Source organism: Lycorma delicatula, chromosome 9, assembly GCF_047948215.1.
Source record: "Lycorma delicatula isolate Av1 chromosome 9, ASM4794821v1, whole genome shotgun sequence".
Taxonomy (NCBI): Eukaryota; Metazoa; Arthropoda; class Insecta; order Hemiptera; family Fulgoridae; genus Lycorma; species Lycorma delicatula.
The window spans coordinates 97,989,884-98,042,408 of NC_134463.1; the positions used below are offsets into that span (position 1 = coordinate 97,989,884).

At 32.3% G+C, this 52,525-nt stretch overlaps 1 protein-coding gene and 1 long non-coding RNA gene across 5 annotated transcripts; one reads left to right on the forward strand and one right to left on the reverse strand.

Moving 5' to 3' along the window:
- Positions 1 to 246: 246 nt before the first annotated feature.
- Positions 247 to 13,115, reverse strand: LOC142330103 (uncharacterized). 4 transcript variants are annotated; one of them, XR_012757684.1, is made up of 4 exons: positions 12,793 to 13,073; positions 3,183 to 3,365; positions 1,646 to 1,832; positions 247 to 743 (listed from the first exon to the last, which is right to left on the reverse strand). It is a non-coding gene; the product is annotated as an uncharacterized LOC142330103 (long non-coding RNA). The 4 variants fall into 4 exon arrangements; XR_012757682.1 differs by having other exon boundaries at positions 3,132 to 3,365; positions 12,793 to 13,068; XR_012757683.1 differs by lacking the exon at positions 1,646 to 1,832 and having other exon boundaries at positions 3,132 to 3,365; positions 12,793 to 13,055.
- Positions 4,991 to 45,809, forward strand: LOC142330102 (ribonuclease Z-like). The gene is made up of 9 exons (XM_075375167.1): positions 4,991 to 5,201; positions 10,981 to 11,096; positions 14,572 to 14,754; positions 20,714 to 20,853; positions 25,329 to 25,524; positions 32,862 to 32,959; positions 39,574 to 39,757; positions 43,961 to 44,041; positions 45,531 to 45,809. Exons 1-9 carry the CDS (start codon positions 5,060 to 5,062, stop codon positions 45,696 to 45,698), a joined length of 1,308 nt encoding a protein of 435 aa, XP_075231282.1. The 5' UTR covers positions 4,991 to 5,059; the 3' UTR covers positions 45,699 to 45,809.
- Positions 45,810 to 52,525: the final 6,716 nt, after the last annotated feature.

Below are 52,525 nucleotides of genomic sequence, written 5' to 3' on the forward strand. Positions count from 1 at the left end.
TTATTATTTGGCAATTGTATTTTATATTTCTCTCTACAATAAATAAATAATAAATTTATTATTTCTTTTTTTAATTTATTTTTTCTCTCTATAATAATAAATTTGGTTTTCTGTTTTGAAAGTTATGTTATGCCCAGCTTTAAATTTGTTACTTATTTTCTTACAACAAAAACTATGTTTTAAGTATGTGGGTCTATATAAAAGTTTTTGTAATTTTCACTGGCAAAAAATAAAAATTCAGAACAATATATGCATTTCAATTTATGTACAGTCATCAGAAGATAAAGGAGAAGGATTAAAAATACAAATTCAGAACAAAACTAAGATAAATGTAAAAGAAAATTAACAAATATTAAAATAAAACTGATAACTCACAAACCACCAAAAACATTAAAATTTTAGTGTGTTAAAAATTATTACAATTGTTCACTGTAAACTGATAATGTATGTTTGGTGCCATATCCAAAAAGCTGTAGATAATCTGAGTTAGGTCATTTCCAAAACTCAAGATAATAAGATTCTCTGATTTTCAAGATAAAACAAAAGTGTGAAGTGGTTTCCTTTTGTCTTCACATCAAATAGTGTTACATGTTAGCATGCCAGAAACACAATTGATGTTTAGTTCTGCAAGTAACAGCTTCACTGAGTTCATCATAGACTGGCTGAATAGTGAATATAATTACTCTCAGAAGAAGCAAATCTGACTAGTTTATCGTGTATTTCAGATGGATACATGGTTACAGCTGTAAGAAAGATAGATACATAGCATAAGCCAACAAATTAACATACTCCTTTCAAGATTCAATGTATGTTATGACATACATGTGGTGAAGCACAAAGGGTTTGGGCTGATGGTACAAAAAAAAACCAGCTTATATTAAGGGAACCAGTTAATATGATTTAATTTTGTTTTTAATGAACACTCCAACTCACAAAGTTTTAATGTAAGTTAATCAAGTTCAAGTTCAATGTTTTCACCATTTGTAACTCTGCATATGACTAGATGATAATCTAACACTTACCAGGTGTTTAGAGGCATCTGCAGCATTATTAGACCAACAGCTTCAACAATTCTCTGTTTTAAATCATCAAAATCTTAAACTTTTCTTTGGTACACACAACTTTATTAATCCCCATGCAAAAAAGTCCAAAGGAGTGAAATCTGGAATCTAGTTGACCATGCAGTTGGATCTCCTTGTCTGATCCAACATTTGGGGAAAGTATTGTTAAAGAGCAACATAACATCTTGATGAAAGTGTGATAGAGTACCATTCTGCATCTCAGGCATGTCAAGGTACATCTCGACTGATTACTAGCGACTACAATTGGATTGTGAGTTGGCTTGCCTGTGCAAGCTTATTCAGCTGACCTTGAAAGTTTACAGAAAAAATCTTGGAGATATTTCCTGTTGATTGGATCTATATTTAAGACATTATGACAACTGGTTTTTTAAATATAGGGCATTACTTTTGGATATCTGTAACCCAGACATTCTGTGTATGAAGACATACTTTGCCACTATTCTGAAGGGAGAATGATATGTTACATTTCTGAATTTAAAAATACAGGTAGAAAAATATCTTATTGTTGTGTTCAATAAATATTTATTATTATTTTATTTATTAAATTTATTTTTTGTATTTACTTGTGTAAATTTTTCTTCTACTGATGATTGTTGAACAACTTTGAACTTCTGAATAAACAAAATTTCCTCCTAGTTTTAGAGTTTAATTTTTTTGTGAACATATTCATTTTTATTTCAATAAATATGTAACAAAAATATATACTTTATGCATATATATATTGTAATCAATGTTGCTGATACTTCTTACCTGAAATATATTAAAAATTACATTGAAAATTATAAAATATACCAATATTATGATGTTGGCATATTAGTGATATTAGTTGTCGGCAATATTGGCGATGTTGGCATATTAGCATGTGATAAAAATGAATATGTGGTTTTATTTTTTGCTTTTTTCTGTAATTTTGATAATCTTTTTTTAAGTTTCTGGTTATTTAAACTAATCTTATTTCAGATTAGCCATTTATCTGGTTTCACTTGTGGGCCCCAAAAAGGGGATGCATTCTTTAGTAAAATTTAGCCTAAGTTTTAAATCAAGCCAGCAGTTACCTCTCTCAGCATGTTGCTTAAAAGATATTTCAGCTGTTCTTTTATTAAGTGAATGTGAGAAGAAAACCAAGAACAGATTGATTGAATGATGTACATCATTGGTCGCAATGTCAAAGGTTCATAAACATAGTAAATCTATGACTGTTAAATCCATTTTAAAAGAGTAATCAATCTGTTAAAATTGGTCTTAATAAAATAATAATAATTACTGTTATCTTTTCTGCCAAGATTACTATAGTTTCTATGTTGAGTACTATTTTTCTTTCTTAGCTTCATTCTTTTATTACATGTTGATTCATTTTGGAATAACTTCATTGTCAAAACTTATTGTACTCGTAGTACAATCTTGCAATATAATTAGTTTTGACAATGATTTGGTTCTGAAGTGCATCAACATGTGATAAAAGATTGAAACTAAGAAAGATAAACAGTTCTCAACATAGAAAAAAATCAATTGGTTGTTGTAACTGACTAGCTGTAATGTCTAAATAGATTAAAAATATATGTATGGAAAACAAAAATACACTGTTTCAAAAATTCTGGATCCTGGTTTCATGATTATATTTAGAAATTTTTCTTCAAGTGGGCACAGAAATCTATACTGGACCAATAATAAAGAAAATAAAATACATTTTCACAATTGACATAAAAACATAAATGTGATAAAAATAATTATGTTTAAAAGTAAAACTAATTCAATAAACACAAAATAAAAAGTGGGAAATACAACTTCTGAAATTCAAGACTATTCTGGAAAAAAAATTTCAGTAATTAATAATAAATCTTTTCTTATTCTTTTACTTTAATTGTATCAAATGATTATAATTCTGCTGAAAAGGTTATGACTGCAACTCTGAATATTGTTTTCCTCTGATAAAAATTCAGTCTGCTAAACATAGTTATCATTAAACAATCAGGTAATAACATTAATTGAAGAATTTAAAGTACAGTTATATCAGATAAACATTGAATGACTGAGAAAACTAGAACACACATGTTAAATTTTCCCAATAAATCTAGAGTATCAATCTTTCCTGTAACTAACTTCATTCCCTCTTTTAATTTGGCTTTACTTAATTGTGAAAAAACCTCAGCTAAATATTTAAAGCCATCTCCATCTGTATCTAATGTTTTACAAAATTCTTCATCAGGCCTAGATTTATGTGTAGAGGTGGTGGTAAAATAATATGATCTGCTTCAACAAGGGGAATATTGACGTTTTCCTTTCCTGAATGAATGAAAGTAAACAAAAATATTACAGACATACTTATTAATTATAAAAATTAAGTTTTAATTTATAAATACTTAATTAGTTAAAATATTTCATAAAATTGTTTCACGATGGAGTGCAATAAAACACAGCGCCAAACACACGCAACTTAACAAATCTTTATGTTCAGCAAAATAATAATACCAAAGTTGTTGTGTCATAAAAATTGTTCACTAAATTTATGGCATCACTTATGAAACAATCTTTATAATATGTGTATGATAAAACTACTACCACAAGTAAAGAACACAGCAAGTCATTCCAAGAGCTGAGCTCACACTGAGGAAAATTTCATCACGTTGAATTACTCATTACTTGACTCGCTGACATGTCTGGCTTGACATGAAATTACTATTATATACTAAATACAGCTCCACAGCATCAAAATATAAATCAAATGTGAATAAGCAAACATACAGACATACTAACTTATTTGTATTGTTTATTGCACGAATAATGGAATAAATAAATTAAAGGGGTTGTAACTTAAGACCATTATGTGACAGGTTGTTTCAGAATACATATTCAGATTCAGCATATAAAATACTATATAGAATCCCTAGTCCCTTTTCAGTTCCAAATTTTATGTCAACTAGTGCAAACAGTGGTATAACACAACAGGTATTTTTCAAGTACAATATTTTACTTATGAAGAATGAATATACACACAAAAATATTCACCCTGAGTCCCTGATGAATTAAAGAATTTTTCAGATTTATTGTTACTTTGAAAAGCATCCAAATTATATCCATCCATTGTCATGAACTGAAATATTCCAGTTCTTCCAATAAGAAAAAATCGAATCATCCCTCCTAGAGAGTCAATCAGTAAAAAACATACGGTTATCTGCATGTTCCAATCATAAAATGGAATATTGAACAACACATTTCTAGTAAAATCATAATGATATGAGGACCAGGTTTACCTATTATCTTAGCACCTTAATATCTCATATTTAATTAAATTTATGGTTAAATATATTTATAATTAAATCAGTTAATTAATGTCTATAAATATATTTGTATTACATAGTTAGTTTTAATCACATTCAAATATTATTCAACTAATTATATCTCATTTATTCAACTTCAATATTAATCACAACAGAAAAATATAATAAAACAAATCTTTATTTTGGAGGTTCAAAAAAAGATATGACATGGATGAAATCTATATTGCTAATAACAGTTTTCTAGTTTGGTGTTAACATTTAACACTCTTGCTTACCAAATGTAGAGAGTAATCTTGACAAGGTTTCAGCAGATATTTTTAGTTTCATTAATAAACTGGATAAAGCAATATTTTTAATAAAATATTTGATGCATTAAAATAAAAATCCTTTAAAATTGTTATCTTTTCATCATGTCAAAAATAAATGTAACAGTGATTGTTTTCCATTGAATTATAATAATGATAATACAATTAACATATTAAAAAACCAATTTACATAAATTATTATTATTATATAATTAAAATAACTATGTCATATGATATGAATGATTAAAATTTTATCAGATAAGATTTTACTGTAAAGCTTAATTTATTAGTTTTTAAATAATAGGAATGAATGTTTCAGTGAAATATAGGTTTTTATCATTAAGTATTTTTTATATTTTATTCTAGTGACATATGTTGTTAAATTTATATAGACATGTGGTTAAATTTGGTGTTAATATTTTTATTTTTTATTAATTACGTTTTTTCAAATTACTGGGAAATAATGTTTCTTGGTACTGGTGCCTGCTATCCAACTCCAAGACATGCTCTCTCAAGCCTCATTTTAAGATTTCCAAGTATAGTTTTATTCAAATTTTATTCTAGTAAATAAGTGAAAAAAAATTATATCACCAACTTAATTTTTGTGTACCATGCCATTTTAAAGAACTTGTTTTGGCAAGTGAAAAAAAATTTCAAGCTGTCTTTTCATTTACAGTAGTGTTTTACAATTTTCAAAATCATATCAGTAATAACAATAATCAAAAATTTTACTTTCATTAATTTTTAACCAATTCAATAAAAATTAACATCATGGGGCTAAATATTGTTTGATTTTTGCATTATAAAAGCTGAATAATAATAATAAAAACAATAATAATAATCCCCACATGCGGAAAACAACACCTACGTTCCACGTCCAGGGCGGCAACAGCTGTACTTACATATAATACAAATAGCTGGCTAACATGGTTCCGAGTAAATTCCTCAGATATCCTTTTCTTTTGACCTGCTTCCGCTTTCAGGTCACCAAACGGACTGGATTTATCGGCTACCTCCAGATCATGCACAACTAAACGAATTGGAAGTGAACATATCATATTTAGAGCTGGCGATGTGGCGGTCACGGTCGAGGTTATTTTCAGGTGTAACGGAGGCCTTTCGGTGTCCACATGCCCCCCGCGATGGCAAGCATGTAGTTAGGTGCCCATGTTTTTCGGCGCATGGGAGCCCTGAAAACCTCGGTGTGTAGGGGCCTGGAGTCAGTGCAGAGACTGCGCATCCGCTCTCTGCCAAGACATATGCCGGTTCCACCGAAGTACCGGAACGGACCTCCAGGGTTGGTAGCCCCGGAGTGGGGGTGTACCCCGGCGGCTAGCCTTACTACAGAAGGGATTAGTAATCATGCAAGTTGAACAACAATCAAACGTGGCAGAGGGTTCACGAAAACACCCTCGTTTAGAACCAGCCGTTTCGCCTGAGGCGAAACGGAGAAAGAATGCAGATTCTCGTCGTATTGAGGTTGAGGCAAGAAAGAGCTTGCAAAAAGCTTTTTTCAAGAGCAACAACCTTTACCGAAACCTAAATACCTAGTGATTACAAAGGAAGATGGTAATTTCTCGAGGGTGAGTCCCTTTCTCATTTTCTCATTGCTCGGAAAATAAATAAATGTGCAAGAGGCCCTGTTAAGGAAATTAGAAAAACCTACACTGGACTTCATGAAGAGACTGTAAATGATGCTCAGTCTCAGAAGATCCTAGGGCTGAAAAAGATTGGAGAATTGGTTGTGCGCGTCGATCCCCATGGCACGCTCAACACCTCTAGGGGTGTTGTGGTCTGTCGGGATCTTTTGAACTGTTCGGAGCAAGAAATTGTTGAAGAATTAGCATCACAAGGAGTAATAGAATGATGCCGTTTGAACATGAAAAGGAATGGCGAGGTCCTACCTTCAGCCTCTCATGTTCTCACATTTAACCGGCCTACTTTGCCGGAGAAGGTAAGAGCGGGAATACTTCGATTGGATGTGCGGGGATTTGTCCCGCAGCCAATGAGATGCTTCAAGTGCCAACGCTTTGGCCACATCGCTGTTAGATGAGAAAGACCGAAAATATGCGTGTGCGGTGATGAGGTGCATGAAGGAGAGTCGTGTAAGGAGCCTCCTACATGTATCAATTGCAAGGGACAGCATTCATGTAGATCCAGGAATTGTCCTGTCTAGAAAGACGAGGTAGCTGTACAGGAAGTTAAAACCCTGCAGAAAGTCAGCTACCTCGAAGCTAAAAAGATAGTAAACGCTCGCAAACATAGAGCAACAACAACTTATGCTCAGGCTGCGGCTGCTGTTCCTGCTCCTACTCCAGTTGCTGTCGATGAAAGCCAGCTCATCAGCAAACTTACACCCACTTTGGTTAACATGATTGAAAGAATTATTGAAAATAAAATGAAGCCTTTCAATAGTAAAGAACCTGTTAAGCCAAAGATATTAGTACAGCCTCCTGAAGATAAATCTCCGAAAGTTGCTCTTGTTCAGAAGAAAACGGACGCCAAATCAGAAGCCCACGTCCGTCTTTGAGAGATATTAGATGACGGGCAGAAGAAAGTGACAGCTTCGCAGTCTGTTATGGAGGCTCCCAAGCCTCCTGCAACTGAGGTGGCCTCTAAACCACAGAGGCCACAGAAAACCACATGGGGGGGCAAGTGTCCCTCCTTCCAGGGGCGGTGCGATTCCCGTGTCAGGGGTCGGTCAGGTTTCCGCCTCTCAATCAGCGCCGATCCAGTCGTCGGCGGCTTCGGTGGACTCCAATTCGGAGACCGGAAGCTATACGGGCGACGACGTTCTCCACGAACACGAAGCTGTTCGCAGTATGGAGAAAAAAAGAAGGCTGGCCGAAAGGAAAACCATAATTTAATTTAAAATTAGCGAGTCGATTGTACAATGGAACATTAGTGGATGTTTTTCAAACATCCATGAGCTCCAACGGTTGGTATATGATGTAGACCCGATTTGTATATGTCTGCAAGAAACACATTTTTGCCGAAATGAAAATTTTCAATTAAGAGGATATGAGATATATTTCGGCGATATCAACCGCCAAATGTAAGAGTTAGAGGTGGAGTAGCCATATTAACATAGACTAGAGCTACCGCCGAAGCTGCTGATCTAAATGCAAACCTACAAGCGGTCGCCATTAGGATGAAGCGTCCGCTTCAGGTCACTGTCTGCAGCATAACTTGCCGAATTGTGATTGGAATGAGGATGACATAGCACGATTAATGTTTGAGCTTCCCCCACCTGTTTTACTGGTGGGTGATTTTAATTCTCTTTGGGGATTGGATCGAGTAGATCCCCGCGGAAAAGAATTGGAAAGGTTCCTGATGAATTCTGAACTTATTCTTTTAAACGATGGGTCAGGAATTTTTTTCAGTGCCAGAGATGGATCGGCGTCCTGTATAGATCTTGTAATTATAAGCGGATCGATAGCACCGAGGTACACCTTCCATGTTTTAGATCATTTGCACGGAAGCGATCATTTCCCGGTGCAAATTGTAACTGATGTTACAGGGAAAATATACACCATCTCTAAAAGATGGTTGTTTGATAAGGCAGATTGGACGAGCTTCACAGCTAGGACGATACTCCCCGAAACAACTGGAGTTATCGGAGACGATGTCGACGCTATCACAAATGCGATACTTGACTCGGCATCGAGATATATTCCCAAAACAACTGGAAAACTTACGAAGCAACCCGTTCCATGGTGGAACGATGAAATTAGTGAAGCTATAAAAAGAAAGAAAAGAGCGTATAACGCCCTTATGAAACGTCCTAAGACAGATAATCTTATTGCCTTTAACAAATACAGGGCGTATGCAAAACGTCTCATGATAAATTCAAAGAAACGAGCCTGGCAGGAATACGTGTCATCCATTGACAGAATTACTACTGCATCAGACGTTTGGAGGAAAATGAAAGCAATTTGTGGGCGTAAAAACTTTGCTCCCATAACTAGCCTTCATGATGAAGATGAAATTAAGAACACTCCAAACAAAATCGCAGAGTTATTATCCAATCACTTCGAGAAGGCCAGCAAAACGGCTAACTACGATGAAGATTTTCGTACGAAAAAAGCAAAACTTGAAGGTCTACTAAATTTCAGAACTGAGTATAATTACTCATACGATGTACCATTTAAAATGGAAGAATTCGTGAAAGCGTTGGAGAAAGCAGGCAACACAGCTGCTGGTCCGGATAAAATCCATTATAACATGATCAGGCAGCTGAATACCATTGCAAAATGCAGATTATTAGAACTGTATAATCAAATATGGAGGGATGGAATGTACCCGCAGCAGTGGAAAAAAGCACATGTTCCAGTACCGAAGAAAAATGATAATTTAACAGATCCCAATAGCTACCGTCCTATTTCTTTGACATGCGCTATGGGAAAAATACTTGAAAAAATGATTAATAATCGACTCGTTTGGCTTTTAGAAAAAGAAAACCTGATATCATCATATCAATCAGGTTTTCGGCAATACCATTCTACCACCGATCAAACGATCAACCTAGAGAATATTATATACAACAGCTTTATTACAAGGAAACATTGTGTCGGAGTCTTCTTTGATCTTCAGAAGGCTTTTGATATGATCTGGCGACATGGAGTAATGGTCCAGATACATGAATGGGGCATTCGTGGCAATCTGCCAGTCTTACTCAGCAACTATATGAATGACCGTACTTTCCAAGTACGCGTCAACAATGAATATTCATCTGAAAGAATCTTGGAAAATGGAATACCAAGGTTCACCGCTTAGCGGTACCTTGTTTACCATCGCCATTAATAAATTGATATTTTAGCCATTCCAGTAGAAATCAGCAAAAGCGTCTATATTGACGATTTGGGAATTATGTATGCCAGCAACAAGACAGCTATGGTGAAATACAAATTACAACGGGCGATTGACGATCTAAATGAAGTTGCGAAGAATAATGGATTCCAATTTTCATCAGAAAAAACGTGCTGTGTACACTTCTGTAGGAAGAGAATTCCTCACCAAAGTCCTACGTTGATAATCGGCAATAATCCAATACAATATAAGGATAATGTGAGATTTTTAGCACTGGTATTGGATAAATCCCTTACGTGGGGATTACATATACAGAACTTGAGTGATAAATGCAAAAAAGACCTAAACATTATAAAATGGCCAAATTATCTGCTGTGTGCTTCAATCAAGAATTAGCAATCAGTGGAATAAATTTACACATGGCAACTGTTAGGCGCCAACTTTGTACACCTAGACGGAAAGCTCATCAGCCAGCTAAAAAGCAGCGTTTAACATCAGGAATGAACAAAAAAGATACTTGTGAGCCAAAGCACATGATAACTGGACTAAAGAAGACCAGAAAAAATGTTATGTTTTGCAAAGAGTCACATTTTTAAGTTCAGGGGCAAAGAGTTCCATACGTTAGAAAAGCATCAGATGAAAATACATCACTGGTTCATATCCAACAATGAGTTAAACATCAAATAAAAAAATATTTTGAAGTTTTTTCACTTGAAGGTTCTTTTTCATTACTCCCAGTAGATGGTATGTTGAAAAGTGATGGATACATCAAGAATCTGAAGGAAAGGGTTGTGAGACATCTTGCAAACAAATTCTCACAAAGCAACAGAATGTTCCAGCAAGAATTGGAGCCATGCCATACTGTCAAAAAAGTGGAAAAAGTTTTTGAAGGAACAAAATATTAAAGTGCTCCCGTGACTGAGCAACTAATTCCTAAAACTTAAACTCACTGAAAATCTTTGGACAGTAGTCAAAAAAAGACTCAAAAATTAATTTGTACTACAAATATTGAACTCATTAAAACAGTAATGTCTGCATGGTTTCAAAATGAAGAAATCAAAAAAATGTGTTATACCTTTGTTGAATCGATGCCAGATCATGTAAATGAAGTGATTACGATTAAATTACCACATATTAATTATAAATATAATAATTATTATAGTCACAAATTGTACAGGTATGATTTTTTTTGTAATAAAGTTACTTTTTAATTAAACAACATTTGTATTTGAATTAATTTGCACACCACTATATAGTTACTTGTATTTTATTGTTTTTTTTTTAATTTGTGACAAGGCCTAAAAGGCTAAGCCTTTAAATCCTGATCTTTGGTGACTTTAAGACAAAAAAAAAGTATACTGATACCAGGATCATTTTTTTTAAACATGTTTATCCTCTATATTAACATGATGTTATATAGCATCTTTTTATATTGGTTATAAATTACTATCGGCTATAAATTAATTTATTTTATAAATCAAGGAATTGGTATTTATATTGTTTCAGATGGAGAAGTATTCTTGTTTGACTGTGGTGAAGGAACACAGCTACAACTAGCGAAAAGTTTTGTCAGACCTACTAAGATTACTAAAATATTTATTACACATCTACATGGCGATCATGTGAGAATAAATTTCTTCATAAAGAAAATTTTGTATATTTGGTATTAGTTATTTATTATTAATCTGTTAGTGTTTAAAATTTTTGAAAACCTTCACTGCGCATTTGAATATAGTTTCACTAAAAACTTATCAATATCTTAGATTTGAAGTTTCTGTATTTAGTAACCTCACATTCCATTCATTATTTGACATTTTTATAGTACTTTATTTAACCCTGGAATCAGCAATGTTGCATTTCAAAATGCAGTTTTCCAACAATCAATGCTTACTTTTTTTTCTTTAATGCTTCTATTTGTAGAAGTTTTGAAAACACATCATTAGATGTTGGGACATAACTTTATTACTTTTAAACTTTGTTAAGCACACTTTTGTTGATATAACCAAGCTTTTATGCACTATTTGAAGTTAAGAGAATGTTTGTATTATTGTTGTTGATGGTAAATAATACACAATATTTTCTTTAGTCTAAAGTGTTGATTGTATAGATTGTTCTGTTTCATTTTATTTGTAAAGATGCATAACAAATTGTTAAAAGAAAGTGATATGTTTTTATACATTGTTTGAAGCTTATAATTCAGATTTTCTAGACATTGGTGAAAATATATCTTTTCATCAGAGAAAAATTAGAATTCATATGCTCAAAACTGCTGAGGACTTAAATGTTAAGAAGAGCAACCAAACCAGAAAAGAATATATTTTATTTACTTCTCATAAAGATTTAAAAAAAAATCAAATCAAATTGAACCTAAACTGGTTAAGAATATAAAGCTGCAACCACAAAAATGGAAACAAAGCAATGAAATTGGAAATATGAAAGAGCCAATGACCTTGAATGGGATGTTGGGGGTCGTGAATGTTTGTCACCTCTTAATTATTTCAAACAATATTATAACCATGACTTTTGTGAATTAATTGCAACACAGATTAACAGTAGCGGTCTGCAAGAGACTAATAGGGTTGACTTAAAAACAAATATGAAAGAAATTAAACAGCTTGTGGGAGCTAGTGTAGTAGCTGGCTGTTGCTTCCAAGATTATGTTTATATTACCGTAGTAATTTTAGAGTTCCTGTTGCCACAGAATTACCATGGAACAGATTTTTCAAATTGCAAACCAATTTGTATTTCATTGATAACCTAGCTGTGACTGAAGAAATTAAAGAGAAAAACAGGGTTTGGAAAGTCAACCAGTAATTGACACATTCAAAAAAAGTCAACAACCTTACCTTTCCATTTGAAGTGACCCAAGAGTGGTTGCTTGAACAATTAAAAAAAAATTGAAACTTACCCACTTGTTTCCTACATGCTTCAGAACCTTAACTAATTTTGTTTTTAAATCTTTTATTTAAGCAGCCATTTTTGTTATGGTGTGCACACCTACTTTTGTGATTCTAAGGGTTTACAGAAAAAATCATAACTAAAAATCTATTGGTCCTGAAAGGATGAAACAAAAAGCAGTTTAATCATATTTTCTCAAGGTAAACGATTGGTCAAGTGGTTTATTTACCTATCTCTCTTCTTTCTGTGAGAAAATACCAATAAATTTAAACATGAAAAATGGTCAAATTTCACTTTGGTAATATTTTTCAAGAGGCAGGGATGGCATACACAATTTGAATTATTATTTTATATGTAGGTATGTATATTTTAGTAGTTTTAGCATAAATAATATTAATGGTGATATATTGATATACTTACCTCTAAATTTTTATCAATTTCTGAAAACTATTTTTTTTTTAAAAATTCAGATTTTGGCTTCAAATAACTGATGAGGCTGGTGATAAAAATCTCAAATTTGCACAAATTGCGTTGTTTTTGTAGATGTTTATGACAAATAAAAATGTTTCTTGTGTATTGTACTAATAAAAAAGTTTTAACCTCTCAAAAATCATGAAAAACCTGTTAAAAGGGATACAATTTAGACTCGCTAAATAAGAGCTCCAAGAGTTTTTTTGTCTTCTTTGCACTTTACATTTTTTAATATATTTTCTTATATTTAGTCCCTATGTTGTTGAAGTTGACGTTTTACATATTTTTAAAATAATTTTTTTGAAATTATTAATGATAGGTTGTAATTTAATGATAACTTAACCAATAAAAAAATAATTTCCAATTTGGGAATTATTTTTTCTAAATTTTTAAAATTTGCAATTTTATTTTTGAACCAATGCAACTGAACTCAAGATTAGTTGATATTTTATGTTGGCTAAACGTAGCCCAAACTGAATAATATAAGGTTATGTTTGTATCAAAAAAATTGTGGATAAAAAAAAAACTTGTTTGTTGCTCGAGGTATGTACATAGTACCATACCATGACTCATCACATACGTTAAACGTTAAATAATTTAGATTGTGATTTACAATTTATTTATTGACATCATACACGCCCGCTGCTAGTGTTTATAACAATTTTGTTGTGAATTCTAGATATGAGTTTTTACTTTTACTTATGTCTATGAAATTTGTTTTTTTTAATCATCTTAAGAGAAATAATGGAAAGTAGAAAATTATCTGGTTGGGAAAACAAGCAAAAAAATCAGAAATTATGAAGAAAAATCAGAATACTTTGGATTTATATATAGTGCCGAGCTTGAAAAATATTATAATCTGAAATGAATCATGATAGTGCTAATTGCTGTGCTGATAATATTGTGAATGAACCATCAACAGAAAACAATGAAAATGTATTTGTTAAAAATATTATGAATTACAATATTAGTGATTGGTTGGAAAATTTAAACAAATATATGATTGAATAATTTGTTATTGAAGAACCCTGCAAATATTCTCAAAATGCAGAAAAATTGTGTTTTTCCAGTCATTATTTCCATAGAATTGTGAATGCATTCAAATATCATGGTTAGTTTATTCATAGAAAACCGACAAAGTTTATTGTTTTTGCTGCAGGATTTTTGGAAAAACTCCTGTTAATGTTAACTCAAGAGGGAGTTAGTGATTGGCAACATATTTCACCGATTTTAAAGTGACATGAGCGAAGTGGTGAACATTTTGAATGTTATGTAAAATGGATGGAAGTAAAAATTTGTTTGAAAAAAGCAATGACTGTGAATGTTGTGTTAAAAAAAAAACTGAATACTGGGATAATGTCTTGAAAAGATTAATTTCAGCGATATTTATGGCGGCAAAGCAGAATTTATCTTTCAGATGATTTTCTGATAAGGTTAATGAACACCACAATGGAATTTTTTTGAAAATGTTAGAATCTTCTTGCTGAGTGTGATCCAATTATGAAGAAACATTTATCCATGGCTAAAGAGAAATCTAACTGGTCCACTACTTGGGAAAAGATATCCAGAATGAAATTATGGAGTTAATCTCCATAATATACTGTAACTGCAGATATTTAAGATATCTGCAGTTACTTAATGTTTTTAGAAAGGGGCAATTTCAACTCTATGCATATGCATGTTGAGAAATGGTTTTATTTATTCTAATGCCTTTGTATATTTCTACAGTTTTTTGGATTACCAGGATTACTTGCCACAATAACTGCTCATGTAACAGGATCAAACTCTGTTAACTTACCACCTAAACACAGATTGAATCATACAGTTCATGTATACGGCCCACAAGGATTACGAAGTTTCATGCATCATACTTTTCTACTTTCAGAAAATACTGTTAAAATAAAATACAAGGTAATATATTATTATATTTATTATTTTCTCTTTCATTCCCTTTAATCTGTTCTTATATATATATTTGAAATTATCTGAAATTTTGTATGTAAAAAAACTTTCCACCTACATTAGTTACATGAATTGATAAACGTATTTATTTATACATTTGACATATAAACAGTTGTAATATTTTTTTTCTTTTTGCGTGTTAATGTAAACAAATTAAATTATCTATTTTTCTTATCATCAGGAACATGAAAGAGGAATTGGATTAAATTAAATATTCAAAGAAGGAAACTTAGCTTTAACCCGATAGGCCGCGGAGCCAGTAATTCATTCCTTTTGTACCTTTATGTAGGATAAGCACAGATCTTAGATAGAGTTGCTAAAACATTGATCTCTACTTCTCTAGATTAGATGAGCTAATATAGCAGTTGACCCAATTACTATAGTATCTAATCTAAGAAGAAATCAAGAATAGGTAGATACAGGTAAAGTCCCCTTGAACCCACCGGGTTGGTCTAGTGCGCGTAGTTTAGTAACATCTTCCCAGATCAGCTGATTTGGAAGTCGAGAGTTTCAGTGTTCAAGTCCTAGTAAAGGCTGTTAATTTTTTATGGATTTGAATGCTAGATCGTGGATACCGGTGTTCTTTGGTGGTTGGGTTTCAATTAACCACACATCTCAGGAGTGGTTGAACTGAGACTGTACAAGACTACACTTCATTTACACTCGTACATATCGTCCTCTGAAGTAATACCTGAATGGTAATTCTTAGAGGCTAAACAGGAAAAAAGAAAGATAAAGTACCATTGAGGAACTTATCCCCTTGGGTAATCACTGGGGTAATTTATTATATTGCCTTGAATGAAAGTAACAGGAATAGTATTTCACAAAGGCTGACCAATTTTGTTTATGAAAAATTACAGAATCAGCAAGGTAGAGTAAAATGAACTTTTTAAGGATGTGAACTGGAAGTGCAATAAGCCCTTTCTCTGTTTTGTTCCATTCCTTTGTTTCTTGTACCTAATTTTATTCAACATACTGTTGGAATTTTCTATAAAAAAGATGTTTAGTATAGTTAAATCGTCTGCTTTCTTTCTTTGAATCCTCAATTACAATATTTGCTTCAGTTGCTCTTGTTATTTTTCTTGCATGAAGTATATTCTTGCATCAGTTCACTTGAAAAATGTTTCTGACTAGGTTTTTGTAGGCTACTGTCAACCAGAATGTAAGTTGTTTGTAACACGATAACATACTTTAGCTTGGTGTACAACAATCCTAATTGTTTATGGTTATTACCTCTTCTTGTCATCTATTCGTACTAGTGAAGTAAACATCTTTAAGCATTCTAATATACCTTGAAGTTTCTGTGCACTTATAGACTTATCTTTCAATACTACTACTTCAGATTAATACAGCGCACACATCCAGTTTATATGGATTTTCAGTTTTTGCTCTTCTTTTGTTACTCCCAACATATAGTGCTACAGATTATTTACTAAATAAGTCAAGGAAGCAAGTGATTTCAAAGTAGATACAACATTTTAATAGGAATTATTTAGATGTTTCTGCTATCTATATTGCCTGAGCCATCTGATTAACTCATTTTCCAATTAGCACTACAGAGCAGTGGATCATTTTCATTATTATTGATATCACTTTAGAAGTAAGATACAGTGCGTTCGAAAAGTAACTATACATTTGTCATGCACTATTACAATGATATGTAATGTCAACTTATCTTACAGAAGTTGTTGGAAATGAGCATCCAAACATATTTCTACACATTTCTTTTTGCTCTTCAAGACTCTCACAAGTTTTCATGTGGAAGGTTCTTGATGAAATCATGAATATTAGTTAGTCCCTGGAGCCTGTCAGGATCTCCTCAATAATCACTACTTTTTAAATAAAATCAAAAGTAAAAATTCAGTGGTGGGTTTAAGTTGGCGAACAAGGAGGCCACAAGCCCTTAAAAATGATTCGATTCCAAAAACCTCTTTTAGTATCTTCATTGATCAGCTCTATGAGAGGTTGCACCATCTTGAATCCAAGCATTTTTAATTTCATCCTCAGTTAGCTCTCTCATGAACTGGTAAATGATTTCACAATAATGAGCTGAATTTATTGTTTCTGCAAAGAAAATTGGGCTGATTATTATTATCTTTTCTTTTTCCTGTTTAGCCTATGGTAACTACCGTTTAGATAATACTTCAGAGGATGAATGAGGTTGATATGCATGAGTGTAAATGAAGTGTAGTCTTGTACATTCTCAGTTCGACCATACCTGAGATGTGTGGTTAATTGAAACCCAACCACCAAAGAACACCGGTATCCACGATCTAGTACTCAAATCCGTGAAAAAATAGCTGGCTTTACTAGGACTTGAACGCTGGAACTCTCGACTTCCAAATCAGCTGATTTGGGAAGATCCATTCACCACTAGACCAACCCGGTGGCCTTGATTATTATTATCTGGATATTCCAGTCCACACCCTTAGTCTTCTGTTCTTGTAGAGGAATTACACATACAGCTTGTGGGTTGTTAACAGACCATAAATATGAGTTCTGTACATGCACATACCATGGTAAATGGAACCATGCTTCATCATTATAGAAAACACAGTCTAAAATATCATCAGAATTGTCCATTAGGAACTGTTGAAACCATTCACATATTGAAATCGCTTTCCATTGTCTGTGGCCAATAACTTTTAAAACTGCTTTCACTTTTATGGGATAAGTCTGAGCTTCTTATGTACTGCTTTGTGTACAGTTGCAAATCAGTTTTACTTTGTCAGGCCAACCTTTGCATGAGCTTGATGGGAATATGTTGCATAGCAGCTGATATGTCTTGCATGTATTTTAAATTGATAAAGTATTATAAGGTTTTTATGCTGCAAAAATTGGTCGCTTTTTTTTTTTAATTATATCCTTTACATTTAACATAGATTATACCATAAAGATTATAACACTGTGTTGAGTACCAACTCTTGATCCTATAGCTTCCAGAAATAAAAGGTCAAAAGTTCTTTGAATAGACCTAATTAATGACCTCAAATGCATTCCGCTAGTAAAAATCATCCCTACAGTCACAGTGAAGATATTGGCACAATTTAAAAATTAATATCTGCAACTTAAATGCTCTGCTAAATTCCGATGTCAGTGAAGATGATCTTTCCAGTCTGTTTTCACAGATTCATTAACCCTTCCTAATAACTGGCGATTTCAATACCCATCACTGTTCATGGGGCTCGTCATGTTCTTCCCAAAGCACTACAGTCGATCAGCTGAGGTAGAACTTAGATCTGTGATTATTGGACAATGTGTGTCACGTTTATGTCATCTTCATCTGATACATTTTCGTGCACATTGATCTGTCCTTGTGCTCAGCATCCCTACTTCCACGTCTTACCCGGCACATTTTGAAAAACCTTTTTGGAAGCAATTACTGACTGATCTTAGTTGGTAACAGTGATTTGCCTCAGAGTCAGCTACGCAAATGGGTGGTTCGGAAAGCGGACTGGATTGGATACAAGGATTTAATTGGCCAATAAGATTAGAGTGGTAGTGCAACCCACCAACTTGCGAAGTTTACATCTGATACTCAATAGCGTGAATGAATTTATTCCTCTAACATCTGGAAATCCAAGGGGGCTGCTGTTCCTTGGTGGGATGAAGACTCCAGGAATGCACTAAGGGATTGTCACAGAGCTTTATGTAATTTTATTCTAAGACCTACAACTGAATTGCTCTGCGCCTTCTGCAATACGAGGGCTGTATGCAGTCATGTTTTGGTGTGCTAAACAAAATCATGACTGAATTATGTCAATATCATTTGTACAACTCATTATCTGTGGAGGAAAGTTCAGGCCATGTGTGGTTCAGGACAGTCGCTGTAGCTGATTGGACTGGAATTCAACGGCATCCTCATCACCATGCCATTTGATGTGGCAAACACATTTTGAAACTCATTTAAATCAGTTTCACATACATCATCATTCTGTCCTGAGTTTAGGAGCTATAAGTTGCAGGTAGAAAATACCCTGTTTGTAATTGGAAACTCGCCTATTGAATTAAAACATACCTTTCTGTTTTGATGAGCTAATAAGGTATGTCTTGAATAATTCCGTGACACTTCCACCGGAAATGATAATATCAGGTTCACCATGTTATCACACTTCCCAGATACTGTATTACAACATCATTTGTGTATCTATAACAGAATATTTTCTGACCAAGTTTTTCCAGATTCTTGACCAGAAGCATTGATGATTCCCACACTGAAACCTGGTAAAGAAAAATCATGCCCTTCAAGTTATTCTATCTTGTTGGAAAGCTAATCTAGTATGCATTTTGCGCTTCTACTGAGCTCTAGTCTATTCCTGCTTAGACTACGGCTGCATAGTTTATTCTGCTCAGTCTCTACTGCTCTTAGAATGCTTGATGCAGTTCATCATTCATTCATCCGTCTTGCTACAGGTGCATTTCGTTCAAGCCCTGAGGTAAGTATACTGGTGGACAGTGGTGAGACATCCCCTTGGAATAGATGAAACCAAATGATCTGCCCAAATGTAACTTGCATTAAAGTGCAACTGAATCATCCAACCTTTGATGCAATGTTCTCTAACCTGCATTTTAATCAATACCAGGAACAGCCAAGATGTACTACTTTGCTCAGCATCAGAGGAGGTTTTCTTAGTTCTTACTGTTGCTTCATGTTATTACATCCCTTGGTGGTCTTCTCTTTTAAATTATTGGTCTTTGTTGATATTATAAGAAAAACTGAAATCCAGTTACATTATAAGAAAAACTTTATAATATTTTAAACACCATAAATCATGATAATATAGTTTATGCAGATGGCTATATACCCTATTACTTTTTTGGTTGTGCTTTTGCGGTTGGCAACAGAACATACATGTTTGGCCTTCCCAACAACATCAATAATTTTGTCGCAGAACTGTATGCTACTAATAAGGCCTTAAATATAATTAGTCCATCACATCAACAATTACTTGTCTGTTCAGTTACCATGATTGCCCTGCAGGCAATTAGTGACATGTACTCCATCCAGACACTCTGTTGGCCATGAGATACAATCTGTTATTTCTGAAATGACTCTGCATAACTCAAGTGTGAGCTTCTGCTGGATCCTCAGCCATATTGGCATTTCAGGCATTGAGCACACTTATCATGCGCCAAAAGATGCTTGTTTTCAGCCTCCTTTTATTAATCGTGTTATTTCTGACGATGATGGCTCGTGATGAGTGGCAAAGTGAGTAGAATGCTACCATCAACAATAAACTTCATCCAGTTAAAGACCCTGTGTCACCATGAAGCTCTTCATCCAGGAGCAACCGATGAGAGGAAGTTGTTATTTGCCATTTGTAAATAAGGCACTCTAGGCTCACTCAAGGACTAGTCATGACTCTGACTGATGTACCTGTTTTGTGTTCGCTGCCACTGCCAACTGACGGGTATACCACATATTTGTGGAGTGTGTCTGTTATACACCATTGTGTCAGAAATCTAAATTTGGGGAGTGATGTGACTGTGTTATCAAATACCGTTCTATTTCTTAAGGCCATGCATCTGTGTGCAAATATTTGATTATAACTGTAATGTGTTTCTCCATTTATGCTGTATGGCTTTACCAGATAACAGTTTTGTAGTTTTATGTATTTTTAATATTATTTTTATTGTGGTTTTATTTTACATGTATCATTTCATTTTGTCTGTTTAATTTTTAATTGTTTACTATAGTAAATATTGTGTCCAGGTGCTGATAACGACACATCATTGTGTCACAAGAAAAAAGAAAAAAAAATTGTTGACTAAAATAACATAATGGCTGAATTGTCTGTTAGATAAAAAAAGAGCTAAGCCTCCTAATCATCCACCAAAACAAATCTAGAATTTTTTATTATATTATTTTTTTACAAAATCTAAAAAGTGTTACTTTAAAAATTTTCAGATTCATGAGTTACGGATACCACCTGAATTATTTATTAATAGGCCTCCTGTACTTGATATAGTGGAAAATACATTGAATTGTTCAGCAAATATTGGTATAAGAGGTAGAGATATTTATGAAAAAGACAACATCTGGGATATGTAAGTATTCAAATTCATATTTAGCTTCATTTTTTTTTGTGCTGGTATTTCATGTTTCTCTTCTCAGTACAGGCTTGTGTATAATGTCCATCATTCTTTCTGTGATGCTTTAAACACCCTTTTAGCGCTTATAGATTATAAATCACTTGAATTACAACAGATACCAGTCAAATTTGCCTTATCAAAGTAATGATGTAATCAGTCAGCCAGTTCCTAGCCTAATTAAAGAAAAGATATCATTTGTGGAACTGAATATTACCTGCATATTGGTGTACCAGCTCATATTTTCTCAGGCAGATTAGCTCTGTTGTACGTTAACACATGCAACACAGTAGGAAGAATCTCGCCATTTCTCCTCATGGTTAGCCTGTGGCATTGAATCACTCCTTGATTTGACATTTACCCCACTATTTCTTCTTTGGTACAATTAAGAAGATCATGGCAAACAACTCTTTTTAAAGAGTATTATGTTGTTGAACTCATCGATCTTCTTTAAAGCTTAAAGTTTTTAGCATTGACTGTCTTTTACGGTTTCGACGTACAAACTATTGAAAATCTTATGAATTTCCTTGACAGGACTTGTAGCTGAGTTTCCATTCTCTCTCGTAATCACTAGGTACCTTTGATCTGGGCCCATTGTTGCTAAAGAAAGCTTCTCAACTCCTCAGATCTTTTCTAAGTCTGTCTGTATGTAAATTTACTTAGTTTCCTCTATGCTTATAGCAAATTGCTGTTTCTTAATGAGGGTGTTTACGTGCAGCATCTGCCACATTGAGTTGTTCAAGATTCTGCATGAAAGTTGATCCCTTCTCTAACAAGGATAGCCGCTGGGGTACACCCACTCCAGAACTACTAACCTTGGAGGTCTGACATGGTACTCCGGTGGAACCGGCATATGTCCTGAATTATTATTATTTAATATTTAAAGATCATAATTTGTATTTAAAGGTGTTTAACTCACCTGAATGAAAATGAAGATAGCAAAAATTGAAGATTACATGGATAATATCAAAAAGTAGAAGTACTGTACACTAAAGACTAGAAACACAATGAAAATTTGATGGGTATTTATATATCCATTCGGCTTTATCACTGATGCGAATGCATTATCATTCGATAATTTTGTAATAAACAAGTAAACATTTCTGAAATAACAAAATGGAAATTATTGTAGAACAAGTGATTCATTGGTTTTATCATTTGATAACTGTGAAATAAACATATTACAATATTATCAAGCACATGTATTGTATCACAGGCTTTATCACCGATGCAAATTCATTAGCACTAGATGACTTTGAAATAAGAAGTTAATTAGTAAATAAGGTTATTGCAATGTCGGCAAGCATTTTTATTGTTGATCAAGCGATATGATGTATTTCCAGCATGTGGAAATTTTTTTTATGGTGTCAGCATTTAATTTTTTTTTATCTGGGTCAAAGGTTAATTATTTTTTCCTGGGATCAAAGTCAACGTCATACCTGGGTCAAAGGTCAAGGTTGTTCCAGGTCTGGCAAAATAATAATAATATTATCAAGTGCAACATAGCTGTAAGTAAAATTAAATAGCCACTTTGATGCCTAAAATTATATAACCACTATAGCCTCTTTATATGGCTTAAAATTATATAGGAATTTCAGTAAGTAAAAGCTTACTTTTTATACAATTGTAAGAATTAGATATAAATAATTTTAAAATACTATCTACGGCTTTTCTGATCAAGGTTATTCCTTAACCCTTCCAGGTGATTGTTGAACCCCTTTCTTTTCTGTATATGCGAGTACCCTACATGTAAAAAACCAACTACAACCAATTTTAATTTTTTTTGGGTAATCAGAAAAAACTTACAAAAATTAGGAAAAAATAGATGATCTACTTTCTCTTAAGATCTATTATTGTTTTAAATTAGTATTTGTTTGTTTTTATTTGAATTGTTTTAAACTGTATAGCATGGCTTAAGATAAGACTTTGACACTTATTATTTTTACTATATTACAAAGATGCATTAGATTAAAGTAGTAGGTACAACTTAATTATGTAAAGATAAAAGCAGTAATTGATTTCATATTTTTTACCAATTATTACAGTATTGTGGTAGTAGCTGAAAATTTGAAAATTTTTTGTGCATAATTGAAACTACAATGTTGGGTACTAAACATGGACTCATCAGTAACTTCCTCCATAATCATCACCAATAAATAAATAAATCATCACCATTATTGTGTAATTCTTTTTCAGTTCAATTCTTCATAACCCTCTGAATTCCCTGTACTCCAAAAACCTGATTGTAGAGCTGAAGCCTCTCATCAAGCATCTGTTCTTCTTTGTAGTGAAGGTTAATAAGAAGCTGTTTTACAACAGATACTTTGATTTCAGCCTTACTAGACTCAAATACTACAAACTGATTTTGCGTCTCTGCTTGAAAAATTGTAAAATGGTTCCTCTCTAACCAACTGTTTTCCCTGACTTACAAAATATCAACATGATCTTTTGGCTTTCTGAAACTGAATATGCCAATTCCCCTGGTTGTTTCAACATAATCTCTGAATAGGTATTCCAATCGCAGACATAACTATCTTTTCCAACTTTAAATACAATAATAATTTTTCTAATCATATACAAGGGGTTACTGGGTTACAAATAAAATGAAAATTTCTATTTTTTTAAATAATATAAAATTAAAAAAATAAATGTTAAAAGAAAATACACTTTGTTGCCCTCCTATATCATTGTAGCCGATTTGGATCGTAAAATGTGACATGACAATGTTTCATGTTTGGATATAACAGCTGTACAACTCTTACCTTACATTTTTATTACTTACCTAATTCCTTGTACTATATGTCTTTTGCCTAAGAAAAAAGTAAGTAAATATTTTAGGCTGTAAGCAACATATTAGGCTGTAGTTTTATTTTATTTCACATTTTATTTAAATATTATTTTAAGTAACTTTAAAGACCACGCTATAATTTTAAACTCCAATTATTTAATACGAGGGTTATTTTTTTTCAAGGTCCAAACGGTCATGAAATTAAAACCAAAGTGAAAATAAAAAGTTTTTTATTTGTAACAAGTATTTAGTTACGCTATTTCTCTTCATAGTCACCACTCCGATTTAGACATTTGTCGTAGCATGGTACCAACTTTCCAATACCCTCGTCATAGAACGGAGCTGCCTGTGTTTTCAGCCATGTTTCTACGCTGGTCTGCAGCTCAATGTCTTTGCCAAATTGTTGTCCTCCTAGCCAGCGTTTCATGTGAGCAGAGGTGAAAATCAGATGGAGCCAAGTCCGGGCTGTATGATGGGTGATCAAACACTCCCCGATGAAAACGCTGCAAAAGTTTTTTTGTTACAGCTGCAGTGTGCGGCCGAGAATTATCATGGAGAAAGACAATGCCTGATGACAACATTCCTCTCCGCGTATTCTGAATTGCCCTTCGTAGACGTTGAAGAGTCACCTAGTATGAGGCTGCAGTGATGATCATCCCATGTTCCATGAATTCCACCAAGAGCTGCAGATCAGCATAGAAACATAGCTGAAAATACAGGCGGCTACGTTCTATGACAAGGGTATTGGAAAGTTGGTACCACGCCAATTTAGACAAATGTCTAAATCGTAGTGGCGACTATGTAGAGAAATAGTGTAACTATGTAAGTACGTTACAAATAAAAAATTTTTTATTTTCACTGTGGTTTTAATTTCGTGACTGATCGGACATGGAAAAAAAATAACCCTCGTACATTGTTTGTAAAATAGATTTAATTTTAATTTGATTATAATTTAGGATCTGAAGTAAAATACTACCTCTTCAAATATGTAAGAAAAACTAAAATAGAACAATATTTTCTTTAAATAATTGGATTTAAGTATAATAAGAAAAGGCTAGGGGATTACAGAATTACATAATAAAGAAGAAATCCACATTATTTCATATTTGAACAGCTTTTGTAAATGTCAATATAAAAACTGTCATTATAACAGGTTTTGTAACTGCATGACTTTCTTTTAAGATTTTTAATGGTGTATAACAAGTTTTGCCCCTTCATTATATAGTAAATTTGAAGCTAAGTGATAAAGAATACAGTGGTACCAAAATCTCAATTTTTTTTATGTTGTTATAGCTTTGTTACTCATGTGGAGTAACTAACATACCCATTCCTTATTATTTATTTATTTATTTATTCTTGAATAGAAATTTCATCTAATTGTGTATACTTTTCATTAAGCTCTAGAACTGTTTACTTAATTATGTCTAAATTATAAAATAGTTCAATACTGTTTAAGTAACATAAACAGGAAATTATTGACCCAACAGTTCAAAATTGTAAGCAATTTCTTTGGTTGAGACTGATGAATAGTACATATGATTAAATGTGCATTTTTTTGTGTTTTCAATCTATCATTGTTTTATAAATATTTTTTTTATAATTTATTATTTGTTTTTCTTTAAAAATATATATTTTTTTGTTTCAGATTTAGCAATGGTATAATTTCTGTTAAAGCAACAATGATTAAACATAAAGTTCCAACATTTGGTTATGTAATTTCAGAAAAAGATACACTTGGCAATCTTAATGTTGACAAATTACGCGATATTGGTCTTGACCCTGGGCCGTTCTGTAAAAATATTAAAGAAGGAAAACCTTTTAAAGCAAAGGATGGAAGAATTGTATCTTTTCATGTTATAATCTTACTGTGTTTTATCATTTTACTAAATCTTTCTTTTTTAGACGTTTAAGAGTTTTATTTTAATAATTGATTAATTGTTAATGTGTAAGAGGAGAGTACCATGCGTAAGAAGAGACTAGGATTCTTTGGACATATCATGTAGATGCAAGATTCAAGTCTTCTGAAACAGCTAGTACAGTACAATCTTGACTGATGGACCAGAGAAATAAGACTTACATCAGAAGACACCACAGATAGATAAAATTGAACAAGAAAATCAAGAACAAAAGCACTCATTCATACTCACAAGAGAAAGCTCACAACACAAACATTTTCAACACTAGAAATGGCACAAAGATCAAAATGTATAAAAAAAAAAATACTAATTGATTAATTATTTATATAACTTCCTGTACATGTAGTCTAGAACTAAAGTAATAAAAAAATAAATTGTGCAGATTACAGTTAAGAATTTTGTAACTAAAGGTTTATGAAGCGATACACAAAAGGATTTAATTGCTTAGATACAAAAGATAAAAATTTCTCACATCGTTAAAGTTGACTTCTACAACTAACTTAAGGGAATAAAACTTGCAGTATCCTGTTAAATAAATTTCAGGAGAACAAAACACCTTGAAAAATGTTATTGTTATTTGTAATGACCTTCCTTATTACTTGCTTTATAAATTGCCAAAGCTAACAGAGATTGAGAGATGGAAAAACTATATGATTCATTCAATAATTATTTTTGACCAAAATAATTGATGTAATATGACAAGAAGTTCTAATTTTTCACAACTGGACAATACTGTACTAGAAAATGAATGAATTTTTCACCAGAAAAATTATATTTCATCATCACCAAATCATACCATCGTGTCTGCTGAGTTAGACATTTAATCTCCAAACAGCTGGGTTAGAAAAGAAGGATTGAACACACGGCATCACAAAATCCAGACATTTCTCTAAATAAATTTTATTGTACGGTGATAGAGAGAAGTACAGGGTCAGTTGAGAAATTATTCTCATGAGTTTGACTATCTAACGGAAAGAATAATTACAGTCCTAGCAACCATTCTTCCTAATATGCTGGTGACGACATGGAAAGAAATCATTTATCATTTCAACAGCTGCAGTACATATTATAATATAGACCATTGTAATATAATCCATTATTTATTTTTTGAATAATTTTCACCCCAACTTGAAAAATTCCAGTCATTCCATGTACTTAATAAGTCTTTGAAGAATCAGCTACGGATTTAGCTTGATGTTGCCGCTCTCATTCCTATATTTATTTCATATTGTTTGATCTAGCAACCCTAATTTTTTTCTTTTGTGGTTGTATTGGGTTGTTATCTTTTGTTAAAAGGTAGTTGGGATTTTTTGACTTTCAAGATCTTTTTTATTCACACTTTTGGATCATTCCTTATGTTATGTTTAGAATTCATGTTAAGACTTTATTTCTTGGATCCATTTATTTTGGGTTTTGTTCTTTAGCTGGTAATCTATAAGTTGTTTAGTGAGTTGGATAGTACACAGAGGTAGCTGAAAAATGCAACTCCTTTTTCACATTGTATCTTTTATTGATTTGTTTTCTTTGTAAACTATATTGTTGGGATTATCCATCGTTTACTGTGGATCTGATGTTTGAAATTTATGGCAGTTCTCATTATTCATCTGTCCATTTTTTAAAGTTTATTGGTGTTTAATTTGAAGAGGGTTTCACATGCATATGTGGTTTCTGGTTTAGCGACTTGAGTTATAGTGCCTAATTTTTGTTCTGATTGATAGAGATTTCTTCTTATATGTTGGCCGGGTGATTCTGTGGGTTTGTTTCAGTTTACTTACATGATTTTCTACTGATGGTTTCTTGTTGAGATTCTGTGTTACAGAGATATTCCATGTTTTACAGAGATATTTAAATTTTTGGATGATTTTTATCTTGTTACCATTGTTTAGTTGAAATGCTAAGAGTTCTTGTTTAAAAGTGGCCATTATCTCTCTTTTTTTAAATGATGTTTATAATTTAGTTTTGGCTGCTATTTTTTTTAATGTTTGTACTTTGTGAATTGCCTCTTCCACATCGTTGGGTATTAGGGCTAAGTCATCTGCAAAGGGAAGGCATTCTCTTTGATTTCTTTTCCAATTTTTATCCTGGGTGGGACTTCCTGTTATGATCTACTTGAGGGCACAGTTGAAAAATAGGGAGGATAATTACCTCCTTGATGAAGCCCAGTCTTAATCTCAAATTCCTCTGAAAGTTGTCCCCTGAATCTCACTTTGGCCTTGGTGTTGGTAAGTGTAATTTTGACTAGGCTAACCAATTTCTTATCAAAACCAAATTCTTCTAATATTTAGAGTAGCAATTCTCAATGAATGCAATTATATGCCTTTTTGAAGCGACAAATGTAATCACTAGACTCTTCGATTTGGTCTTCAGGTGTTTCACAATTCATTTGAGACTTATGAAACACCTGAACAGCTTCTTTTTTTGATCAGGACAGCATCTTCCTGGTTTGAATCCACCTTGGTATTCACAGAGTTTCGGATCCAGTTGATCTTGAATGCAGGCTAATTGGATGTTCGAGAAATTTTTCTAGGTGACATCCAAAATGGATATTCCTCTACGTTTGTTGGGATCCATTTTGTTGCCTTTCTTATAAAGAGAATGAATGATAACTGTGTTCCAGTGACTAAGCATCTTTTTGGTGTTCCAAATATTGATGAAGTGTGTAAATTTTGTTAGGGGGTTTCATTTGCATTCTTCCAGAGTTCTGCTGTGAGCTGATCATTTCCTTACATCTTATAATTTTTAAATGAGTTTATGGCTGTTTCTACTTCTTTAATAGTTGGTGGATTAAATTTTCAATTGGAAGTTTGTTTACTGGGTTCTTGTTGAATTGAATGTACTCTTTCGGCTCTTCAGAATTTAATAAGTCTTTGAATTTCAGTGTAAAATTCTTCAAAATATCTTGGTATTTAAATATTCTGTAATAATTAATCTCTTGTATTAATTTTATTTTTGTTTTTGGGCTACTACTTATTTAAGGTGATTCCATCTTATTTCTTTGAAGGCTTCATGGCAGGCTTTTAATTTCTTCTTGGGACTTCTTTGTTGATTGTTTAGCCATGCTTGGTCTCTTCTTGATTTCTTTGTCGCATTCTTCATTCTACTTCTGGTGTTTCTTTCCTATTTTTATTGCAGTTAGTTCTTGGGTAGTGTTTTATTTTTTTAATGATTTCATCAAGTTTATTGTTTAGTTTCTGATTTTGCTTGATTGTTGGTGTTATTTATTAGTTGGGTGAGATCATATTCTCTTTTGTTAATTTTATCCTTGAGTTTAGGTTTGGCTTTGGGGGTCATTTTAATCTTTATTTTGGAGATGTAATGGTCTGAGTCAATGTCTTCATCTCTCTTTATCTGTTTACCCTCCTGAACCAGGATGGTATAACTTCAGAGGATGATATATATGAATGTAAATGAAGTATAGTCTTGTACAGTCTCAGGGCGACCATTCCTGAGATATGTGGTTAACTGAAACCCAACCACCAAAGAACACTGGTATCCATGATCTAGTATTGAAATCCATATAAAAGTAACTGCCTTTACTAGGATTTGAATCTTAGAACGCTCGATTTCTACTCCTCTGTGAACCTTCACATTATAGATCTCCCTGTGATACTTCTTGCTTATGGCAACGTGATCAAGTTGAAATCTGCTGCCTGCCAGGTTAGAGTACTTCAGTGTTTAGAGTTTATAGAGTTTTCTTGCAAATCTTGATGTTTTCAGAATGGGTTATGGTCTCTTCAGAATTCAATTGGTCTCATCCCAATCTTGTTTGCTTTCTTGAGTGCTAGGTATTTACCAACTACATGACAATACTTTCATTCTTGATCAATTTGTGCATTGAAATCTCCTAATAGAATTTTATATGGTGGAATGGGATGTTGCTCATTCACTCATCTGGTTCTTCTCAAAATGTTTCAGCTTGCTCTTTCTCAGTTTGATTTTTATTATTGGTTTATTGTTGGTTGAGGTGTGTACATTTACAATTGTAATTGTTTTACTCATACATTTGATGGTGAGGGTCATTGTTCTTGACATTGTTGAGTTGAGTGTTTTGATTGAATTAATGATATTTGTCTTTACTGCATATCCCATTCCAATTGAGAGCAATTTTCCAAGAGTCATTTGTCTGGTGATCCTTTGTGGATTTGGTAACCTTAAGATTTGAAGGTCCCTTGATCTGTGTTCCTACCGTCTTGGAAGGTTATGATTGAAATTTTTTGTTGATCTTATATGTTGGTGAGAGTTTTAATTTCCCCACCTTCAGCTGGGAGTAAATGTTTAATGTGGCAAAGAAAGAGAATTTATTTCTTTTGTTAGATTTTCTTTTTTTTTTGTTAAAAACGTTTTCGTTGGAGCTTATGTTTTTTGTTTGTTGGTTAGTGTGTTTAAATTGAGGGTTTCCAAACACTCTGACATGTCATTTTCTTTTAAGTGATGGCCCTCTATATCCAAGCACCATCTTCTCTGGTCTCTTGTTCAGTCACCAGCTGGTTAATTCTTCTTAAAAGACCTTTCCTTGTTTGATTGTCAAGTTGCCAACTAAGTAACTGGATGAGTCCAATTGGAGTTACAATTCTGGATGTGATACAGAAAGGTGATTATGAAGGATGAAAGGTGACTTGTGAAGCTGTGATTAGCCTGTTTCAGTTTAGTTTGCCAGTTGGAATCTCCAGTTTCTTGTTGGTTGTCCAGATGAAAAACATGCAGGCTCAATCCAAATTTTGTAATTAAGGTGTTTAGTTTGGAGTCTAAAAACCAGATCCAAATCATTGGCCCATAATCTATTATATATAGAATAATATAATGTAATCATGGAACCAGTGATTAGAATTATTCCACATTACTGTTAAACTAGAATGAATCAGATGGTGAATTAAAAAATGAGGTCCTTTGCAAATGTATTTCCAAAACTAGTATTGTAAAAAAATATTTTGCTTTATTAAAACTTTTTTAAAAGTTCCACATTTCTAGTTATAGTAGGTGGAACATTAATGTTAATAATTCTCTGAAAAATTATTTGATACAATTTAAATTAATTGGTCTAATTATATGAAACAATAATTAAATTAATTATGCTGCATCGCTCTAATTAATTTCTTTTTTATATACAAAATAAGCTTAAATAAAAATAAAATCGTTCTAAAAAATTAAAATTTAAAAAAATACTAATTCATAATTTGAATTTTTTTTAAATAGCACCAAATTAAGGGTAAATTAATCATCTGTAATTGCTTTTAATTATACCCCTAGTTCTAAAAGTCAGAATTTTATTTTTTAGTAAAATTTTTTGATTGTTTAAAATTTAAAAAAATTAAAACAGTAATATATTTTAAAGTAGGGTATTTTAAAGTAGGGTAAAGTAGGGTTTGGTTTTAAGTTGTCCACCCAGTACATTACATTTGTTTCAAATAAATAGTACTTTAGATTCAGTAGCATATTTCAAAATTGTATATACTCTTTTGTAAGACAAAATATAACTCTCTTCATATAGTAATCACAAATCTCATATTTTTATTTGATTTTAGAAAGGTCTGTATTATAAAGGTAAGGCAAAAAATAATGAGAAATTTTTATTTCCCTCGCAGTCACATGGTATGGCAGCAATGATTGTTCTGCTATAATTCATAACCTTTATAAGATGTTTATTGAAAGTATTGTTTCATTGTTAGCTATTTGTGATTGTGTTTAAAAGTCTGTTTAAAATGAATGTTCTTTGTCTGATTGCACCAAGGAAGAAATGTGAGCAGTGATAACATTTCTTCAGTTCAGAAGGGGTGAAACCAAAAGAGATTATTTGTTGAATGCAGCAGCAATATGGAGAGAGTTGTTTGAGTAGAAGCAAGATCTACAAAGGGATTGATCGCGTTAAAAATGGTAGGATTTCTCTCCTTGATGAACTGCAGTAAGATAGGCTTTCCACTTCAAATACTAACAACAATATTGAAGCACTTAAACAGATGATTATCTGTAATCGACAAATAATAATAATAATTACAATAACAATAACAATTATTAATAATAATAATAATAACAATAGATGACATTGCAGGTGAATTGAATATAAGCAACGGCTCAGCATTTTCAATCATCCATGATTCTTTAAACTTTAGGAAAGTCTGTGCTCGCTGGGTTCCACATCAATTGACCAGCATTCACAAAGAGAATCGTTAGAAAATTTCCCAGAAGCTTTTGAAACATTACGAAGATAAAAGAAACTAATTTCTTAAGTGAATAATAACTGTTGATGAGACATGGATCCTTCGCTTTGAACCCAAGAGTAAGCGACAAAGTTTACTGTGGAAACATCCTTCACCTCCACAGAAAAAAGGTTAAAACTCAGATATCTGCAGGAAAGATGATGATGACGATATTCTGGGATATGGAAGGTTCACTTTTGATTTACTTCACACCTAAAGGTCAATCAGTAAACAGTAACTACTGTGAGCTACTATGTTTACTAAAGCAAGAAATCAAATCCAAAAGACGTGTAAAACTTTCTAAATGCATGATTTTTGCTTCAGAATAATACTCGACCTCATATAGCCAAAAAAAACAGTCCTTTGCCTTCAAGATCTCTGATTTGAGCTGCTGGACCACCCTCCATACAGTCCGGACCTGGCTCCAAGTGATTTCATCATTTTGGCCCATTAAAAGAAGAGTTGCAAGGGAATCATTATCAATCTGATGATGAGACCATAGAAGTGGTGAAAAATTTTTTGCACACCAGGCTGAAAAAGTTTTCTTCCAGGAAGGAATTCAAAAGCTCATTAAAAGATGGACTGAGTGCATAGAAGTAGGAGGGGATTATGTTGAAAAATAATGGATGTATTATTTATGTAAATACAAATAAATATACAATTTTTTTTTTTTAAATTTCACTTTACTTTTTGAATTGCCATTGTACTTTGTACAGATAACTTACTTTGCTGTGATTAAAAAAAAAAAAAAAAAAAAAAAAATTGTTTCTAAAAGATTTTTTGGCAGATCAGCATCCAGATAATTTAAATTCTTAATATGCACTGAATTCTTTTGTTTGTTCATTTAATGTGTTGTTTAATGGAATTTATAAATAAATTGTGTAAGCAGTGAAAACTCCACTGATAAAAAGGAGATGCATAATTAAATTAGCTCAAAAAAAAATATGATAGAATATTTTCCATGTAATTTGAAAGCAAGTCTGCTAAAACTGTTCATGTTTTTATGTGAAATGTTTGTTTCTTATTCAGATATTTTCTTTTTTCACTTTTTGCTTAATTTAATTTAAGATTGAAGCATCAGAAGTTCTTGGGCCAACAGTAAGAGGGCGTAAGGTAACAATACTGGGAGACACTGCCAACCCATATTCAATAAGAAAGCTGGCAATGTACGGTTCTATGAAATGTTCATTTATTAGAGTATATGTAAGTAAAAAGGATTAATAGTATTTGACAGACGATATTTGATAAGGTATGTTGTATAAGTATATAATTGTTTTAGAAATATGTAATGATTTTAATTGTTTTTGCTTGATTTATTTTGTTTTGCCTGATTTATCACTGGTAGCACCTTTGAAATTGATGCCATCAGACTTTATTACTTCTTTACTCAAAACTAGTAATGTTCAAATAATGATGAAACCCTAAATAGACAAACTTTTAAGTTTCAATTTTTTCTGTAAGTCTGAAATTGAACTTTAGTATTATTTTATATACTCTGTTACGTTTTATTCATATCTGGTTGGTACCCTTTAAAATCCTACTGAAGAAGTTACATTAGTTGTGTTTGATATATATAAAACAAGAGTATAAAAAGTTGATGACCAAGCGTACAGAATTCAATAAAACTTTTTACCTTATGCTTGTAATTATATAAAAGCACTTTTGAGGGTTTCCATCATCATCAGTTAATGAGACATATTCTTTCTTAAAAATTAAAATTGTAAACATAAAAATTTGTAGTCATAAAAGTTAAAAAGATTAAAAATTTTTTTTATGTTACTGTACTATAAAGTACAGTATTGTATGTGTGGCTAGCCATATGTAAAAAAAGTCCAATCTTTTTAACTTTTATGACTACATATTTTTATATGTTTACAATTACAAGTTTTAAATTTGTAATGTGTTATTTTTAAAAGAATATATTTTATTAACTAATGATGAGAGAAACCCTCGAAAGTGCTTTTGGGTCAATCCATTTGAAGTGACCCAAGGAGTAGTTGTTTGACAGATTAAAAAAAAATTGAAACTTACCCACATGTTTTCTACATGCCTCAGGAGCTTAAAACTATTTTTTTTTAATTTTCTATGTAAGCAGTTTACCTGTGGCAGCCATTTTTGTTACGGTGCGCACACCTATTTTTGTGATTGTAAGGATTTACAGAAAAAATCATAACTAAAAACCTATTGGTCCTGGAAGGATGAAACAGAAAGCAATTTATTAATATTTTCTAAGGTAAAAGATTGCCCAATGGTTTATTTGCCTATCTCTCTTCTTTCTATGAAAAAATTACCAATAAATTTGAACATGGAAAACTGTGAAATTTCACTTTTGGTAATTTTTTCAAGAGGCAGGGATGGCATACACAGTTTGAATTATTTTTTTATATGTTAGTAGTTTTACCATAAATAATATTAATGGTGATATACTCACCCTTAAATTTTTATAAATATGTGAAAACTAATTTTTTTTCTAAAAATTCAAACTGATGGTGCTGGTGACAAAAATCTCAAATTTGCACAACTTGCATTGTTTTTGTAGATTTTTATGGCAAATAAAAATGTTTCTTGTATTTTGTACTAATAAATAAGTTATAACCTCTCAAAAATCATGAAAAACCTGTTAAAAGCGATACCATTTTGACTCACTAAATAAGCACTCCAAGGGGGTTTCTTGTCTGGAAAAAATTACCAAAAGTGAAATTTCACAGTTTTTCGTGTTCAACTTTATTGGTAATTTTCTCAAAGAAAGAAGATAGATAGGTAAATAAATGACTGGACCAATCTTTTACCTTCAGAAAATAAGAATAAATTGCTTTTTGTTTCATCCTTCCAGGACCAATAGTTTTTTACTTATGATTTTTTCCATAAACCTTTACAATCGTAAAAATAAGTATGCACACCATAACAAAAATGGCCGCCACAGGTAAACTGCTTAAATAAAAAATTAGTTTTAAGATCCTGAAATGTGTAGAAAACAAGTGGGTAAGTTTGAATTTTTTTTAATTGGTCAAGCACCGCTTATGTTTTTTTTTGGGACACTTCAAATGGATTGACCCTTTTATATAATAACATGCATAAGGTAAGAAGCATTATTATATCTTTGACATAATTAGTACAGATGAGAATGTGGACAAATACAATAACAAAAAAAGAATTGATTTCTCTAAGTTAATATAAATACATATATAAATATATGAAATACATACCACCAAATATTGTAATTAGATAAATTAAACTTACCACATTAATTTACTATTACTAGTTTTGGTATTAGCCTGCATTAGAGTTTTTGGATATTTGTAGTAATGATAAAAAAAATGGGATATGCGCTAGAAATATAATATTACATCAATAACAAACAAAAATATAAAATGATAATCACCAGATCACATCCCAATAGGAAGTCTTACGCTTAAAGACAGGGGGGGGGGTGACATTCCCACAGGCTTAGCTTATGCAGTTTTCTTCTTACTACCAGGTGTGTAAATATGAAACCAGAATTTGCCATAGCTGCCAATGTAGTAACCGTCAAACCGCATGATTGGCGCCATTTTCTTTCTTTGACAGCTGACAAAGATTTTCAACTCACAACAGTACAAGTTTTATACAACAGCATAGTTTTAATTAGCATTGAAAATGTCAAGTTTTGTACCTACAAACTATGATTTGCAGACAGCATTGATTTTCTGTTACCATTTAAAGAAAACTGCTGCAGAATCGCATCGATTACTTGTTAAAGCTTAAGGTGAGCATGCTGTTGGTAAATCACAGTGCTTTTTGAGTGATTTAAAAACTTCAAAAGTGGCAATTTTGACATGAGAAACGAAGAACATGGAAGATCACTGAAAACGTTTGAAGACAAATTGTTGCTAAAGATGCATGTAGGCAACTGTTTTTCACCACTCCTGTTACTACTGCCGACTATTAATTTTGTAAAACCCATTTTTCAAGCAATGTGACAAGGTGACTGACTGCTGCAGTAGATAATAAACTACAACACATCAAGAATACTGTGCTGCCATGTTTCCTTCATGTAGAAAAATTCGCCGAGAGGAAGTGGTCACTCCAGATTGCGGTTAGGGCATACCAGAGGTACCAATGGTATCTGATGTCATCAGAAAACAACCAGCCCTCTGTGTACGATGTAACTGCTGCATGACTGTGTGCCATATCCTTGTAGATTGCATAAGTTATGCAGCCTTTCGTCGTAAATTTAGATTACCAAGAATCATTCACCATATCCCGGTCAATGATAAGAAAGTTTTAGACCAGGTGTTGTTATTTTTACAAAGTATCAAGATATTTCTATAGAATTTAATATTATTTTGCCATCTGAAACCAAGAACCATTCTTAATTCAATTTTTGTTTACTGGTATATACCAGGTGTTTAAATATGAAACCGGAATTTTTGTATAGAAAATATACATTTGTTGTATGAAAATAATAAAATATATTTTATTCAAAATATTGTCAATCACTAGCTATACATTTTCCCATCTCTCTGACAATTTATGAATGCCACGCCAAAAAAACTGTTGCTATTTTGAGGCAAACCAGTCATCAAGCCATTTTTGTACAATTTTTAGCTCAGCGATATCGTCCGGCATCGGTGGGATAAACACCTTATCTTTCACGTAACCCCAGAGAAAGAAATCACATGGCATGAGGTCTGATGGCCACAGCATAATGTGTTGGTCTTCTTCAGACCCACATCCTATCTAGCGCCTAGATAATGTGTTAAGGTACTGTTGAACCTCGTTATGAAAACGGGCAGGACAACAATCTTGCTGGAAAATGAATTCATTGAGTAGCCGAAGCATAAGCCATAATTGTAACATATCCAGGTATATCATGCCGGTTACTGTGGTTTCCATAAAAAAGAACAGCCCATACACTGCCTTAAAAGAGATCGCACAAAAAATGTTTACTTTCAGAGAATCCCGAATGTGTTCTATATAAGCATGTGGGTTTTCAATTCCCCAAACTCGCACGTTATGACGGTTTACTTTGCCGCTAATATGGAAAGCAGCTTCATCGCTAAAAATTATCTTGTTTAGAAAACCTTCATCTAACAACATCTTTTCCTGTAACTGTAAACAAAAATCGAGCCTACGTGTTTTATCTCCATCAGAAAGACGCTGGATTAATTGAAGATGGTACGGTTTGCATAATAAACGTTTACGGAAAACTCTCCACACTGTTGTTTTCGGAATTCCTAATTCTCTGCCTGCAGCCACAGTCGATTTGACGGGCTGTGAATGAATCTTGCACGCACACGTTCGACATTGACTTCTGAGGTTGATGGATGACCAGTTGATTTTTGCTTGCACAAGCAACCAGTTTCACTGAATTGTTTATACCATGCACGAATTGAATTGTCACTTGGTGGCTCCTTATGAAATTTCAACCGAAACACACTGGAACAGAAATTACTGACTGACAAGTGAAATTCTAACATACAAAATGACTTCTCGCCTCCCGTGGCAGCCATTTTCTGTACTGTCGACGCTAGCAAGCAAATGTTTTACTAACTGCCTAATATATGTGGAAAAAACTAGTTGAAGTACTCTTTCGTACAGTACTTGTTTTATTCTTATGAGTGAAATAGTTTTTTGTTAATTAATTTTCGAAACTCCGAAGAACATTATGAAGCACTCTGTATATAAAATTGAAATAATTAAAAACCTTTTTTTTAAATTAAAAAAAATATTTACAATGTTCCAGGACATATTTCCCAAACTTCAGGTACTGATTCAGGATACCAAAAATGAGTCCTATCAACAATAAGAGTCCTATTTTGCTTTGATTTCCTTCTGGACTCCATTAAGTGATTTTCAAAAAAATATATATATTTCTCAGGAATAGGTAAACCTACTTTAAAAATTACCTACTTTACAAATCTAAGACTTGTCTTATTCTTGTTCCACAAAATAAAAAGTTTTGAAAACCACCTTCAAAAATTTCAAAATGGGGCGGCGCCATCTTAATTTTTTAATCATCAATATCTTTATAATCATTTGTTTGATCAGATTTTTACTAATTACTAATTTTATTAAGTAATTTTTTTTTAACAAAATGACACCTCATTTGTAAAAATCCATTGTCAAACAATCAAGTTATTGCAGACAAGCCGTTAGTTCGCTTACACACCATAATGCAAGGTGATAATTTATATTAATTTACTATTATTATTTATTATTAATAATTTTTATTACATTTAGTGAAGGAAATTAAAACAGGCAAAAAATTATCAGCTTTCATTACAATGCGCGTACTGGTGGGTTAATTGTCTGCAATAATTCAGTTGTTTGTAAACAGATTTTTACAAATTAGGTGTCATTTTGTTCAAAATAAAAATGTTTAATAAATTTTGAAATAAGCAAAAATTTGATCAAACAAGTAATTATAAAGATATTGAAGATTAATAAGATGTTCGCCATTTAAAAATTTTTGAAGGTGACTTTTTCAAAATCCTTTATTTTGTAGAATAAGATTAAATTTGCCAAATTTAATTAAAGTAGGTTTACTTGTTTCTAAGGAATAATTTTTGGCATCCAAAAGGAAATAAAGCAAAATAGGACTTGTTGATATGAATTTTTTTGCTCATTTTGGTAACCTGAATCAGTTCCTTAAGTTCAGGGAATACATCCCAGAACACTGTGTGCATTTATATGTATATATATATATATATATGTGTTATATATATGTATATATATGTGTTATATATATCTATATATATATATATATATATTTACTGTATTATATTAACTCTTTCATTTCTGGAACACCTATAACAAATAATTTTTTTTCAAAGTTTACAGGGACATTTAGGAAAAATAAATAGAAATTAGTCTGATTAATAATGCATAATACAATAAATAAGAAAAAAAGTTGAAAAGTTGAAAAGTGTTGTGAAGATTGGAAGACTTTCTAACTCTAAAAATTTCTAACTATTGGGGAGGGGTAATTTCCCTTTTAAGGTACTGCTAAAAGAAAATTTTTCATAACGTATTTCTAAGTCGGTGAACTTCACTCCATTTATGATGTAACACTGAAATTTTCATGAATATTTATTCCAAGTTTAGTGATTTCTTTTAAAATTACTCCTTAAAGAGGAATTAAAGTCCAACCAACAAAATTTTTGGGAGTTTCTGAGGATATGTATTTCTTCTGAATCTGTCATGATAAAATCTTAAAATTTTGGACATATGATAACTCCATTTCAGCAACCTATGAAAACACACAACAGGTTTTTTATTTAACCTGTGAAAACTTTACAAGGATGTAGATGAATTAAGAATAAATTTTTATAGTTCCTGTATATTTTCTGATCAAACTGTTATAATAGCTAGAATTAGATCAGATAATAACCAACAATGTGTAATGTGTAACTGGTGCTTCCTTCTTTGCTATTCCTAAAAAGATGAAATAGGGTAAGCACAAATCCCCTAATTAACATACATATTACCAACATATTTTGAATAGAAATTAAAAATTCAATGTAGATATTAATTTAATAAAAGTTATTATTTAAAATAGAAATGTAGTAAGTATATGTAGTATGGTATAAAATTTTATTGAACAAAATTTTTATTTTTGTAGATATACGAAGCTGATTTTTTTTATTTAATGAAATTGTTACAAGTTTAATCTTAATTTATTGAACTGATTTTGTCTGTAAAATTATTATTTGACGTGGCTTTCCTACTGACCATATAAATTATAGAATCATTACAAAATGATTAATTTTTAAAGTATTCATTTTAATTTTTGTTACAGGAACAGTGATGTGGTAGTCCATGAAGCAACTTTTCAAGATAAAGATACAATGAAAGCCAACAGAAGTCTTCATTCCACACCTTCCATGGCTGCTTTGTTTGCAAAAAAGATAAGAGCAAAAACACTCATATTGAATCACTTCAGTCAACGTTACTCACCTTCGTTTAAGATCAAATATGCAGGGGTACAGTGATTATTAATTATAAATGTATATTTACATTTTTACGTGTTATTTTCATTTTTCATCATATTACCCACATTGAATCAAATTGCTTTTAAAAATTATAAAATTATATAAAAAAAAATTATAAAATAAAATAAAAATTATAAAATTCTATTATAAAAATTTATATAACATAATACATAATTTATTTAACACATATTATATTTAACTAAATAAAATAATTGCAGCTAATATGACCGCAAACATTGACTACGTAACACTTTTAACAATATTAGTCAACTTCAAATTTAAGTTAAACAAGATCAAATTGTACTTCCAGTTAAGTACAAGTTCTTCGATACACTATGTTAGTATAGATGATAAACACATTCTATTTAAGAAATTATGAATAAATTACACCACAGGAGATGTTTACAACAAAGAAACTTAATTAAGTAGAAAAAAAAAATTTTATTAACCCAGAATACAACAAAAAAGTAAGTCTTTTTTTAATTTACTTTTTACAAGACTTTATAAATTATGCTGTAACTGTAAAGGGTGAAGCAAATCAGAAATGAGACATAAATTATTCCTGAAAATGACAAGGACATTCTCAAGAATAATAAGCAATTCATAGTAAGCATTCCATACTATGCTTACTATGAAAAGTGAGAGATAAAATGGTTTCTCATTGTCTTCATTAAACTGAATATTCAGTTGGACATCAGCATCCCAAGCTGATATTCAGCTCAGTAAATTACACCTTAGGCTGCACAGATAACAGCATCATTATACTCAGAAAAAGCAAGAGAAATTGCTGCTATCTTTAGTACTTTTACATGTGTTCATAGCTATGAGAAAAACTGGGATTGATAAGTTAAATCAAAAAATTAATGTATCCTTTTTCCCCTTTTTCTTATGAAACAGTTTGTAATAAGCACTGCTTATCTAGGGTGATGTCATACATTATCATACTGAAAGTTCACATACATCTATTTGTTGTACGAGGTCTGTTCAAGAAATACATGGACTGTTTGAATTGCTCGGGTCCAGTTGGTTCCAGTGAAATCTGCTTGGCGTCGCCATGTTCATACATATCAGCTGATTACAATGCAGTTTTTTGATTGCAAATATCATTATTGGTTGCTTAGCTACGCGTTGTTTGTGATGTGTTTTTTCGTTTGGCAGATTTTAGAATGAGTGACTTGAATGAGCAAAGAATTGCTGTGAAATTTTGTGTTAAACTCAGAAAATCTACGAGTGAAACTTTTGATATGCCCAAGACGACTTACAGTAACGTTGCTATGAAGCATGCGACATGTTTTAAGTGGCATGGACACGTTTTAAAGATGGTCATCAGTCGATTGAAGATGATGAGCATCCTGGACGTCCTTCCACGTCAACTGACAACTCACACGTAGACAAAATCAACACCCTGGTTCGGGCAAATTGACGTCTGACCATTAGAGAGCTTGCTGAAGAGTGTGGGATATCAGTTGGATCATGTTACGAGATTTTAACCGAAAAATTGAAGATGCACCGTGTTGCTGGGAAATTTGTTCCACACCTGATGACGGATGACCAAAAAGCCCATCATGTCCAGACTTGTCAAGAATTGCTTGAACGTTCAGAAAGAGATGAAAAGTTCTTGTCAAGGTTCATAATAGGTGATGAATCTTGAATGTATGGTTATGACATCGAAACAAAGGTTCAGTCGTCCCAGTGGGTGCATGAAACATCTCCCAGACCAAAAAAAGCTCACCAAGTTTGTTCCAATGTGAAGGTAATGTTAACAGTTTTTTTTTATGCTCAGGGCGTAGTCCACCATGAGTACCTCCCAAGGCTCCACAGTGAACCAGACTTACTACATTGAAGTTCTCAAACGTCTGCGGGACGCTATCTGGCGGAAAAGGCCAGAAATGTGGAAGAGGTGGTGACTGGTTTTTTCATCACGACAACGCTCCAGCCCATTCAGCCCTCAGAACTTGTGAGTTTTTGGCCAAACACTCTATCACTGTTTTTCCCCACCCACCCTACTCACCTGACCTTGCTCCTTGCGACTTCTCCTTATTCCCCAAACTCAAAAGACCTTTGAAAGGAAGAAGATTTGAGACAATTCCTGAAATTGAGACAATCGCGACGAAGGAACTGAAGAACATCACAAAAGAAGCATTCCAGGACTGTTTCCAAACATGGATACACCATTAGGATAAGTGTGTGTGTGTGTCAGGAAGGAGAGTAATTTGAAGGGGACCCAGACAAGTAACTTCTAAATAAAGTACATTTTGTTTTATCACATTAGTCTATGTATTTTTTGAACAGACTTATGTCATTAGACATATGCGTATAACCTATAAAGTAGTGTGACTTTCTAATCACATTAATTTCCACAAGAAGTAAATGTAATATTTTTCATTGCTAGTTAGTGTAGTCATTTAATTGTTGTAGAGTTGGGGTTTACAAAGCCATAATATATTTTTTTTCTTTCTTTTACTGTTTTGCAAAATTTATTATACTAAACCATCAACAATAAAAAAGTAACAAAAAAAGATTAAAATTCATTCAAACTGTAAAAGAAGTGCAATTTTGTTTTGAGGTACCAATTATTTAACTGGTTGATTTGGCCATTCTCCATTATTTTCTGTTCTCTATATATCTTAATCACAACATATTTCTACATTCTATCTTCTCAGTTATCTGGAAACTAAGAATGAAATCCAATCCTTGTATTTTTTTGTTTTTAACCTCTACTCATCATGATTTAATTTTAAAAAATGGAATATATAATATACAGACCACCAGCCTCATTTATCTAAAAGATTTTGGCATGGACTTTATATTTGTCTTGTGCCTTCATTTTAAACTTTACCAACCTACCTAATTTTCCTGCATAGCACGTTATTTTATTTTCTGCTTTTCAAATTGTCTCTGTTGATATAACTATTACCTTTGATGTCAGTAATGTAAGTACTTCACACAATACAAATATTTAAAAATATTTCTTTTAAATTTTAGATATATCTTTGGTAGTAGGATATTTTTTTTCTTTATGAAAATGCTTCTTTCTTATTCCTACCTGCTTCAGATATCCCTTACTTCATTAACCTTTTTTAATTTTATTCTTTAAGTTGCAAAATTCTGTAACTTCTGGTATATTATATTCTCCTATTTTAAATATGTACTTCCTTATTTTCTTCTGCCACAGTTCATTACCTTTGTTTTACTCTTTTTTGTTTTCAAACTGAATTTCTCTCTAGTAATAATACATTTTTTTGATATTATAAATAGCAAGAAATAAAAACATGATTTTTAAATAAAGAGACAACAATGATGGACAGATTTAATCATTCACCTCAAACAAACCAACTTTTCATAAGCTATGTGATTTTGGAAGTATATGTGTACTGACTACTCAGTGGAGTCATGGATCCCAAAGGGTTGCATCATCCCATTTGGATGAAGCACCTATCTCATCTTAATATGAAGCACCAAATGCTGTGAAGCGCCAAAATTCATTATCTCATAATATATTAGTCATGGGTTATATAAAAACTATTCAATCCCTTTTTCTGATTTTCATAAAAATTTAATAATATACTTGTACACAAATCATCTTGTCAAATTACATGATTATGTGTTCCCTTATTTCAGAGATATTAAATACAGTATCAGTAACACAAACACAATATTAAACACAACCTCATGAATGACATACACACACATTAATACATATAAAATTATGCCCTAGTTATTTTTTCACTTTTGACTCAGGGTACCTCAAAACTGGATAATTAAAATATTAATTAACCAATATTTTGGGTGAAAAATTTTGACCTGTTACAATATTTTACCTAATTTTAATACCAGTATTATTCTAAATTATCCTGGAAAATGAAAATCAATCACCGACAGATAATAATACCTAGTAATACATTTAGGTGGTGAGTTTAATTTTTATCTTAATTGCTGTTGTATAAATAATAAACGTTATACTTTCAATATTATATATTTTATTATATTACAGTATAACATAACTCACCACGATTAATCTGTTTTTAATTTATTATTACTGTTAGGTTAATTATTCATTCTTCATCTATCAATAACTACATTCTTTGTGTTCATGCAGTCATCTCATTCATTATTTATGTAAATTGTGTATCCCAAGTTTATAAATTTTATCATTTTAGCCTCTACATAATCATTAAATGCTTTTGTTTTCAGTATCTTGATGATAGAACATACAACAAAACAAAATTCACAAAACATACAAAGAAATTGACTTCTATAGCACTTTACAGATTGGTAAGAAACATAATCAACAAACTGGTCATACACAAACAAATTAATATTATTTATTTTTGTATTATACACTATATGTAAATAATTGTAGTTGCATGTGTGTTTTTCTTATGTTGTTAAAATTTAAGATTTGTGAACTAGTTATTGCATGTACTTAATTAGAATAATGTAAATTATACCCTACAAACTTTTGAAGAAGTTTGGTTCAAGGAATACTATCTGTTAACTGATCTATTATGTTATAAGCTGTTGTTTTATTTATTGTTGTGGTGTATTTTTACTCTTGTATTTCTTATTACTACCATTTATGAAAGAGTAAATTTACAGTGCTGTATACTTAGGTTTGCCATTCCATGTGGTAGAGTGGTAGCATCTCTGCCTTTTATCTGAAGGTTCTGGGTTAAGGCCTGGTCAGGTATGATGTTTTTTCACGCTACAAAATAAACTTTATTTATTATTAAATAAAAAAAATAAATTTATAAATTTACTCATTATAGATATGTAGATATAGTAAAAAAAATGCATATGAATAAATAGAAATCCAACCAATACTAAATAGTAAATAGTATTACAGTACTAAACACTGTAGTGCTACATGTGTAAATGGCCAACTGGAGATCAGGTATAGCTTCTGAATTGTTACTTTTAGTAAAAAATTCCCAAGAATAAAATAATCATAAAATGATATCTTTTAGTGAAAAATTACAAAAATATAGGGGTTGCTATTAAAAAAATAAAATCGACCATCATGTTAGAAATCTGAAAAATACAAATTCATACGGGGAACTTCACTTATTTTTCCCTAAAGATTATAGATATGCATTGATATTATTCAATTCTGAAACTTTCCAATGTGGTGGTTAATTTTTTTTTTAGATATATGTTGGTAAAATATAGTATTTTTTTTAGATGTTTACAATATCTACATATCCACCCCTTGTGGTGACAAGGGGTTGCTATTAAAAAAATAAAATTTTTCATCATATTGGAAATCTGAAGAATTTAAAAATATCAATGCATAATTATAATTTTTAGCGAAAAATTAAGTGAAGTTCCCCATTTAAAGTTTTTTTAGCTATTACAGTTTCAGTAAAAAGTGAGGAAAAATAAATGAAATCAGAAGTTTATTGGCATAAACTTTAGAAACATCATTTGGTTTTATAAATCTGCAGCATATTCAGTTAATCAGTAAATTATGTTTAAATAAGTTAATAAATGTTTAAAAAATTAACAAATACAGTCTGCTCTTCATTTTAAATCATTAAGCTACTTTTTAATAAATTAGTTGTCACAAAAATTTCCACCATCTTTTTTATGTTTGTTAAATACTGATTAATACAAATTTATAAATCTATTTTGTTCTAGAACAAATTTTTGAAAAAATTATATTTATATGTTCAAGTGCTTACTTGCAATTGATCATTAATACACTCTTTTTATGAGTGTATTAATGATCAATTTTCAAGTATTGATGAACTCTTTTTATTTACAGTCACAGAAAGTATCTACACTGGAAGAAGAAGCTAGAAGGATGTTAAGAATGTTAAAATATCCTTGTGAAGTCAAAACAGCTAAAGAATTTATGGTTGTTACTGTAAAGAGAAATATCAAAAAAGAGAAGAAAAAAGCAAAGAAATTAGAAAAACTTTATTGTAATTGAACTATGTTTTTGTAATTCCGTAAATAATAAAAACTATTTATCCAATCCTGCTGTTAATTAACTATTAGTAGCAAAGTAAACAGGAATTAGTTTGTTAGCAATTTCCAGAAAAAATACAGAATAAAATTTAAAAATAAATTCATAAATAAATCTTTTTTTTTATTATCAACACTAAAAAAAATTGTCCATAAATCTACATATATCCATCACATACAGAATCACTAATAAAACATTAGTCAAACAAAACATCACACAAATATCTAATTTATTCAATTTACCTGGATTCTACAAACCCAACCAACAAGATCTACAATGAACAAACAGAATACTGCTTTGCTTTTTATAATTGATATAAGTAACATAAAAAAAAATTCTGTGAATTCACTTTACAAATCAAAACGTTGAACAAATCAATATACCTAAGCACTATGAAAATTTTGCATGTAAATACTCTAGGACAAACCAAACACACTTTGGCTGCTTGAAAATATAAAAACATTTTAAATAAGCAAACACAAATTAAACTTTACATACTGTGGATATAAAAATGCATTAAAAAGAAAAATTATTTACAATATCCATATATAATATAAATTTATTTATACAGTAGCATCCCCATCATGGTTTCCTAATGCTATATGGTTACTATATGCCCTTTCCTGTTGCAGTCAGGGCAAGCAAAACAAGCCTTTACTGGCTAAATAATCCCCTGATGCTTTTGAAGCATCAATCATAATGTTAGCAAATTTCATGAAGGTTGATTTGAAAGCGGTACCATAAAACTGTAAAAAACAATTTGTTTTTATCCCTTAAAATATTGAAATTCAAAAGCCATGAAAATGGTTTTTAGATATTTATCTGAAGAGTATTTGCAGACCAAAACCAAATTCTGCTAGCGACAAACATTCCTCCAGTCGCAGTGAAGAGATTTGCACCATTCAGAATTAATAATTAATATTTGCAACTTATATCTTCCTCCAAATTCAGAAATCAGTGAAGATTATCTGTCCAGTCTGTTTTCATTACTCTGCCTAATAATTGGTGATTTCAATGCCCATCACTATTCTTGCAGCTCAACATTGTGTTCATCCCGAGGCACTGTAGTTGATTGACTGATGCAGAACTTGGATCTCTACTTATTGAACAACAGATCGTGCACATTTGCATCACCTTCATCAGGTACATTTTCGTACATTGATCTAAACTTTTGGTCAGCAACCCTACTCCCACGTCTTGGTGCATTTTCAAAAATTTCTTTGCAAGCTGTCGTAGACCGGTTGTAATCTCCGTCAGTAATAGTTATTTGCCTATGAATCAAGGCAGATGGGTGGTACAGAAAGTACCAATTAATCCAGATGCAGATGGACCAAGCAATCCTTGTATACAAGGATCCATTATGACGAGCGGTAGCACGATCCACCAACTTGGAAAGTTTACTCACCAGATTCTCGATTGTCCCTCTAACATCTGTAAAGGGTAGCTGGCCTGTTGTTTCTTGGTGGGATTAAGACTGCAGGCTGGCACTAAGGGATTGGTATAGGGCTTTATGTAATTTCAATCGAAGACCGACGAATGAATTGCTCTGCACCTTCCGCACTGCTAGGGCTGTTACCGTACAGTGTTTTGGTGTGCTAAATGAAAATCTTGGTTGAATTACATTTCTCGGACAACACAATCATCTGTTAAATGAAGAAAGATTCAACCCGTGTGTGGATCAGTACAGTTACCACAGCCAATTTGACTGCAATGCAGTGGAATCCTTGGCAAGCGCATTTGGAGAGTCATTTAGGACAGTTTCACTTACATTATAATACTATCTTGAGATATAAATTGCAGATACAAAATATCAGTTTGTGATTGGAGACTTGTAAATTGAATTAAACATATTCTTTCTCTATAAAGAGCTACAGTATACCTTAAATTCTCATGAACACTCTGAAAATGATAGTATCAGGCTCAGTATGTTATCTCGCCTCCCAGATATTGCACTGCGATATTTTTTGTGTATTTATAATAGAATATACTCTGACCATGTGTTTCCAGTTTCTTGGTCAGAGGCACAGGTGTTCCCTATACAGAAACCTGGTAAACGTAAATCATGCCCCACAAGTTATCGTCCTATCTCCTTGACTAGTACTCTGTGAAACGAGATGGAACAAATGGAAAACCGTCGACTAGTATGGTACCTTCAGAGAAAAGCCCTAATTGCCTCAGAACAATGCGGTTTCTGCCAGGGTAGGTGGTCTATTGGTCATGTAGTTTCCTTAGAAACTTCTATTCAAAACGCCTTTTTACTTCACCAATCCCTGACTGCTGTATTTTTTAATTTGGAAAAGGCGCACAATACATCATGGAGGAGAGTAATCGTAAATACACTTTGTGAATGGGGTATACAAGTTAATCTCTCATTTATCAGGGGTTTCCACACTGGTTGGTCGATCTGAGTTCGAGTTGTGACGACAGTATCTGAAAGTTTCACACTAGAAAACAGAGTACCTCAGCGAAGTGTCCTAGCCTTAATCATAAATAGTATAACAGACTGCATGCGAAAACCCGTTGTGTTCTTTATTTGTAGATGATTTTTCTATACTTAGCATGTAGAATGTTAGCTACACGCGAGAGGCTGCTTCAAAACAAAATAACCCGCTTAGAATCATGGTGTGGATCTACTGGATTCACATTTTCTCAGGAAAGTGTATTTGCTTTTCTTGGTTGAGGGAAATATGTTGACCCTCAACTTTATTTACATGGTGAACCAGTTGAGGCATGGATGTGGGTTAGTTTTCTAGGAATGTGGTTTGACTGACGTGGGTAGCACATTTAATAGAACTGAAGGTAAAATGTCTAAAAATGTTGGACATACTGAGAGTTCTATCTAACACCCTTTGGGGAGCTGTTCGTATTTGCATGTTGCACTTCTACCGAGCTCTGGTTTGTTCTCACTTAGATTACGGCTGTGTAGCTTATTCATCAGTGCTGACCATTGCTCGATGCAGTCAATCATTCATTCATCTCTCTTGCTACAAATGCGTTTCGCTTAAGCCCTCTGGTAAATCTGCTGGTGAACAGTAATGAGCAATCTCTTTGTGGTAGACAAAGCAAATGATATGCTCCTATGCGGCTCACATTAGAGCACAACTAAATCATCCAACCTTTGGTGTAGTATTCTCCAATCAGCATGTTAATCGATATTTATTTATTAACATGGTAAAGATAAATATTTTTGGGTAAAGATAAATCATGCCCCTCAATTTATCATCCTACTCCTTAACCATTACCTTGTGCAAGTTGAAGGAACATATGGTTAATCGTCGTTTAGTGAGGTACCTTGAGAGAAATTCCCTAAGTATCCCGGAACAATGCGGTTTCCACAAAGGTAGATTTTCTATCGATCATATAGTTGCACGACTTCCTACTTCAACATCTTGTTGCTGTATTTTTTGATATGTAAGAGGTGTATTACATAGCTTGAAGGAGAAAAATCCTAAACACAGTAAATGAATAGGATATACAAGGAAATCTCCTTTTTCAGGGGTTTCCTCAGTAGTCAGGTCCATTCGAGTTGAAACGATGACATCCGAAAGTTTCACAATAGGAAAATGAATACGATAGGGGTGTCGTAAATGCTACTTTATTTGCCATAGTCATAAATAGTATTACAAACTGCATGCATAAACCTGTTGTGTTCTTTATTTGTTAATGATTTTTCAATTTGCATAACATCTAGAACTGTAGCTACTGGCAAGAGGCTGCTCCAACCCGTCTATAATCCTGAGGTAAAATGACTGGATTCACAATTTCTCCTGAGTAGACAAAATGCATTTTCTTTTCATGCTTGAAACATTTTGACCCTCAACTGTTTTTGCATGAACCATCCACACGGGTTAGATTTCTTGGATTGTGGTTTGACCAACATAAGTAACACATTTAAAGGAGCTAATGGTAAAATGTCTAAAAATGCCAAACATGCTGGGAGTTCTACCAAATAATCATTGGGGAGCAAATCATGTGTTGCACCTCTACCGAACTCTGGTCTGTTCCCAATTACACTATGGCTGCGTGGCATATTTGTTGGCACATGCCACCATATTAAATATACTTGATTCAGTCCACCATTCATTTATCCGTCTCGCTACAGGTGCGTTTTATTCAAGCTCTGTGGTAAGTCTACAAGTGGACAGTGGTGAGCCATCTCTTCAGAATAGACGAAACCAAATGATCTGCTTCTATGTTGCCCACATTAAAGTGCAACCAGATCATCCTACCCTTGGTGTAGTGTTCTCTAAACAGTATATTAAGTGATATGAGTAACGACCAAGATCTACTTCTTTGCTAGCAATCAGAGTTCATCACCTTTCATTACTTTTAAATATTCAGTTACCTCTAGTTACTCAACATTATTACACCTCTTTGTTTGTGAATTACTGCTGTAATCTGTACAACAAATTATCTGAATTGTAAGTAGCAAGAATCCAGATGCTATAGTTTATACAGACTGTTCTAAACACAATAATTCTGCTGGTTGTACTTTTTTGGTTGGCAGCAAGGCATACCTGTTTGGCCTTCCCAGGATTGTCATTGTTTTCATATTGTATTAATAAGGCCTTAAAAATATAATTAGCCCAACATTTTGACACACTTGTCTCTTCAGATTTCATAAGCGCCTTACCAGTGATTAGTGGCATGTACTCCAGTTACTTTGTCGTCTGTGATATATAATTTGTTATCTCTGAAATGACTAATAATAGCTGTGAGCTTCTGCTGGATCCCCAGCAGTATTGAAATTTCAGGTAATAAGTGTGCTGATAGTGCAGCAAAAGAGGCTTGTTTCCAGCCTCCTTTCACTGATCATGTTGTTTTTGATGATCTCTATTTTCTGAAGAGGGTGACCCATGATAAGTGGCAAAACGAATTGAATGCTACCAACAACAATAAACAATGTCCAGTTAAGAATGGAGCTCCTCGCAGGAATAACTGTTGAAAGGAAGTTATTTGCTATTTGTGAATAGGGCACACTAGGCTCACTCATGGATATCTCAAGACTCAGACCAATGCACCAGCAGTTTGTCTATGCTGTGACTGCTGACTAACTGTGCACCACATCCTTGTGAATTATGCATTTTACACTGTATTATGTCAGAAGTTTAAACTAGGGGTTAACTTCCAAAATATCTTAGGAAATGATGGGATGATGTTATCAAATGTTTTAAGATTTCTTAGGGCCATCCATTTATATTCAAATATTTAGTTTTCTGTAGTATGTTTCAGATATTTATAACATTTGGTGTACTGGCAGATGGTAATTTTACTGTTTTAGTGTAGATTATTAATGTAATATTTCATTGTGGTTTTATTTCACTTTTAGCAAACATCAAAACAGCTTTCTATTTAAGCTATGTTTTTTATATTACTATATATTAATTTTTTTAATATTTATTTATTTACTGTATAAATATCATGTCCAGGTATTGATGACGATAATTCATTTTGCACCCAAAGAAGAAAAAAAACAATTTTTATTCTAATGTTTAGTCTACATCAAAATATAATTTTTTGGTACTTGTTAATGGTAACTGGATGAGGTTAGCAAGCATAAGTGCAATTCGTCAGTAATGTTTTCAATATTATCTAAAGTGTTTTGTAATTTTTAATAAAAAAATGTACTTTTCCACCTTAAATAAATGTTAATTCTCATTTTCTCATGAAATCTGAGGAAGTTGTATCAAAAAAAGTGAAAAAAGGTGGCGGTGAGATAACAAAGTACCAATTTTTTTACTCAAAGTGATAGAATGCAATGAAGTAGATAAGTTTTTACAAAGTTTATTATTAATAAAGTGAAAAACGAAAAAAAAATCATATTTCATTACATACAAAATTGTGACTCCATGAGATCACTGATCACAATAAAAATGTATGTTGAAAATTGGTGTTGATTCATTTAATAAATTAAGTCTTATGTAGTTGCGATTATAATTATTTGTATTGTGAATTGTAAATATTATTCATATAAATATGAATCTTTATATAAGTTGTATCCATAAATGTAATTATAAGTTACTGTATTAATGATTAAAATAATTCTTAAAATTGTAGTAGACTAGTCAGAGACTGGAACAGGACTGCAGGACAAAGTGAGGAGCTTGCTTATTTACTACATATGAAGTTGCTGAATTGTCAGGAGCTGATTTTTTTTGTCATCAGTCATTTGACTGGTTTGATGCAGCTCTCCAAGATTCCTTATCTAGTGCTAGTAGTCTCATTTCGGTATACCCCATACATCCCAGATCCCTAACAATTTGTTTTACATATTCCAAATGTTGCCTACCAACACAATTTTTTCCTTCTACCTGACCCTCTAATATAAAAGCGACTATTCCAGGATGCCTTAATGTGTGGCCTATAAATCTGTCTCTTCATTTAACTATATTTTTCCAAATGCTTCTTTCTACATCGATTTGCCTTAACCTCTTCATGTATCACTTTATTCACCCATCTGATTTTAAACATTCTCCTGTAGCACCACATTTTAAAAGATTCTAATCTGTTCTTTTCAAGTACTCCAATCGTCCAATTTTCACTTCCATATAAAGCGACATTCCAAACATATACTTTAAAAAACTTTTCCTGACATTTAAATTAATTTTTGATGTAAACAAATTATATTTCTGACAGAAAGCTCGTTTCGTCTGTGCTATTCGGCATTTTATGTCAGTCCTGCTTCATCCATCTTTAGCAATTCTACTTCCCAAATAACAAAATTCCTCTACCACCATAATCTTTTCTCTTCCTATTTTCACATTCAGTGGTCCATCTTCATTATTTCTACT

Coding starts and splice junctions, on each gene's coding strand:
- LOC142330102 (XM_075375167.1), top strand. CDS start 5,060: ATGTGGTTAAATTTGGTGTTAATATTTTTATTTTTTATTAATTACGTT. Junction 39,758..43,960: donor TTAAGATCAAATATGCAGGG/GTACAGTGATTA, acceptor TTTTGTTTTCAG/TATCTTGATGATAGAACATA. Junction 44,042..45,530: donor CTATAGCACTTTACAGATTG/GTAAGAAACATA, acceptor TTTTATTTACAG/TCACAGAAAGTATCTACACT.